Raw genomic sequence first — 66,964 nt, forward strand, 5'->3', positions numbered from 1 at the left:
GCAGAAGGACCGGACCTCAGAGGGGGAATCCAGATAGCGTTTGGTCTGTGCACGTTGCATCTCAGGGTATTCTCGCCCTGTCCCATTTCTTTCCCGAGGGACCGCTTCCCAGAGAGACCAGGTAACTCGGGTTATTTGGGGGGTCTAGGAGCAGGGACATAACCGCCATGGGCTGGGCGCGTGGGTGCGAGTCCTCTGCGCCAAACTACAACTCCCAGGAGGCACCGGGCGCCCATAGCCCACGCGACGTCACGGCGGCAGAGAGCGCAGGCGGCGAGGCTCGCCCGGCCCCGTCGACTGTTGGGCTGTTCCGCTCGGACCCCGGCCCTGGCTCTGGCCCAGCGGTAAGGGGAGCGACCCGCTAAGCCCATGCCGTTAAGGCTTCGCATCACGCGACCGCAGCCTCCGCCTTTGCGCTGGATCGTTGGAGCGCGCGTGGAGGGCGGGGGTGGGGTGGGGGCCAGCATCTACCATATGGGGGAGATCCGGGCCGAACCAAGTGACCCTGCGGAGGGAGGGACCCGGACGGGGACTCCCGAGCCGCTGCTTCCGCGCAGCCGACCTTCGGTTCACAATTCTTTGTGCCACACCCCGGCTGGCCGGCTGGGGTCTGAAGGCGCCGGATTAGGGGTCAGCCCCGCCCCCTGAACGAGGGTGCAGCGGATCCGAGAGATCAGGGGCAAGGCTTTCGGGCTGGACTGGTCTAAGGATCCCCTCCCCTCCAAGCTACCAGATAGAGCCTTAGATTGGAGAATAGTAACTCCAGAAAGCAAGGTGATCCAGGCTCTCCCCGTGTGTGTGTTTGGGGAGGTGGTTGAATGGGTCGGGCAGAGATGGTCAAATCTGATTATACCTGTGCTCACGTATAGAGATGGCACCTCTGGATGCAGATCCGTACAACTCTCCCTTTCCCCACCTTGGTAGATGGGAGCTGCTCCCCGGAGGCTGAGCTGGTCAGCATCCTCAACCGGCGCTCACCCTTGAAGTCAGAGAAGAGCCCCTGCCCACCCACACTCTTCTTGCCCAGTTTTGGGGTCGCCTCCGTCTATCAGGTCCTCAGCCCTGGTGGCCACCCAGTCCAGTTCAAAGGAACAGAACGATGATACTGGCTTCGGTCCTGGGGAGCGGACCCCGGGGCGGGTCACCCCTCCGGCCTCTCTTGGGGCCCGCACTCTCGCTCAGGGCCCGCTCCACATCAGCCACTGATACCCACCACGTGGAGATGGCACGGGAGCGCTCTAAGACCGTCACCTCCTTTTACAACCAGTCAGCCATCGACGTGGCAGCAGAGAAGGTGTGCAGCTAGGGCGGTGAGGCTTGGGTCTGGAGCTGGAGTGGGGGTCCAGGGAAGGGGTGAAGCTAATATGGCCGGGGCAGGGTGTTGGAGATGCTATGCTCAAAGGCCCTCTGCCCCTCCAGCCCTCAGTCCGTCTCACTCCAACCATGATGCTCTATTCAGGCCGCTCTCAGGATGGCAGTCACCTTCTGGTAAGATTCCTGCCTCTTGTTTTGCTCTTGGGCCCTGGAGCTCTGACCCAGCCCCCCAGTCCCTGGCCTTCACTTCCCTCTTCTCTTTCTTTAAGAAAAGTGCCCGCTACTTGCAGCAGGAGTTGCCAGTGAGGATCGCTCACCGCATCAAGGACTTCCGCAGCCTTCCTTTCATCATTGGCTGCAACCCCACCATACTGCACGTGGTAAGGCGGCCTCAAGAGGGCGTAGAGAGGCCCTTAAATCAGTGTGCCCACCACCCATGGGGCAGATGGGGAGAGGGAACCAGAGTGGTAGAGGCCTACCTGCATAAAGTTTTCTGAGTCCTAGAGGACTTGGCCCCAAGCTTTCATGGAGACTTGAAAGACTGTGATGGGGTCGGAACCCAGTGAACTGGGATGGATGGCAGTCCCCATAGGTGGTCACGGCTGACTGTTCTCTATCTGTGCCCAGAGCATCCTTGTGAATTCCCACACCTCTTCCTTGCAGCACGAGCTGTACATCTGTGCCTTCCAGAAGCTGACAGACTTCCCTCCGGTGAGGGCTGGGCCAGGGCAGGGTGAGGGACTGAGAGGTCAGGGCTGGACCCTCCATGCTCACGACTCTGTGGCTTGCAGATCAAGGACCAGGCGGATGAGGCCCGATACTGCCAGCTGGTGCGACAGCTGTTGGATGACCACAAGGATGTGGTGACCCTCTTGGCGGAAGGCCTGCGTGAGAGCCGGAAGCACATAGAGGTCAGGGTAGTGCAATGGGGGCCCAGACCTGGTGGGGGGGGGGGGGTGGCCTGGGAAAGGCACAGGGTTTCTGAGGTCTTGCTCTTTATAGGATGAGAAGCTTGTCCGCTACTTCTTAGACAAGACGTTGACTTCAAGGCTTGGGATCCGTATGTTGGCCACCCACCATCTAGCACTACATGAAGATAAGGTGGGGCGCCGGGACCTAAGACTGTCAAGTGGACCAGAGGGAACTGAGCCAGGAGCCCCCTTGGACTTGGGGACCTGGTCCGCGGGCCTGGGGAGAGCCCTGGGGCTGCTTCCGTAGTCTAGAGTTTAAAAGCTTTTGTTGTCCAAGGTGTGGGTAGAGGTGATCTCTGGTCCTGACCTTCTTTCTCCTACCAGCCTGACTTTGTTGGCATCATCTGCACTCGCCTGTCACCGAAGAAGATTATTGAAAAGTGGGTGGACTTTGCCAGGTGAGGCTAGAATGGGTAAGGAAGTGGACATCATCGGGCAGGGAAGGTCTGGGTCTGAGCACTTGCCCAGGATGTGGTCCAGGGCAGGATTTTTCACCTGTGGTACTGTTCATGTTTTGGGCCAGATCATTCTTTTCTGTAAGGGGCTGGCCTGTGCTTATTAGGAAGGATCCCTGGCTTCTACTCATTTGATGGCAGTAATACTCCCCAGTTGTAGCAAACAAAAATGTTGCTAGAGATTGCAAAATGTCCTTGGGAGGGTGGGGAAAGAATCGGCTCCAGTTGAGACCCACTGGTTGGAGTCTCAGTCCCTTGCTCCTATCCACAGACGCCTGTGTGAGCACAAGTATGGCAATGCACCCCGAGTCCGCATCAACGGACACGTGGCAGCCCGTTTCCCCTTCATCCCGATGCCACTGGACTACATCCTACCTGAGCTGCTCAAGAACGCCATGAGGTGGGCTGCTGGATGTATTGGAAGGGGGCAGACGGGAACTGAGGTGAGGCGGGGGCACCACCACCTACTGGTATTTGGCCCCTTGCACAGAGCCACAATGGAGAGTCACCTCGACACTCCCTACAATGTCCCAGACGTCGTCATCACCATCGCCAACAATGATATCGATCTCGTCATCAGGTTTGCCCTGGGTGCGAGTTGGGTGGTATGGATGCAAGTTTCTGGGCACTGTTCCTGATCTGCTGAATGACCTCAAACTTAGTGAGACTTAGTGTTTCAGGACAATCTCCAGTCCTCAGATTGCCGTGAGCTGGACATGAGTGGATCTGGGGCCAGCTGCAGGCCCCAGGGGCTTGTCTTTGTCAGAAACTGAGGGGCCCAAAGCAGTGAAAGAGTCAGAAATATGGTGCTGGGTGGAGAATAAATGTCAAGTCAGGTGAGAAGGTTTAAGCAGTCAGTGGCAGAAGTGAGGGTGGAGAAAAGTAGCTTACGAAAAGCAAGGCCGAAGTGTCCAGGTGACTACATTCCACGTTTGGGTGGGTGGAAGAGACAGGAAGGCCAGCTTAGCACTCACTGTCTACTTGGGAGGTAGTGAACCCCCGCCAAAGCTAAGCCAAACCCCCATTGCCGTCATCTGCCAGGATTTCAGACCGGGGCGGGGGAATTGCTCACAAAGACCTGGATCGGGTGATGGACTACCACTTCACTACAGCTGAGGCCAGCACCCAGGACCCCCGGATCAGCCCCCTCTTCGGCCACCTGGACACGCACAGTGGTGGCCAGTCAGGACCCATGCACGGGTGAGGCCCCGTTTGGCCAGAATGGAGGGGTGGGGGGGCCCAGGAGACTCAAGCCTCTGAAGCCCGTGTCCTGTCCCCCTGCCCACCCCAGCTTTGGCTTCGGGCTGCCCACGTCGCGGGCCTACGCAGAGTACCTCGGTGGTTCCCTTCGGCTGCAGTCACTGCAGGGCATTGGCACAGATGTCTACCTGCGGCTCCGTCACATCGATGGCCGGGAAGAAAGCTTCCGCATCTGATCTCACAGCCCTAGGCCGGCTGGCCTGCCCAGGCTGGGCCACACTCCCTGCCAGGACCTCCCGGGCTGGGCAGGGTACCACCCTGCTCCACACTGCTACATCTCGGGTCTTAGGGCCCCAAACAGGTGGACTTACATGGAGCCAGGCACCGGCCCTCTTCCATAGGGTCCACTGCTTCCCTGCCTCCAGGCCTTAGAGGGGAGGAAGTGGGGACCCTCGAGGTCTCCCGCACCAGCTCCGTCATTCTCGTTCCTGGGGAACCCCACTTTGACCTGCTGTTTGTTATTAAAGTTCACATTTTGAATGCCCTCTCAGGCCCCGTGTGTGAGGAGGGCAGGTGAGCCTTTGTTTCTGCCCTCTTTCAGGTCCCCTGGACCCTGGGTTTAACTAGGTCATGTCCTGGTCTCTTAACCATCCTCACTGCCTGGCAGACCAGGAACAGAATTGGCCCTGAGTCTCTTGCACAGTAAATGTAACAGGAGTGGGGATGAATTGGGCAGTTTGTGCAAAGACCTCTCATTCATTTCATTTCCCAAATGTTTCTGCCTCCCAGACAATATGGAAGGCCCAGGTTGGCCCAGCTTCAGGCCTCAGTTCCGATTCTTCCCAGCAAGTCACAGGTTATAGAGGTGAAGGTGACCCGACTGGGCACTCTTCCGAGTCACCTGATTCCTAAACCTGAGTAAGGAAGGTTAACGATACTGTCTGCCAGCTGTGCCTGCTACTGCCAAGTGAAAGAACACACAGGACTGTGCCCTGGCAGGCCCCAGAGGACAGCGGAGCCCGGGTAGGGAGGGCAGAGGGCTCCAGGGAGCAGGTGGTGGTGACCCCCCTCCACCCATCTTGCCAGGAAGGAAGGAAGGCCTAAAGCCTGCTTGGTGGGACTGGTGATGGAAGTGGGGGACTGAGGGGAGACAGGAATTGTATCTGGTGGTGGGAAACCCTAGTGATTTGCCAGGCTGAAAATCTTGCTGCTGCAGTGCTGGGGGGAGGAGGAGGGGGAGGCTGGAGAGGCAGGTAGTAGTCAGGGTGAAAGACCTTGAAATTACAGCCCAAGAAGTGTGGGTTTTATCCTGGAGGTAGCAGGGATCCATGGAAGGGTTTGAAGCTAGGAAGGGAGGTTGGATTCCCTAGAGTGAGTTGTTCAGTCATGTCTGACTCTTTGCAACCTCATGGACTATACAGTCCATGGAATTCTCCAGGCCAGAATACTGGAGTGGGTAGCCTTTCCCTTCTCCAGGGGATCGTTCCAACCCAGGGATCGAACCCATGTCTCCCGCATTACAGATGGATTCTTTACCAGCTGAGCCACCAGGGAAGCCCTGGATTCCCTAGAAGCACATCTTACAAATATTTGTATCCAAATGATTTGTTGAAAAAGTGCTTCCAGAAGGGAGTAGGGGAGGCAGGAAAGGGAAGGGCAGAAGGCCAGGCAAGAGAGGTAAGCGGCATAGTCATTGATGGACTCCTCTGCTGGATGATCATTTGTTTATTGTCCATATTTGATTGGGCAGGTACTTAAAACTCCCAGACTGAGAACTTCCATTTTCAGCTCTTTCAAAGCAAAACAGTTCCATTAACTTGAGAGACTTTTCACCAAACAAGCCTCTGGTGCTGGCTTCTGAAAGCACATCAAAGGTAATATGAACACAAGGAACAACAAAAAATGATTCTGTGGGATTGGTGTGAATCATCAACATAGTTCTAGGGGTGGGTGGAGAGGGAACAAGTACTACAGTGTTAATTTTAAATTTTTTTCTTGCCTGACTTATTTCTTCTGTTTCATATGCTGCCAGATAGGGCATTTACTTCTCCCTCCAAACTCCTTTATTTCCCCAAAGCCAGGTTACCAGCTCTTCCCACTGCCATCTCTCACAGATACTTAGATGTTTCTTAATCTCTAACCTCATCCTTAGGCCTTGAGCATTCCACTCCTCTTAGAATTGTTTCTAAGCCCAATAGCCAAATTACAAGTCAGGTATGACTCAACATGGCCAAAGGGAATGTTTATTGAGCACCTACAATGTCTGGCATTGTGCAACACGCACTTGTTTTATATACGTGAGAGATAAATATATGGTTCAATCTTTATGGTTATATGGCTTATACAGTGTGACATTTAACGACATTCTGGGAATTGACACTCCCAGTTGAGGGTCAGAACCCAGGATTCCTCACTCATTAAACCCAAGACGCTATCCATTATGTCCAGGGCCTTTGGCTAGTTTCTGTTAAGGGAACTTGGTCATTTCTTTACAAAGGCTTGATTCTGTGCGAGTGATTTATTGGACCTGCTTCCCCACTCCGATCTCCTTTTCCCATCCTGAACAAGGAACGCAGTTTCTTCAGTCTTTAAAAACGGGAGACCAGTATTTGGCTGGTGGAAGTGCATGGGATGGGTGTTAACCCCAGGCTCATCGCCCTAAAGCCAGGCGTCCAGGGAGGCTGCTCTGGCTCCGCCCCGGTAAACTGGGGGCAGCGCCGCCCGATAACTGGCACATCTTGGCTTCCTCAGGCACCAGAAGTCTTAGAAAGATAGAGCTGAGACATCACATCAGGAAAGCCTTTCTCCTCTCTTTTAACTCTAGGGTGCAGCCACAATTCCAAACGGAAAACAACTCCAGGGTAACCGGCACAATCAACGTCAATCTGGCCCGGCGACGCGGAGACAGTCACAGTAGCCAACGAGTTCCTGCCACATCACAGGCTCCGCCCTCCAGCTTGCTGCGGACTCCGTCAGCGTCGCTGACCCGGATCTAAAGGCGCTACGCGGCGCTATATTCTGGCGTCACTTCCACTACAACGATGGCGGCACAGGGAGCAGCTGCGGCGGTTGCGGCGGCGACTTCAGGGGTCGCGGGGGAGGGCGAGCCCGGACCCGGGGAGAATGCGGCGGTCGAGGGGACCGCTCCGTCCCCAGGCCGCATCTCTCCGCCGACCCCGGCGCGCGGCGAGCCGGAAGTCACCGTGGAGATCGGAGAAACATACCTGTGCCGGCGGCCGGATAGCACCTGGCGTGAGGGCGGGGGCCCAAGGCCACGGGGCGGGGCCTAAGGGCGGGGCGGGGCCTGAGGGGGGTAGAACTCGGTTTTTTGGACTTGCCCGGGCGCCGCCTACAATCCCCACCGCTGGGCTTTAGCCAAATTCTTCATTCTGTGTTTTAGAGCTCCCGTTCCACTTCCTTGCCCAGTTTTAGGCTTTATTCCCTTTTTTTGTTAACCTGCTTCCTCACTGGTCTCCCTTGTCTCTGTGACTTCCTCTTCTATCCATCCCCTACAGCGGCCAGCGGAGAGGACCTCCCGGAACACAAAGACGAGCTTCCCCTCCCTTCTATTTTTTTTGCGTCATTTCCAGAATAAGCCCCAAATACCTTAGAATGGACTTCGTCTTTGTCACCTTTCTGTTTTTTTAGCATCCCTAGCAAAGGCCATTGACGGACCAGACCACATGCCTTTTACCGCTGGCTAGTCCCACTCATCCTTTTAGCATCATATCCCCTGTGATGCCATTCTTGACTCCCTTCAGGCAGAGTGAATCGTTCCCTTCTGTATATTCCTGCAACATTTTCTTCATACCTGAGCTACGGTATATGTACTGTTGTGTTGTCATTGTCTGTCTTGTATCAAAGTGTGAACTTCTGGAGGGCAGGACCGCTAATGATTCATCAGTGTATCTTCTGTACCCAGCAGCAACCCAGCTCAGGGCCAGACTTGCAGTGGTTGCCTTACTCATTTGTTGAATGGTCTGCCATTTGGTGCTGTACTGAAAGCTTATCACCATTTGAGGGAGGCGCTGTTATCCTTATTTACAGATGAAAGCGCTGAGGCTCAGAAAGCCAAAATAACTTGTTCAGTTAAACATAGCTAGGAAGTGAGGCTGTGTGAGTCCACAACTAGCTCTCATGGCTTCTGAACAAATAAACGCCTGAGTATAGTAATACAGACCTTGAATTTGGAGCCAGACTTGAATTAAATATTAAATATTAATTGCTTAAATATTAGTGCTTATTACTTTTCAAATAGGTGAACATAGGTAAGCCTCAGTTTCCTTGTCTCTAGTATAAGAATAAGAACCCCAATCTGGCCCACCTCAGGACAGTGATTGAAGGGAGTGGCAGAGGTGAACAGATGAGGTTAGCTTCGGAATCTGGCCTCAGAATCTGGCAAACTTCTCAGTGTCACTCGTTCCAGCCCCATTTTCTTTCTCGGTTATCCTAGCCTTTTCCCTTCACAGATTCTGCTGAAGTGATCCAGTCTCGAGTGAATGATCAAGAGGGCCGAGAGGAATTCTATGTACACTACGTGGGCTGTGAGTGACTTAGGGTATTTAGGTGCGGGGGTGGGGGAGAACGCGAAGGGGCAGCACCCTCATGACCCATCCTCACAGTTAACCGGAGATTGGATGAATGGGTCGACAAGAACCGACTGGCGCTGACCAAAACAGTGAAAGATGCTGTGCAGAAGAACTCAGAGAAGTACCTGAGCGAGCTGGCCGAGCAGCCGGAGCGCAAGATCACTCGCAACCAAAAACGAAAGCATGATGAGATCAACCACGTGCAGAAGGTCCGGATCCCTTCCCTTCCCCAGTGCCCTCCCCTTCCCCGGGTCCCTCCCCTTCCCCGTCCCTCCCCTTCCCTTGAACCCTCCCCTTCCCTTGAACCCTCCCCTTCTCCTGGGCTCCTGGAGGCTCAGCTCTTCTCTGGACTTCCTTGGGTCCTGGTGCCACACCCACAGCAGATCCCATTGCTTAAGCTCTTGCAGTATATGGGGGACTATCTACCTCCTCCCAGGTATTCTTCACAGATGAGAAAACTGAGGCTCAGAGAGGGTGAGAGCTTGGCCGTAGCCTTGTGGCAAAGAACTGACACAACTGGGAGCGGAACTCAGGCCTCTTGCCGCTTTTATGCCCCTCTTGGCCGTGCCATATTGACAAACGGACCTGAAAGTTCCAAGGGAAGGAAGAGAATGAGTGATTTGGGGGTACTTGCAATCGCCAACCCTTGTGCTGAGTGCTGTGCCTGGATAAGCTCATCAGGTCCTCTGTAACAACTTAATGCCACAGAGCTAATTAATTCTTTTTGAGGAAAGCAGGAAGCAGACTCAGAGAGGTTAAGTAACTTGCCCAAGGTCACACAGCTAGTATATAAAAGGGTGGGCTGAAATTAGAGTAATAATGGCACATTTATTGGCTTGTGAGCCACAGTATTAGGCTAAGTATTCTAGAACATGATCTCATTGAAGTTTCACAGCAACTCTGTGAGGTAAGCTTTATATCCCCAGTTTACAAGGGAGGTGCAGGTAGTTTTAGGAACCCAGTCAGGAATTAGATTTGTCAATTAGATTGTTCTAGTTTGGGGCACAAGCCCTTAGCCTTGACTTGGAAATATCCTAGAAACTCATGCCATTTATTTCCAAAGCTTGGATTTGGGGACTTCCCTAGTGGTCCAGTGGTTAAGACTCTGTCCTTCCAATACAGGGTGTGTGAGTTCAATCCCTGGTTGGGGAACTGAGACCCTTCATGCCTCTGGGCTAAAAAAATAGAAACAAAATTTGGGTTCTTCTCTTGAAGCCAGCCTGCCCCTGGGGGGTTTCTTTTCTCCTACCCTGAGCCTCAGTTTCTTGATTTGTGAAATGGAGTGTGCAGATGAGAAGAGGCTTTATGGAGCTCTTAAGGCACCCAGATTTTTGTTATTTTCACCCAGTGCAGTTGCATCCTGAGCACTCATTTTGGAGTTTGCAGCAATGGTTTGCAGACTGTGGGGCACAGCTATTAGTAAATTGCCAGATGAGTTCAGTGGGTTGTGGTCATTTAAATTTCAAAAACAGACAAGGTACAAACTATCAAAGTGTGTTGTCCTTTAATAAAGGTAAGTTGAGAAGCTCTTATTTCACTACAAATATACATGTGTGTATACACAGACTGCCAACTGGTTAACTGTGCTGGTTAACTGGTTAACTGCCAACTGGTTAACTGGTGCTGTCATTAAAAAAAAAAATTATTTTTAAATGCTTTGAATTAGAAAGATCTCTCACTGGGGATTCCTGGTGGTCCAGTGGTTAGGACTCGGCGTCTTCACTGCCATGGCCCAGATTCAGTCCCTGGTCGGGGAACTAAGATTCCACAAGCCACGTGGCGAGAAGAAAACCCGAAAGATGTCTCTAAAGCATCATCTAAGGCAGCACCATCCTACTGAGCATCCTGCGATGGAATGGGAATGTGCTGTGTCTGTGTGTCTGATACGGTAGCCACTACCCACATGTGGCTATTGAGTACTTGAAATGTACTGAGAATTGAATTTTATTTTGAATGTAATGAACTTAAGTTTAAGTAGCTGCTTGTGGCTAATGGCTACTTTATCACACAGCACAGTCTAAGGTTTGCTCAGCTCCCCAGCCAGGTTGCCCTGGTAAATTAAGTGTCAAAGATGTCCCTCTAAGCTGGCAGTCAGCATGGTGGATGACCGTGGACCAGTGGTGGTCAAAGAATGAATAACCAGCGAGTTACTCAAAGAATGAATAATCAGCAAGTTAACCAAAGAATGAATAATCAGGAGTTAACGATCAGCAAGGTTCTCCAGGGCCTCATTAATGTTTAATTCTAAATAAATTACAGCATTTATGAAAAGTAGTGTTTTTGTAGTTCTTTAACCCACTTGTAGAGGAGGACTGCTTTGTGAATTGGGAGATGTGTTTTAAGAGGCACATGAAGAGGAAAAGCTCCCTTCCCTCATCTGTGCAGGGGTCTGGCTTTGGTGTTGGGCGGGCTGGAGGCCCATGCCCCACTCTGCTGGGTCCCGGCTCTGGGAGCCCACTTCTCCGTGCCTCAGTTTCTCCTATACGGTGTGGATAGTGAGCACTCCCATCTCAGGCTCGAGCTGAGTAACGCCTATGATGTGAGCACTTGGTACTTGGAATAAATGGCAGCTGGCTAGTCCCCAGGGGCGAATGACCTCACTTCACCCTGTTTACTTCTCTGTAAAGTAGAAGCAAGAACATTGTGTTTCCACATTGCCAAAGGGTTAAATGAGGCCATCCGGGTGAAGTGCTTGGTGGAGAGGGTTCTGTAAGACACTGGCTCCTGTCTCCCTTCTAAACCACAGGGCAATGCTGCCATCTTCTCTGGTGTAGGTCCCAGGCCTTCCTGGGTCACTTGTCAGGCTGGCCTTGGTTCCCCCTTCAGCCTCTGGCCTAGAAACTGGGCAGGCTGTGATTGTCACGTGAGTTATATCCCTGCCTTCCAAAGACTTGGAAAATAGGGAAACCAAGGGGGGAGACAGTGGGTACTGTTGTTGAGTGAGGCAGTCCTGACCTGGGAAGGAATGTATTCTGCCTCAGAAGAATCCAGTCAGGCCTCCTGGATGGGGTTGGGAAGTGTGCTGGGCCTTCAAAGACAGGAAGCGCAGTAAAAGCAAGGACACGTGCTCACTTGCCAAGCTCTGCCTCGTCAGGCACTCCCTGGCTCATGCTTGGTGCCGGGCTGAGTAAGCGTTTTCTGGCAGCTGTAGAAGAGGGAAGGACATGGAGGCTGGGGGGAACTGCATGCGCAAAGGCATGAAGACCAGAAACAGGAGTGTCAACAGCAGAGCAGGGTTGAGCTGAGACGGAGGGCTGGGGATCCCCAGAGGCCTTGTCAGCAGCTGTCCAGACCTGACATGGCAGTGGCTCTTCGGGGTGGGGCCGAAGGAGCCAATTCCAGAGATGACAGGGAGGCAGAGCTGACAGGACGTGGCCATTATTCGAATGCCAGGCTGAGAGAGGAGGAGGAGCCTTGTGAGCAGGCTCATTATTGGTCTGGGGCAGTTGGCCCAAGGGTGATGCTTCCCAGTGAGCTGAGGAACCCAGGAGGATGAACAGGTTTGCAGGAAGAAAGACCGAATTCCTTTTGGGACACCTAGGGCCCACTGTGCCTGTGGGAGGGGCCTCTGGGAGCAGTCCCATTTGCAGGAAAGAGGTCCAGGCACATTGGGGTGTCCCTACCGGCTCCTAATACGGTCGCAGAAGACCAGACCTATTATTTCCTCTCTCTCCCACAACTATGGCAGAACTGAATTGATCCGATTGTAAACATCGAAGCTCTTCGCAACCTAAGGAGTGGATCCAGGCCTTCTGATCCTAGCCCTGTTCATCAGGCAAACGGTCCAGACTTGAGCATCAGGGGGCTCTGGGATGTGTGGGTGGGTGGGCAGATGGGAGAGGAACTTGGACCAGCCAGCTCCGAAACCAGGTAAAATAAGCTTGCTCGATCTCCAGTTATTATTGTAGTTCAAGGGATGAGGTCTGGGAAACGGGAGGGGTGGCCTGACCCCTTCTATTCACCTCTGTCCACTGCTCTTTCTCACTCAGACCTATGCAGAGATGGACCCCACAACAGCAGCTTTGGAGAAGGAACATGAGGCGGTAAGTAGGGGGAGGAGTCCTAAGCGGAGGTGCCCCTTCCCTGTTGCTTCTCTTGCCCCGACCAAGCCCTCCTTCCCTCCACTCCCACCTCGCCCACAGATCACCAAGGTGAAGTACGTGGACAAGATCCACATTGGGAACTACGAAATCGACGCCTGGTACTTCTCCCCATTCCCCGAAGACTATGGGAAACAGCCCAAGCTCTGGCTCTGCGAGTACTGTCTCAAGTATATGAAATACGAGAAGAGCTACCGCTTCCACTTGGTGAGGCTGGGCTGGGTCTGGTGCATGCAATGGGTGGGCGTCAAGGCTGAGGGCTGCCTGAGACAGCAGCCAGGGGCAGGAGAGACAGGCCCAGAGCCGTAGGAAAAGCTGGCCCGGGTGGAGAGACCTGGCTTCCAGGCCTGACTCTGCCTTGGCTGGAGCCTCCCCACTCAGGTTCCTTTTCTGTGGAATGGGGACCTTCTGGGGTCCCTGGCCCTCACCACATATTTATCAAGGCCAGTCCAGTGCCAGGTTCCTCTGTGCAAAAGAGGAAGTCAGCAGATCCCTGAGCCATGGGATCATGACACCTAGACGGTTGGAATGCTTGGCCACACACAGGAGCCACCTGGCTGGCATGGTGGTGTGTTTCCCACAGGGTGGATTCTTAGACAAATATGTGTGGTTTAGAAAACAACCGTGTCACAGGTGCTGGCCCTCCAGAGCCAGGCTGAGCTGGACTTGTAACTATCCTGCTGTGTGATGTTCATGCCAGTCACCTGGCCTGTTACTGGGCCTCCGTCTCTCCATCTGTAAAATAGGATTCGTCTCCTCAGATGGTTGGTGGCTTACTTGATATAGGTAGAGTGTGGAGCCCCAGGGTCTCCAACTGGGGAAGTGGAGAGAAGCGGAGGCCTGCTGTAAGCCACACAGGGTGGGATGGGGCACCCAGCGGGGAACTTCGGGACACCACATCTGTGCTTCCCCCCTCTCACCCCCAACCCAGGGCCAGTGCCAGTGGCGGCAACCCCCGGGAAAGGAGATCTACCGCAAGAGCAACATCTCTGTGTATGAAGTGGATGGCAAAGACCACAAGGTGAGCCCTTGGGCAGAGTTACCATGGAGATGGGGGACAAGCTAGGCACTTCCTGACGATCCTCACTATCAATAAAGGGCAGAGGCCAGCCTTAGCGTGAGCAGAGGCCTGTGTGCTTGTGCTCGGCCTGGCACCCAGCCTGTGTTCGGTGCAAAGCAAGCTCCCTATGGTGCCACCCTCGGATTCTGGGTTTTCCTTCTGTCCCCGAGGGACTTGGCTTCTGAGGGGGTAGCTGGGGGTGGCTTAGGCTCAGGTGCTTCTGGAACCCAGAGTGGAGATTGTCTGGCCTCAGGGTATTGTTCAAACCTGCTTTCTCTTTCTGCCTGAAGAAACGGTGTTTGTTTTTCCTGGATGGGAACTGCTCTGTGTGAGGCTTCCTCCCCGAGGGCTCTGTGGCTCTGAAGGACTTCAGTGGGGTGGTGTGTGGTCTCTGGGGCCTGCTTTGCTGTCATGGACAACTTGGCCTTTGTCTGGTCAGTCTGGGAGGGTCTCCCCGAGGGTCCCTGATTCCCGTGCAAGGACAGCGGAGTGTAAGATGCAGGGGGCTGGCTTCTGAGTGGCTCTGGGCTTCAAATCGCCTTGTCACTTCCTTGCTGACCTTGGACAAGTTACATAAGGTCTTCTGTTCCTCTTTTCTCCTCTTTAAGACAGGAGTCATGCTAATATTTACCTACGAGACTTGTTAATGAAATGAAGCAGCAAAGTCAAGTACTTAGCCCAGTTCTTGGTACTGAGCAGGGACTTAGTAAACACGGGCTTTTGCCAGCCTTGTGATGAATAGCTTGCTAAATAGCCTCACGTGAGCCCCCTGCTCTGCCTTCCTGAACATCAGTGGGGTGGGAGGTGGGGTTGGAGGGGCAGAAAGACAGAGCAGAGGTGTGGATGTTCTTTCCAGCTCCACCCTGTCCAGCTTTGAGGCCTCAGGCAGTCCCTCACCCTTACAGATCCTCAGTTTCCTCTTAAGCAAAATGGGTCAACAGTGCTGGGGCTCACACAACTGTTGGGTCAAATGAGAGTCCCGCTGGCCCTCCTGACATTGGTCTCTGGCCTGGCATGGCCGAAGGGGTAGATAGCTTGGACTATGGAGTCAGGCTCAAGGGCTGTTCATCTGCAGACATTTACCAACCCCCCAGGTTCACCCTTCGCCATGTGCTAGGTCTGAGGGCACGGCTGTGAGCAGACAGAACTCACACACCAGCTTGAGTCCTGCCCTGGCGCTCATCAGCTGAGGGACCTTGGGCAAACCGCTGTCTCCTCTGAGCCTGTTTCCTGAGCTGAAATAGAAGAGTCTGTGTCTCTAAAGATCAAACTCCCCTTGAGCGCTCAGCAGCAGTAGCCGTGATTAGCCCGGCTCTGCTGTGACCTCCTTGAGTGCGCGTTCCTGTCTGATTTTCCATTTCCTTGTCCATCAGAAAGTGACTCTAAGACTCCTTGCAATGCTAAACACAGCCGTTCTGGTGAGGATCCCACTTTTCACCGGACTGGCACTGGCTACTATCGAGCCTGGCACTTGCACCAGGCAGGGTGGCAGCACCTGCCCAGACCTTGATGGAGCTAGGTGGAGGCGTTCTGCCTGCCCCCTGAGCCTGCTTCCACCCACCCCCAACCCCCCAGATTTACTGTCAGAACCTGTGTCTGCTGGCCAAGCTCTTTCTGGACCACAAGACGCTGTACTTTGATGTGGAGCCGTTCGTCTTTTACATCTTGACCGAGGTGGACAGGCAGGGGGCCCACATTGTCGGCTACTTCTCAAAGGTGCTGGGAAGCCCAGGTTGAGGGAGGCAGGGGGTGGGGGGTGGAGGAACCCGAGTAGGGGCTGAGTCTCCCCAGAGGCCCTGACCACCCACCCCCGCAGGAGAAGGAGTCCCCAGATGGGAACAACGTGGCCTGCATCCTGACGCTGCCCCCCTACCAGCGCCGTGGCTATGGGAAGTTCCTCATTGCTTTCAGTGAGTGATTCCTGCAGGAAGGGTGATGATGGTGAGGAGTGCCAGGGTGGGGTGGGTCCTCAGTTTCCTCGTTTCCACCACCACCAGGCTATGAGCTCTCGAAGCTGGAGAGCACGGTCGGCTCCCCTGAGAAGCCACTGTCTGACCTGGGCAAGCTCAGCTACCGAAGCTACTGGTCCTGGGTCCTACTGGAGATCCTGCGAGACTTCCGGGGCACCCTGTCCATCAAGGACCTTAGGTAAGTCCTTCCAAAGGGAAGGACTCTCCTCCGATTGCCCGTGATCCCCTCTCCTTGGCCCCTTCCAGCCAAACCCCTCAAGCAGACCTCTCTCCAGCATCTGCTCTAATCTGTTTGTGTAGTCAGATGACGAGCATCACTCAGAACGACATCATCAGCACTCTCCAGTCCCTCAACATGGTCAAGTACTGGAAGGGCCAGCACGTGATCTGTGTCACGCCCAAGCTGGTGGAGGAACACCTCAAAAGCGCGCAGTATAAGAAACCACCCATCACAGGTGGGTAAAGGGGCTGCCCTAGGGGTGTGAGAGTGGTGGGGGTTAGGTGTAAGGACCTCCAGGAGCCAAGGCCTCCTTTTTGCTGTCACCTGATCCCAAACCAGTCTGACCAGCTCCAGGACTAAGCCTGCGGCAGGCCACTCATTCCTGGGCTTCCCTCCCCACCCCCCCACCCCCACCCCAGGAATCAGTCTGCCCTTGTTCCCATCTGCAGGTGAAACCTGGCCTGGGCCCAGGGCAGAGCAGCCAGGGTGACCGGCCCAGTCGGGGGAGGGGGGTCAGGGGGCGTCCTGCTTCTCATCCATCTTTTCTCCCCACAGTGGACTCTGTCTGCCTCAAGTGGGCACCCCCCAAGCACAAGCAAGTCAAACTCTCCAAGAAGTGAGTGGCCTGTGCCTCTGCTCCTGGACCCATGCCTCCTGCTCCCCAGCCTGTAAATATGTACAGACCTGTTTCATCACTTTTTTAAATAAAGTGCTGCTGTTGTCCCAGAGCTGACGGACTTCATGTCTCTCTCTCTCTCACACACACACACACACAGCCGGTTGTGCTCAGAACATTTTACTCCTTCTAACCCCCGCCCCCAGATGCATGTTGGAGCCCAGTTCCGGTGGGGGCTCAGTCCTCCGGAGTCCAGAAGTCAGGGCTCAAGGGGGGGCATGGCAGCCAATGAGGCAAGATTGGGGCCTTTTTTGTCCTTGAAAACCTGTTGCCCAGAGGCAGCCCCAGGCTTCCCTGGTAGCTCAGATGGTAAAGAATCCACCTGCAATGCAGGAGATCAGGGTTTGATTCCTGAGTCAGGAAGATCCCCTGGAGAAGGGAATGGCCATTCACTCCCGTGTTCTTCCTGGAGAATCCCATGGACAGAGGAACCTGACGGGCTACAATCCATGGGGTTGCAAAGAGTCAGACACAGCTAAGCGACTGACACACTTCAGAGGCAGCCCTGGCCCAGAAGAGGGTGAAGTGATGGGGCTCATCAGACAGAGCAGGTGAGGTGCTGAGCCAGTCCTTCTTCAGTAGCCTTCAAGTTGGCCAGTCTTCTAGAAATGGGTAGGGAGCCAGGGCCCATTTTCATAGCTGAGGGTCCTTGGGGGCTCCATAGGAGCCCAACAGATAGGCTTGTGGACAGCAGATGGAAGTGACCAGAGGTTCTAGCCAGTACCACAGGCAATCAACTCCTGCAATGGAGGTTACCGTCCCAAAGAACAATCCAGAAGAGTGGGCTCAGAGTTCAGGATGGTTCCTTGAACTCCCACAGGGTCCTGGGAGGAGGGAGTGACTCAAGTCAGGCCCCGGGCCCAGAGTGTCCCGGGTGGGGCCTAACATGGGAACAGTGTCCGTCCTTGGGTGTGGTGTGGAGATCTCGGAAGCAGAGCAGCTCCCAGGCGTGAGTAGCTCAGTCCTCACGCAGTGGGCGGAGGAGGCCCAGGGTCAGGCCAAGTGGCAGCAGAAGGATGGGTCCCACCAAGCCCTGGGCTGGGGCAGAGTTGAAACCCGTGTGGTGGCTGCAGAGGTGGCCATCGGGCTGGGACTCCTTCATTCGGGGCACCACCTGAGGCTGGAGATTTGCCACTTTGTAGTGAATCCAGGAGGCATAAACGGAGGTCAGGGTATAAACACCGGGCCTGTTAGGGGCCCCACAGGCATCACCCCAGCTTACGATGCCTGCCAGGTACCAGCGGCCTGCCACTGGGCAGGAAAGTGGGCCTCCAGAGTCACCCTGAAAAGAAAATCCACACAACAGCTGTCAGGACGGGACCCCAGGCCTCCAACCATCCAGGCCAAGCCCCCCTTAAGCCCTCATCACCCAAGACACACCTGTCTCCTCCATTCACCCGGACCCCCTGCATTTACCTGGCAGGCATCCTTGCTCCCGTTCACGTAGCCAGCACACAGCATGTCCTGGTTGATTAGGTGGGGCTCCCCAGGCTTGGCATTGATATTGTACAGGCAGTTACAGGTCTCACGACTGATCAGCGGTACCTCAAGTTGCTGCAGTGGCCGGGGGTTCGGGAGGCTCACTGTGGGGGGTAAAAGATGCTTACCCAGGGTCTCTTGGCTTGAGTCAGCTCCCCTCTGTGTCTCTAGACATCAGCCCCGTCCCTTACCTGAGGGGGCCACATGGCCCCAGCCAGTGACAATGCACTGGAAGCCATTGGGGAAGGAGGTGTTGGCTGCAGGGAGGCAGATGGGCCGGATGTAGCGGGAGAAGGTAACGGAGCTGCTGAGCTGGAGGAGTGCAATGTCCCCCATGGAGCCTTCATGGGAATAGGTCTCGTGGGAAATGACCTGGGCCACCCCACGGACCTGGATGTCAGCGCTATAGTAGTCCAGCTGGTGGGCGCCCAGCTTGACCTCGTATTCTTCTATCTTGTTGTCCCTGCAGACAGAGGGGTGAAGGCAGAGCAGCTGACCTTTGGGTCCCACTCTGCATCCTAGTTTTATCCTGTGATCTGTGACCTCTGGCCTTCACTCCCGACAGATCTTTAACAGGCTTTATTGATACCCCCTAGATCCAATCCAAGAACCCCCAGTCTCTGACCTACATTGATCCTCCAATCTTGACCCCCGCCCCGCCCCACTTCCCCACCCTGCCCCCACCCCATGGGTACCTTGGGAAGCAGTGAGCAGCCGACAGCACCCACTGCTCGGACACAAGAGAGCCGCCACACACGTGGGTGCCGTGGTGGTTGATGCTGACCTGCCAGGGCCACTGGCCGCGAACTGCATCGGTACCACCTGTGATACGTGCTTGAGGGACCATACCACAAGAGGCTGCCGGCAGAGGAATGGGAGGGGGTCAGGACCTCTGGAGCCACCAGACCACTTCCTAACCCGCTACAGCCCAGGAAGTCTGGTTTGGAGCTTCAGAGGTGAGTTCACAGAAGCCAGTCAGGCTTTGTCCCCAGCCCCCAGCTCACCAGTCACCTGCTGTCCTTGGCCAAGTGGCTCATTAAAGGTCTCACTCAGCTTCTGTCCTCTCGGGCCTTCCTGCCTTCCATCTAATCTACTCCTTACATATCTGGCCAGTTCACACCACTGCTTAAATCCTTCCCTGGATCCACTCTGCCCTTAAGAGAGATTTCAGACCTCTCATGGCACTGCCATCCACTCCAGCCATCTATCTGGACACTCACGTCGGGCCACACACTAGACCTCCAGACTTTTGCTTACTCAGATCACTCCACCTAGGGTAGTCTTCCTCATCCCCACTTCTATTTGAAATGTGAAATGGTGATACTTTGGCCCCCTGATGTGAAAAGCCGACTCATTGGAAAAGACCCTGACACTGGGAAAGACTGAAGGCAAAAGAAGAAGGGGGCAGCGGAGGATGAGATGGTTAGACAGTATCACTGACTCAATGGACGTGAATTTGAGCAAATTCCGGGAGATAGAAGCTAGAGCAGCCGGGCATGCTGCAGTCCATGGGGTTGCAAAGAGTTGGACAAAACTTAGCAACTGAATACAACAACAACAACTTCTATTTGCCTATGGAGGTGGTTCAAATACCAGTCCCTCTGAAGTCTGCCGTCACCCTGCTGGCTGAGGTAGGTGATGCCTCAGAGCTCCCAGGGTCTATGCTTCCTGGACAGGGCTGTTTGCATTCTCACTGTCTACTTCAGCCAATCAACTTGGGCGTTCCCTAGGGGTAGAGACGAGGGCAGACTCACACGTCCCCAGTGCTGGGCACACAAATGGAGTCGTGGATGTGTTGAACAAATGAACAGGACATCCTGGATCCCAGGGTGTGAGCATCTCATTTCATTTCCAGGACAGCCCCACCCCTGTGAAGGCCACTGTTTGGAGCAGGACCCAAATGCCCTTCACAAAGTCACCTTATCAGGTGCAGGGAAAACCACCCAGGTAGGCTCCTCCCCGTCTCCTCATAAAAAGGACAATAGCTACCATTTAGAGACCAACAGTTCAAGCAATGCCAGGCCCTGAAGGGGCTTTCACTTCCTTTATCTTCCTGACTCCTCAAGCAGCCCCAGGAGGTAGACAGAACTGACTTCATTTTATTTTGGCCTGCGCTGCATGGTCTGTGGGATCCTAGTTCCCCAACCAGGGATCAAACCGGGCCCTTGGCGGTGAAACCACAGCGTGCTAACCACTGGACCACCAGGGAATTCTTTCAACTTCATTTTAGAGGTGAGGGGACTGACCGCATGAGACATAGCCGGTACATGGTGAAGCTGGGACTGCTAACGAGACTGACCCTTGGTTTGTTCCCTTCAAAACAACCCACCTTTGGGCTCAGACCTGACTTTAAATCCCAGCACTGACACACACTGGCTGTGTGCCGTTGGGCAAGTCACTTCTCTGCCCCTCACTGTCTTAAAGATTGAGGCTGTCGTCCCCACCTCAAGTGCTACCAGGGACCTAAATAAATAAGACCAGGGCAGTGGACGAAACAGCTTTGCAGAGGGTCAGGTGCTCCAATGCTCCATGGAAATCTGAACCCCTGGCCCCACCCCTCACCTTCCCCTCCCCCATTCCTCCCGGGTGAGCCTCACCTTCAGCTCCAACGGCTCCTGGAGGGAGAGAGAAAGAGGGAGGGGTAAGCAGGGAAGACTCTAGAGCTCAGACCCCAGGCCGCCCCCTCCCACCCCCCCGTCTGCTGCTTCTTCTGGAGGCTTCCCCATCCTCTATCCCAGCCCCAGGAGACCAAAGCTGGGGAGACAGGCCAAGAGCCAGTGAGGCTGAAGACTGGGGTTCTTGAGCCCACAATAAGGGACGTACCCCCGAAAAGGGTTATACCCTTGGCCCCAGTGCACTGCCCTCCTCTCCTTCCCACCCTCGCCTGCCCCCTGCTCCTCACCCGCGCCCACACTCACCTATCCCATTCTGGAACAATCCAAGCAAAAGCGCAGTGACCACAGCCCTCCAGGCCATGGCGCAGGACCAGGTGCCCTGAGCACCCAGGGGCAGGGTCCTCACAGGCAAGAGGTGGGGGGTCAAAGGTGAGCTCCAGGTGTCGGGATCGCGAAAGGCAGGAGAAACAGGTGTCCAAGGCTGGCTTCGAAGGCAGGAAGCGGGCGCAAGGGAAACGTTGGGGTCTCTGCAGCTGGGCGGTGAGGACCGGTCTCCAGATCGCCCTGGGTACGCACCGACCTTCCTTCCGGAGTGGCAGCTCCCAGGAAAGGGTGCCTACCTGTCTGCCCCGCCCCTGGCCCCGCCCCCCTGCTCAGCTCCGCCGGCCTCTCTCACCAAACTAGGCTGTGTGTGTGTGAGAGAGAGAGAGAGAGACCCCTAGGCTGTGTGTGTGGTGGGCGGGAAGGTGGGGGAGCTGTTGCTTAAGCAGCCCCAGGCAGGGCTGGAAACCTGGATGTCTGGATTCCTGACCCAACTGCTCTTGGGCCCGGGTCTTTCAAGTCTCCCATACCTGTTAAGCCCCCCCAGGGCCCGGCCTGGCCTCTGTTATCTTAGGCCATTGCTCCCTCCTTCCCTCCCCTCCTGGAGCCTCGTGTCTGAGCCCCAGGACACCCGGTTCTGCCCTGGGGCTAGGGCTCTTTCAGGCCCTACTGTGGAGCCTGCAACCTCATCTGCATGTGGTGAGGTGTGGTGACATGTCCGGGGATGCTCATCATTCCATGCATATTTATTGACAGCCTAATATGTTCCAGGTACAGGAGACAAAGTGGACACCGTCCTGCCTTCCCTGAGCTCATGGTGAAGTTGAGGTGACAGACCTGAATCACAGGATGACACAAGCAATTACAGAATAACTTCAGGCGAGGCTGGAGATGGAGAAAGAAGCTGGGGGTGAGGCGGGGTGGGGGGTGCCCTGGAGGCCATTGACAGGAGCCCGACCTAGGCTGGTATCAAGAAGGGCTCCTCAAGAAGGTGCCTTTCGAACTGAGACTTCAAAGGGTTTTGAGAAGGTGTTAACAAGGCAAAGATGGGGAAGGGTGGTCCAAGTGAAGGGTCCTCAAGTGGAGGGTGCAGGGGGCCCATGTGCCTGGCCTGGGGAATCAGGTGCTTCCTCTGTGACTGTAGAAATTCAGGCAACTGGGAATGTATGTTGACTTCAAGCTTTAGAAAAAGAGAGCCCCACTTGCCCACCTTCCTTCCCTGAGACAGGCATCTGGCTCTCTGAGCCAGGACTTTAGGGCCCAGGCTGGAGGGCAGGGAATTCCTTGATTGGGAAAGGGGATGAACTTCCAGCATTCCTGTAGGTCTCCCCTTACCCTCTGCCTAGTCAGCCCTCTGCTGCATATGAGTGACTCAGCCATCTGCAAACGGTGACTCCAGCCACAGAGGTGCCCTCATTGGGGGTAGCCCCCATTGCTACCCTTAGCGGCTGGTTTCCACCCAAGCAACCTTCCTGCCCTATATGGGTCTTCCTTTGCTTTTATTCTGTGCTAGAACATCATCTCCTCTAGGGCTTTCTCCTGACCCCCAGACCATGTGTTCCCCACCATGCTGGGAGCATTTCATGGGCTTGTCAAGGTCCCAGCCATGTTGCTCCATGGAGTGCGGGGATCATAGTTCCCTGATCAGGGATGGAACCCACACCCCCTGCAGTGGAAGCACAGAGTCCTGAGTTAGCTGGAATTAGCCAGGAGTCAGTAGTTAGCAGGAAACGTGGTTGAATTAATATAGGGAGCTACACTGGCTGTGGCTTCCCTGGTGGTTTAAGATGGTAAAGAATCTACCTGTAATTCAGGAGACTGGGGTTGGATCCCTGGGTTCGGAAGATTCCCCTGGAGGAGGAAATGGCAACCCACTCCAGTATTCTTGCCCAGAGAATCCCATGGACAGAGGAGCCTGGTGGGCTATAGTCCATGGGGTCGCAGAGTCAGACACGACTGAGCGACTAACACACAAACACACACACTGGTTAGTGATGGGAAGAGGCTGTGAGATGTACAGATGAGGGACTCATGATGGGGTCCAGACCCTGGGGGCTTTGGGCAAGATGTGGTGGGCCCTTGAAAGGTACAAGTGTGGTGTGTGCACGAGGACTCCAGAGGCGTACACTCTGGGACACCATTCATCAGGGTGTGTATGTGGGGGAGGCTCCCTGTGGGTGCAGAATATGACAGACAGACCCCGGACTCCCAGACCCCCGGACTCTCCCGCTGACCCTCACCCTCAGTCCTTCTTGCTCTCAAGGGGGAGGGGCAGCAAGGCCAAGGCTGAGGTGGCCAGCAGGTGTCAGGGACGCTGATTCCACTGGGGACGTGACACACACCCAGCTGGCCATGCAACCTCCCCCGCCCTGGGGCAGGAATGAGGGACAGCTGCCACCTTATCGGAGACACATTTCCTGATTGCCCACAGCCTGACTCACAGAGGCCCAGGAGGAAGAGGCCCAGCCCTGGGGCCCCCCTTGGCCCCCTCAGCCTGCCTCCAGCCGTGCCACAAGGCCACGTGTCTGTGTTTACATGTTTATTGTCCGCTGGCTCCCGCTGCCCTCAAGAATGCCAGAGCCCGAAATAGCTGGGCACTGAGGCCCAATTATCCGAAGCCGCTGCAGTCTAGGTGGGTGGAGCGCTCCAGAGGTTCTGGGTAAGGGAACGGGAGCCAGTTGGGCTACATTCCAGCCTCACTGGGCGGGAAGTGGAGGGTGGAAGGGGGTGGGGAGGTGAAGGGGAGGTAGCCCAGGGCCCCGGGCCGGGAGGGGTCAGCCCTCAGCCCTGGATCAGGGGGGTCAGAAGCAGCAGGAAAAGAGCAGCCCGCGGGGAACCTGAGGCCCTGGCCATGTCAGGGGGACAGAGGTCGCTGCCTTCAGTGAGCCAGTGGGGGAAGCTGCTGGGGGGCAGGAAAGGTGCCTCCCCCACTGTCTGGGAGATCCAGGCCTCTTCAGGGCCAGTGGCAGCAAACAGCTCCCGGCTGCCTCGAACAGCCATGCCCACGAGGACCCAGGAGCCTCCCTCAGTCTGGCACAGGAGCGGAGGTGCTGAGGTCACCTGCAGCATCAGGGCCAAGACCAACAGGGGCCCTTACTCTTCCTTCCGGTCCCCTGCGCCTCCTAGGACCCAGTCACAAACCACTATTCCTCTCCATCCTCAGGCATCTTGGCCCCTGGTCTCTCCTGAGGTCCAGTCAGAAAGCACTGCCTCTTCCGATCTGAAACCCAGCACCTAAGAATCCCCACCCTGCTCTCGCCCTGGCATCCGGCTGCCCAGCACAGCCTCTGTCCTGACCGGGCCAGGATACCCAGATCCCGTACCTCACACCTGTCCTCTTGCCCCTCTGCATACAGAACACATAGAGTTCCAGGAGGCAGAAGGCCTTGATAGAGGCAGTGACAGAGTCGTGGCGTCAAGATGGAGACAGCAGCAGCCACAGGGACTAGAGATAGGAAGGAAGGTTGCCCCAGGCATTGTGACATCCTGTCCCTTCTCGTCCCCAGGACCCAGGGCTCTCACCTCGGTCTTGGGGGTCCTTCCAGCCCAGTACCCAGCAACTGGCCCCCAGGGGGGTACCCCCTGGGTGAAGGCAGATGGGCAAGGCTGATGGGGAGGGCTCCACTCGGGAGCTCAGCTCCAGGAGGGCCAGGGGGGGCCGCAGTCCCAGGTGCCGGGGCAAGCGGATGCTGATGACCAACCGGGACACCTGGTGGCTCTGGGGGAGAGGGCTGGCCCCCGCCCGGCCCAGGTACACTTCAATATAAGGCACCGTTGTAGAGCCTGGCCTGCAGAAACAAGGTCCAGGGTCACTTCCTGATCCCCTCATTGCTGATAAATCCTTCCCAGCCCAGGGGGAAAAACTGAGGTCGCTCAGTCGTGTCCAATTTTTTGTGACCCCGTGGACTGTAGCCCACCAGGCTCCTCCATCCATGGTATTCTCCAGGCAAGAATAACACTGGAGTGGGTTGCCACTTCCTTCTCCAGGGGATCTTCCCAACCTAGGGATCAAACCCAGGTCTCCCGCATTGCAGGCAGACGCTTTAACCTCTGAGCCACCAGGGAAGCCCAGCCCAGGGGAAAGGGTGGAACAAATATCCAGGGTCAGTCCACTAACTCCTTCATTAGTCCTCCTTTGAAATCTCTCTTCTGTCTCAAAACACTTCGAACAATTTCCTGGTGCAATAAAAGCCCTAAAGGGAGAACAGCCCGCTACTGTCCTTTGGCCCCTCTCCCAATGTCTCCCTCTTGCCAGGAAGATGGGTGAGACCCACCTGAGGACACAGTGAGTGGCTGCCAGAACCCAGCCTGGGGCCACAAGGATGCCAGCACAGATGCGCTCTCCAGCGACATGCACCTCTGCCAGCCAGGGCCACAGGACCCCCATCAGAGCTGGCTCTGGCCGCAGGCCACAGGCTAGGGAGAGGAGATGACCCCCTCAGTGGGGACTCCACAGCTGACCCTCAAAGCCCCTACCATGGATCTAAGCCCTCCCAGGAGTCCCGAAGCCCCAAAGGCCCCTCCTCACCACCATTCTCTGTGTGAGGGGGACAAGTTTGTGCCTCAGTCTCTTCTCCCTCAGGGCCCCAGTCCCAGGCCAGCTGGTCCTCCAGGTAGGCCCCCCGAGTCACATGGCTGATCCATGGACCGTGGGTCTGCAGCGGGTAGAAAACTCTGGGACGCAGGCAGTCACTGGGGAAGTCTTTGATTCCAGCCAGGAACCAGGTCCCCTCTTCCCGGCACAGCAGGCTCCAATGAGAGTAGTTCTGCAGCAAGAGGGTGTATGTGTTAACAGCCTTTATGCGCGTGTCAGTTGATGAGGGGACCTCAAAAGTCCTGGAGCTTCCCTGGACTGGAAACTGTCCCGTATTTGGACATAAGAAATCCCACCTCCTCCAACCCAGGCTCCAACACTAATCTGAGTAAGAAGGCTGCCCTCACTTTAGGATTCTCTTTAAACCCAAGAGGAGTTTAAAAGTCCCGCGGTATTGGCGGGTCTTGGCCGCTCCCCAGAAGGCTTCCAGGTCCAGGCCCCGCTCCCAGCGCGTCCTAGCCCCGCCTTAACCCCTTCTACCCCAAGAGCGCGGCTCCCGGTTCACCGCCCCTCCAAGGCCCCGCCCACAGCCCGCCCCTCCGTCTTACTCCAACTCTTAGACCCCGCCCCCGCCGCTCACCCAGCAGCTCCCCTCCGCCTCCTCCTCCTGGTAGGCGGGGCAGAGCGCCTGCGGCGGCTCTCCCGGCGGCGGCACTGACGCCCCCTGGCGGCCATACAGGCAGTGACACCACCAGGCACCCAACAGCTCCGCCTCAAGCAGCGAGCTGGCTCCGGGCGCGGGTTCTGCGAGAGAAAGGGAGGGAGCCAGCGCTCCCGCCGCGTCCGGCCCCGGGTCCTCCCCGCTCGGCCCGCGCCGAGCCCCAGCTCACCCCCGCGGCCCCAGCGAGCCAGGCGGCAGCGGCTCCCTGGCAGGAAATAGTGTTCTGGGTGGGGTAGACACACTGGCCGCGGGGCCGCGCTCAGGTTCACGGGCGCGCGCAGCTGCAGCAGCGCCAGGTTCGAGGCATCGTCCCACGAGGCGTTCTCGTGCAGCACGAGGCGCGCCACCTGCTCCGCGCGCGGGCGCGAGGGCAATTGTACGCGCCAGTAGTCCAGGTCGCTGGGCGGGCGGTCTGAGCTGATGTGACTGCGGGATGGGGAGACTGGGGACATGGGCTGGATTCTGCAAGCTCAGCTCTAAACCTCCACCCTTGGCTTAGAGTCTGGGTCTCCAGGCAAGATTCTGCATCCCTAACCTGAGAACTGTGCACTCAGGCTCCCTCCCCGACCCCTCCGCCCAATCCTGGGTCGAATTTTTATTACTATTTGCCCCAGAGAGACTAGGACCCCGATTTTTGAGCTGGATCATACACCTCCAATGGGACCCCACACCCCTACCCCTGTCCTACCCAAGGGAATGGCTGGGGCCAGTTAAATAGTGTCTCAGACTGAGCAAGAATCTGCCCAAGACTGGGTTTTCACTCACCCTGGAAAGCAACTGGCAGGTGCCAAGACCCAGCTTTCAGACACCAGTGCCCCATAGCAGGGTCTGGATCCTGGGACCATCACCTGGGCTTCCCAGGGCCAGGCCCCTGGCCTCCGGGCTTTCCCACACTCTGGGGGGTGAGAGGCCTGAGTCAGAGGGCCTCCTGAACCCCAGGCAGTTTCCACCTGAATTCAAATCTCCCAGATCCAGCTGACATCTAGGGGTCCTGCCTTCCTCACCTGGCAGGGCGATGGTGCAGTTCTCATTCATGGGCTCCGGGAGGCCTGACTGGGCCTCCGGGGGCTGGGTGGGGAAGGCAGGCCCAGGCTCTGAGCCTGACACCTGTTCCCTTATCCATGCCTCATAGGGAGCCACAGCAGTGAAGACTCCGGGGCGGTTCCTCCGTCCACAGCCAAAGCCAAAGCTGGTGATTCCTGCCTGGAACCATCGGCCACCTTCCTCACAGACCAGGGGTCCCCCAGAGTCTCCCTGATGACAAATGACTCAGTGTCACTAGATCAGCCCAGGGACCTACCAGCTTATCCTGGACCACCTCACAAAAGTTCTACACCTCTTCTTTTTGGACCTACACACAGCCACCTTCTCCTGGAAACCTACATTGACTGGGCCTTGTCCTCTGTGATCCCTACAGCTCTAAGCAGGGGAAAGCCTTATAGAACAGAAAGGCTCATGAGGAACCAAAGCCAAGAGTACCAAGCTAATGCAGTAAAGGCCATGCCGGAGAGGCCTGCCGGTCTCATTCAGAGACAAATGATTCCTCAATAAATAGTTAAAGCCTGTCTTTGGTTTCTAAGCTGTTAGAATTCCTTGTTAAACTGTTAAAGTAAATCAGGCACTTCCCTGGCGGTCCAGTGACTAAGAGTCCTTGCTCCTAATGCAGGGGACCCAGGTTCAATCCCTGGATAGGGAACCAGATTGAAGATCCCAAGTGAACTAAGAATGCGCGCAGCCAAAAAAAAAAAAAGTAAATCAGAGATGTCAGCATTCAGGAGGAAAAGGCTGTTAGAAAAGCACTAAGAAAGGATGGTTTGTAGGTAAGTAAGGAGGAAGAACTACAAGAAACAGACATTAAAACAAGGGTTCTGGGACCATTTACTGCTGGGGCATTGTCCCTAAGATATGACTATAATCCAGGTCAGGCATCTCTGTGACCTGAGGAGGGATACAAAGAAAGCTCAGAATTATCCAGAACTGTACTGTCCAATATGATACATATATTAGCCCCTGTGGCTATTTGAATTAATTTACATTTAATAAAATTAAAAATTCAGTTCCTCAATCACACTAGCCACCTTTCAAACGTTCAATAATGTATGGGAGAAACCAAGACAATATTGTAAAGCAACTATCTTTCAATTAAAAATAAATAAATTTTTAAAAATGTTCAATAGCCAGTGTGGCTAGTGACTATAATGCTGGACAGTACAGATAGAAAAACATTTCTATCATCATAAGTTTTATTGAACAGCAGCACTGGTCTAGAGGAAGTTGAGTTGTTGGCAACCCTGTTCAAGAGGCAGGGATTATGTCTATAGGTCCTGGAACTTCATAATTGGCTTCTGTGCCATGCTTAGTAGCCCAGTCATGCTGACTCTTTGCAACCCCATGGACTGTAGCCTGCCAGACTCCTCTGTCCATGGAATTCTCCAGGCAAGAATACTGGAGTGGATTGCCATGCCTTCTTCCTCTAGGCAATCTTCCCAACCCAGGGATCCCACATTGCAGGCAGATTCTTTACCGACTGAGCCACTAGAGAAGCCCAAGAATATTGGAGTGGGTAACCGATCCCTTCTCCAGGGGAATTCCTGACCCAGGATTGAACCGGGTTCTCCTGCATTACAGGCGGATTCTTTACCAGCTGAGTTACCAGGGAAGCCCGAACAGGAAGGTCCCACCGGGACATGAACTTGGATCACTGGATTCAGAGTCCAGAGTGCTCACCATTATACCACAAAACCCCTTTTTTCATAATTGGGAGAGGCCCTGAAAATCATCAAGCCTGAATTTCCATCACCACCATGCATGTTTGAGTGCCCTCAAAAGTGTATGCCATTTGAGGGGCATTTCTGGGGAAAATGGTTAAAATATATCATGTTTTGGCCTTCAGCCCCTTATCCAGAAAACTCCCTCTGTGAAGGATCAATTCACTTTTAAAAAGAACTATTTGTTGAGTATCTACTAAGTAACAGGTGTTGTGCTCTAGGCTACAGTATGGGAATAATTGCCAGGAGAACCCCTTGGACAGAGAAGCCTGGCTGGCTACAGTCCATAGGGGTGCAGAGTCAGACATGACTGAAGCAACTTAGCACGCATGCACAAGGACCAGACCTTGTTCTAAATCCTTTTCGGCGGTGGTTTAGTTGCTAAGTGGGGTCCAGCCCTAAAGATCCCATGGACTATAGTCCTCCAGACTCCTCTGTCCATGGGATTTCCCAGACAAGACTATTGGAGTGGCTTGCCATTTCCTTCTCCAAGGGATCTTTCTGACCCAGGGATCGAATCCGTGTCTCCTATTGCAGGCAGTCTCCTGCACTGCAAGCGAATTCTTTACCGCTGCGCCACCAGGGATCCCCAAAATACTTTTTATATGTACAAATTTATTTAATCATCATAACCTCCTGACGAAGTAGGTAACGCTATCATCCCCATCTTTCTGATGAGAACGTCTGCACAGAGAGGTTAAATGACCTGGTCAAGGCCATACAGCTCATAAGCAATGGTGCTAAGCTTCTAACTGGACATCCACTGCACTATACTGCCCCCATCAATAAGAGTGCCCATTTGTTGAGCCCCAAGTTCTGTCCATTTGTATTCCTCACATCGATCCCACCCGCTGGCAATCTTGCCCTCTTTTTGCGGATGAGGTTCAGAAATATGAAAGAGGATTAGTCTATTCCTCATACTGCTTTCTGTTGGTTAGGGCTCTGCCTGGCACCTCCCCTCACCTGGCAGGTGTCCCTGCGGCCTTCCGGGTAGCCGGCACATAGCATCCCGGGCAATAGCTGGAAAGTGAGATTGAAGGGGCCAGGCCGGCTGTAGAGACACTGACAGGCAGCCTCTCCCAGCAACCTGAGCTCCACTTCTTGTAGCACCCAGGGGAGAGGCAGGGGGTCTGTGAGCAGAACCAGAGAAGAAAGCAGTGAGGCAGGGATGCAGCCCCCTCTTCCCCAGGGCTTAGCCTGGTTCCCTCTGGGGCTCTCCTGGACATGTCTGTCCCCATGCGGCATGGCACGACTCAATGCACATGAGTCTGAGCAAACTCCGGGAGTTGGTGAAGGACAGGGAAGCCTGTCGTGCTGCAGTTCACGGGGTCCCAAAGAGTTGGACACGACTAAGCGACTGAGCAACAATAATGGCTAGGTCCTCTCCGTCTGCCTCCAGGACATCGCTGTCTCCTTGTGCCCTGGCATGTAAACCCACCATGTCCAAAATCAATGTCCCCTCCCGCCCTTCTCTGCTCTTCTTCCGACATCGTCATCGCAGAAATGGCCCCATCAAGTACCCGGGGGAGGGACCCACCTGGTAGGTTCCACCCCCCAATCACCCACCTCCCGAGACAGCCCCCTTTTCCACTCACCCTCCTCCTGGACGTCCCCCCAGCCGGTGGCCCAGCAGGCGGTGCCGTGAGCAAAGCGGTGCGAGGCGCGGGGCAGGCAGACGGGCCGCACGGAGGGGCCCAGCCTGGCGGGCGCGGCCAGGCGCAGCAGGGCCACGTCGGCGCCCCGTTCCACGCTGCTGTAGTTGTCCGGCACCAGGATGGCGGCCACCGCGCGGACGTGCGCGCCGTCCAGGGGCCCGTCCTGCGAGTGCACGCCCAGCACCACCGACCACTCGGCCGCGGGCTCCAAGGTCCCGTTCCTGCGCCGCGGCGGGAAGGGGGTCAGGTGGAGCCGAGGGAACGGGCAGACCCTCGTGGGGATGGGGGCTCGGAGTCAAGGAAAAGGTGGCGTCAGCCAGACCCTGGGAGGGGTGACGTCCCATCCAGATTTAGGGCTGGGGCGATCGGGGTTGAGCTAACTTCCTAAAACGGGGAGGAGCGAATGCGATTTGGAGGTGTTGGGGCGGGGAACTGGAAAGATGAAATTCATACTCGGATAGTTGGTGGGGATAGTTGGCGAGTCCGCTGGCTGCCTCCCCAGATACTCAGAACCCGGATACCCCTCAGAGCACTTAGCTTCAGGAGGGTGGGGAGGCAGGGGTGGCCGAACTTCAAGTTAACCTTGAGTCCGCGGGGTCCAGCTGCTGGTCAGGCTCGGCTTTTTGAAGGAGAGGGATTGGACGTGCGCGAATACTCACATCACGAAACAGTGAGCAGCCGAGAGGACCCAGGAAGGGGCGATGAGGGAGCCCCCGCAGATGTGGCCCCCGCCATGATGCAGGCTCACCTGCCACGGCCAGGTGCCCGGCTGAGAGTCTAAGCCCCCCACGATTCGGGCAGAGGGCTCGGGGCGACCGCAGTCTGCAAGGGGGTAGGGTGGAGGTCATCGCCCGCCCCCTGTCCCCCACGCCGGAGGCCCAGGTAACTCAGGACAAAGCCCCATCACCCACTCCCTTTAGTTTGTCCCCTGTCCCCCGCGGGAAAAAAACCCCCAGAAGTTCTGCACTTCTAAGTTTCTGATCACTTCCACCTCTCTATCACCTTTCGTTGTTCAGTCTCTTAAGTCCTGTCTGATTCTTTGCGACCCTATGGATTGCAGCACTCCAGGCTCCCCTGTCCTCCATTATCTCCCAGAGTTTGCTCAGATTCATGTCCACTGAGTTGGTGATGCTAACCTCATTGCCTAGCCGACCTTAACTTCCTTTAAGATCTGAGGTTCCTCCCCACCCCCATTCCTTACCCAGATCTTCAGGTTCTTCTTGAGTAGGACTGAGAGCTGGAGTCAGAGGGGCAAAGAGAGAAAAATACTGGTGACCTCCAGCTCTTGACAATGCCCAGCTCCCACCTTCCTGCTTTCTTCTTCCCTAATTCCTTGCTCTCTCAGCCGCCCTGCCAGCACCCAGGCTACCCGTCCCATCTTTTCTGCCGCTGCCGGTGATGTTCCCCCAGTCGTACTGCCTTACCTGAGTCCTGGAAGGCTCCCGGGATGGGGCTGATGGCTGTAGATATGGAGGCAGGAAGAGGCTGGAGACCTACAGTAACGATGATGTGCCCTCCCTGGCTCCCTCCCCACAAACTTTGCAAGTACTCCATCCCACCACGGCACCCAGACCTCCATTCCCCCTCTTCTCATAGGCTCTTCCTCCTGCCCCTCTGGACACCTCACTCCCATCTTCTTCTGGTGTCCTCCTCTGACACCCTACTCCCCAGGTGGACCCCTGGAGTCCTGCTTTCCAGCTCCCCAGAGGCTATGACCCAGGCCCTTTGCAGCCATGCCCTGTCCCCTGAGCTTACCAAGGATCACAAGCGGGAGAAGCAGGTGCTGGGACATGGTCCGTCTGAGTCAGTTGGAGGCACAGTGATGGGTGAAGATCCACTCCCTGCCACACAGTTCTGTCTCTGCCTCAGCACCCCGTGACTCCTGAGGGTCCAGAAAGAGCCCCGCCCTCCCTGGCTGGAGCCCATCTCTGGGAATCTGAGTGGATCTGAGGCTGGAAGGAGGAAGTAGGGAGCCTGAAGTCCCCACCCAGAGTCCCGTGCACATCTCACATCTCTAGAGGCCCGGGGTGGGGGCGGGAGGCAGAGGTCCTAGCTCCTGGATGCCTACTGGGTGGGGGAGGGAGGAGCAGAGAACCCCCCAGGGGGGAAGGGGAGGACGGCCAGAGGCTGGGAGGCCAAAGTTCTGGGTCCCTGGTGAGGTAGGACTGCAGGTCAGCAGTGGCCCTTGGGACAGGGAAGGTGGCCCCTCAGTGGCGTGACTCATCTGAGACTTCATCTCTCTTTGGGGTGCGGCTACCCCAGTGGCTTGGCCTTTTCTTCTCACACAGCTCTGGTTACTGGAGTTGCTGGCCAGGTCTGGGACGGGAGCCCTAGGGAATTCAATCCCATCCCAACAAAAGGATCACAGATTCCGGCAGCTTAGGGCAGGGCAGAGGATTCTGGGAGGGGGCTGGGCAGGCTGGTAGGGCCCGAAAAAGACTCTTAACTTTCTTTGTGTTAGCGTTAAGTACTCTCGGGTGTTGTGCCACTTACTTCGTATGACCTTAGGAGAGTCACTCAACCCAGGTACAGCAGGAGTCGACTTAAGAAATACGATGCTTCAAAGAGGAATCAAGGACAGTTTAAGGAAGGAACTATTTATAGATGCGTAGGCAGGGAACTGGGCAACCATCAGGGACGGTGAAGCACTTGGGGGCCAGTAATATTGGAGAGCCCCTCCTGAAGAGGCAGAGAGAGGGAGCAGATATTAGAGCTGGGAAAGAGAGAGCTGAGCTGTAGGAGAGGACCAGCCAATTGGAGTGCCTCAGGGGAGGAACAAAAATCTTTATCGACCAGTGGCTCAGCAGGGAGGGAGCTGAGGAAGGAAAGTCCCCATCTCACTCTTCTACCTTCTGGTCACCTGCCGGCTCCTCCCATTATCTGAAACCTACCGGAAGTCAGAGTGCAAGACAGCCCATGATGTGGCCCAGAAAGGTCAGCCTCTGGGGGGACAGATCAGGATGGGGAAGTATGGGGAATGGAAATGGAGGGTCACACAAACAGTACCCACACACATACATCTATTTTCTTATCAATGATATAAACTAATAATACAACTAACAATACTCTCTTTGTCCAGGGACTTCCCTGGTGGTCCAGTGGCTAAGACTCTGCACTCCAAAAGTTCAACCAGGTTCGAACCCTGTTCAGGGAACTAGACCTCACATAACCCCAACTCTGAGTGTGGATTCTGCAAAGAAGAGTTCTCATGATGCAGCTAAAAGATGCTATGTGCCGTAACTAAGACCCAGTGCAGTCAAATAAATAGATATTAAAAAAGATACTCAATTTGTCCAATTTTCCTAGAAAACAGAGGTCTTCGGTTCAGTCCAGTTCAGTCACTCAGTTGTGTCCAACTCTTTGTGACCCCATGAATCACAGCATGCTAGGCCTCCCTGTCCATCACCAACTCCTGGAGTCTACCCAAACTCATGTCCATTGAGCTGGTGATGCTATCCAACCATCTTATCCTCTGTCGTCCCCTTCTCCTCCTGCCCTCAATCTTTCCCAGCATCAGGGTCTTTTCAAATGAGTCAGCTCTTCGCATCAGGTGGCCAAAGTATTGGAGTTTCAGCTTCAACATCAGTCCTTCTAATAAACACCCAGGACCCATCTCCTTTAGGATGGACTGGTTGGATCTCCTTGCAGCCCAAGGGACTCTCAAGAGTCTTCTCCAACACCACAGTTCAAAAGCATCAGTTCTTTGGCACTCAGCTTTCTTTATAGGCCAACTCTCACATCCATACATGACTACTGGAAAAACCATAGCCTTGACTAGACAGACCTTGTTGACAAAGTAATGTCTCAGCTTTTTAATATGCGTGTAGGTTGGTCATAACTTTCTTTCCAAGGAGTGTCTTTTAATTTCATGGCTGCAATCACCATCTGCAGTGATTCTGGAGCCCCAAAAAATAAAGTCAGCTACTGTTTTGACTGTTTCCCCATCTATTTCCCATGAAGTGATGGGACCAGATGCCATGATCTTAGTTTTCTGAGTGTTGAGCTTTAAGCCAACTTTTTCACTCTCCTCCTTCACTTCATCAAGAGGCTCTTTAGTTCTTCACTTTCTGCCATAAGGGTGGTGTCATCTGCATATCTGAGATTATTGATATTTCTCCCAGCAATCTTGATTCCAGCTTGTGCTTCATCCAGCCCAGCGTTTCTCATGATGTACTCTGCATATAAGTTAAATAAGCAGGGTGACAATATACAGCCTTGACGTACTCCTTTTCCTATTTGGAACCAGTCTGTGGTTCCATGTCCAGTTCTAACTGTTGCTTCCTGACCTGTATACAGGTTTCTCAAGAGGCAGGTCAGGTGGTCTGGTATTCCCATCTCTTTCAGAATTTTCCACAGTTTGCTGTGATTCATACAGTCGAAGGCTTTGGCATAATCAATAACGCAGAAATAGATTTTTTTTGGAACTCTCTTGCTTTTTCGATGATCCAGTGGATGTTGGCAATTTGATCTCTGGTTCCTCTGCCTTTTCTAAAACCAGCTTGAGCATCGGGAAGTTCACGGTTCACATATTGCTGAAGCCTGGCTTGGAGAATTTTAAGCATTACTTTACTGGCGTGTGAGATGAGTACAATTGTGCAGTAGTTTGAGCATTCTTTGGCATTGACTTTCTTTGGGAGGTCTAGGCAAAGCCTAAGTACTTTAGATTTTTTGGAAGGTACAATCCCAGGGTGGCAAGAGTTAGGGAAAATGAGAAGTGATCAGGGAGAAGAAATGCAAATACAGAGACCTAACAATTGACTGGATTCAACTAATAATTTGCTAAATTTATTTAATCCAAGGTTGGCAATGAAGGTAAATGAGGTGGTGTGAAAATTAATAAAGGGAAACTTCACTGAAATGGAGTTGGGAGGCCAGAAGGGGGAGCTCTCACACACATACTTTGTTACTGCTTTCCAGTTACTCAATCATGTCCGACTCTTTGCCACCCCAAGGACTGTAGCCCACCAGGCTCCTCTGTCCATGGGATTTCCCAGGCAAGAATACTGGAGTGACTTGCCATTTCCTTCTCCAGGTGATCTTCCTGACCCAAGGATCGAACTGGGGTCTTCTACATTGCAGGCAGATTCTTTATGATCTGAGCCACCGGGGAAGCCCCATGCAAACACTACTTGATGTCTATACAGGTCCCAACCAGAAGAGATACTAGAGTACTTTGCATCTCCAGCAGAAGGGGACACTACTTTCCTACCCCCCAGCAAGAGGAAGAAAGATTTTCTCCCTGCCTGGCAACAGCTCAACCAGTGAGAGTTGATTTTAATAAGAGTGTCACGCTGGGCAGTTTGTGAGATTTTAGCTGGCTGACCAGGGACGGAACCTGGCTCTCAACAGTGAGAGTGCAGACTCCTAACCACTGGACTGGGTGGAGTTCCTCTTAGTGTCTCCATTAATAGGATACAGCTGGATTCCCACATCTGCTTCTGCATCCAGTCTATTGGTTTATCATTGTCAAGAATCCTTTGGAAACCTACACTGTATACTTGATGTCATGAAAATAGTTCTGCTCTTGGGCACCCCTTGAAAGGGTCTTGGGGTCTCTCCAGGGGTTACCAAGAATACTTGAGAAATGTTGCTTAAAGACAATAATTCTTTAAAAAAAAGACTAATTCTTGGACTTCCCTGGCAGTCCAATGTTTAAGACTCCACGCTTCCAATGCAGGGGGTGTGGGTTCAATCCCTGGGCACGGAACTAAAATTCCCTGACCCAGGATGTACCCCCTCCAAAAGACAATAATTCTTACCATTTCCTCAACCCAAAAGGCCTGAGGAATAGAACTTACCTCTCTAAATAGGACAGGAACTCACCAAAGCAATGTATATCATGAGAAGTAGAGGGAACATTTTTCTCTAGGGAGACAGATTAGAATTTCTGGGGGTGCAAGTGCAGTTTGCAAAAGCTACCCTGGTGATTCTGATAGTTCCTCCACCCCAATATGCCCTAGCTTGAGAATCACTGCTCTAAGTTTCCTAATAGCCAATACAAAGAGGAAAACCCAAGCAACTAGGACAGAATATAAACTTCTCCTGTAGGTCCTCATGGAGAGGACACTTTGGTGTAAGGAAATCTCCCTCAACAGTATCATTCTGGCAAAAACAGCAAGGAGTTTCATAAGGTTGACTTTTATAGTACTGCAGAATGTCAGTCAATAGCACCGTGATCAAATATCATCAATAAAATAATTATACGGGATGCCTCTGGTAAGAGAGGCAGTGGATGGACACATGGTTCACTGCTGATGTGTTTGGTGGACGGGGAAAGTATAGATCAACTAGTGTGTTAGTTTTCTACTACTGATGTAGCACAATACCATACATTTAGTTGCTTAAAACAACACAAATTTGCTATCTTACAGTTTTGAGGGTTAGAAGTCTGACAGGGGTCTCTCTGGGCTAAAATCACCAGGTCATCAGGACTGAGTTCCTTCCCGGAGGCTCTAAGGGAAAACCCATTTCCTTGCATTTTCCAGCTTCCAGAGGCTGTATTCACAGCTCATGGCTCCCCTCTTCCATCTTCAGAATTAGCACTGTAGCATCTCTCTGACCCTTTTTCTGTCTTCACATCTTTCTCTCTGACCAAAACCAGGAAAGGTTCTCTGAGTTTAAGGATTTATGTGATTTGGGAAGATGTAAAGAAAGGGGAACTCAAACACTTGTGCCCTGTTGGTGGGAATTAAAATTGTTACAGCCATTATAGAAAACAGTATGGAGGTTCCTCAAAGAATTAAAAATAGAACGGCTGAGCTACTGGGGCAGCCCAGAACTACCATATGATCCATCAATTCTCCTCCTGGTATTCATCCAAAGAAAGTGAAAACACTAATTGGAAACGGTATATGCAGACTTCCCTGGTGGTCCAGTGGACAGGACATGGGTTCAACCTCGGGTCTGGAAAGATTCCACATGTCTCGGGGCAACAAAGCCTCTGCTCTGCAACAAGAGAAGTCACCATGATGAGAATCCCGAACACCGCAACTAGAGAAAGCCTGAAGGCAGCAACAAAGACCCAGGGCAGTCAAAATAAAGACAGAAGTAAGTAAAAAAGAAAAGATATATGCACTTCTATGTTCACTGCAGCATTATTTACAATAGCCGAGATATGCAAGCAACCCAAGTGCCCATCAGTAGATGAACAGATAAAGAAAATGTATATATATATAATATAATGATACCCAGTGGAATATTACTCTGCTATAAAAATGAATGAAAACTTGCCATTTACAACATGGATGGACCTAGAAGACATTATGCTTAGTAAAATAAGCCAGACGGAGAAAGACAAGTACCTTATGAATTCATGTAGGCTGCCTCTGAAATGTGTTAGTCACTTAAGTCATATCTGACTCTTTGTGACCCCATGAACTGTAGCCTGCCAGGCTCCTCTGTCCATGCAATTCTCCAGGCGAGACTACTGGAGTGGGTAGTCATTCTTGTCTCCAGGGGCTCTTCCTGACCCAGGGATCGAGCCCAGGTCTCCTGCATCTCAGGCAGATTCTTTATCATCTGAGCCACCAGGGAAGTCCAGCTATACTGTGTACTAGGAACTAAAATAGTGTTGTAGGTAAATTATACTTCAAAAACAAAACTTCTCATAGAAGAAGAGATCAGGTTTGTGGTGACCAGAGATTGGGTGGAGGTGGGGAGAGTTGGATGAAGGTAGTCAAAAGGTATAAACTTCCACTTATAAGATAAATAAGTACAAAGGATGTAATGTACAACATGATAAATATAATTAACAGTGCCCTGTGTTACATACAAAATTTAAGAGAGTAAATCCTGAGTTCCTATCCCAAGGAAAAGTATTTTTTTCTATTTCTTTAATTTTGTGTCTATATGAGATGATGGATATGTTCACTAAGCTTACTGTGATAACTGTTTCATGTGTACATTATGCTGTAGACCTTTAATTTATACAGTGCTATATGTCAGTTATATCTCAATAAAACTGGAAGAAAAAAGATTCATGTGATTACACTGGCCCCACCTGCACTATACAAGACCATTTCCCTGTCTCAAAGGCCATACTCTCTCTTTTTTTTGGCTGTACTATATTGCATGTGGAATTTCCCAGACCAGGAATCGAAACTGTGCCCCCTGCAGTGGAAGTGTAGAGTCTTAACCACGGAACCGCAAGGGAAGTCCTCAAAGTCTCACTCTTAATCATATCTATAAAGCCTCTCTTGCCATGTAATGTACAATATTTAGCTTCTGGGGTATTAGAGTGTGAACCTCTTTGGGGTCCATCATCCTGACTATCACAGCCAGAGAAGTGGTGACCACTATGTCACTTGTCTTTCCAGTGTATTCCAAGATCAAATATTAGGAAGTCCCAGATATTCAATGGGGAAATTGAGATCACATGGCACCAATATTAGCCTGATTTTGCACTTCTTGACCATGCAGGCTATGAAAATGTACTGACTCATTCCAGGCATTTCGGAGGTTGGGAGGACGGCTTATGAAACAGCTAATGCACACATGTGGGAAACTGTATTTATCTTTTTACTTTTTCCTGCACCTGGGCTTTAGTTGTAGCACACGAACTCTTAGTGGTAACATGTGGGATCTAGTTCCCTGATGAGGGATTGAACCTGGGCCCCTTGTCTTAGCCATTGGACCACCAGGGAGGTCCCAAGGGCATTGATTTTTATGATGTGACTGTGTGTCTTATTTGCAGTGGAAAAACTCTTGTTTTAAAGAATCGGAAATAGATGGGGAAATAGATGGGAAAGAGGAGAGTGAAAAAGTTGGCTTAAAGCTCAAGATTCAGAAAACTAAGATCATGGCATCTGGTCCCATCACCTCATGGGAAATAGATGGGGAGACAGTGGAAACAGTGTCTGACTTTATTTTTTGGGGCTCCAAAATCACTGCAGATGGTGACTGCAGCCATGAAATTAAAAGACGCTTACTCCTTGGAAGGAAAGTTATGACCAACCTAGATAGCATATTTAAAAGCAGAGACATTACTTTGCCAACAAAGGTCCGTCTGGTCAAGGCTATGGTTTTTCCAGTGGTCATGTATGGATGTGAGAGTTGAACTGTGAAGAAAGCTGAGCGCTGAAAAATTGATGCTTTTGAACTGTGGTGTTGGAGAAGACTCTTGAGAGTCCCTTGGACTGCAAGGAGATCCAACCAGTCCATCCTGAAGGAGATAAGTCCTGGGTGTTCATTGGAAGGACTGATGCTGAAGCTGAAACTCCAATGCTTTGGCCACCTGATGCGAAGAGCTGACTCATTGGAAAAGACCCTGACGCTGGGAGGGATTGGGGGCAGGAGGAGAAGGGGACAACAGAGGATGAGATGGCTGGGTGGCATCACCGACTCGATGGGCATGAGTTTGAGTAAACTTCAGGAGTTTGTGATGGATAGGGAGGCCTGGCGTGCTGCGATTCATGGGGTTGCAAAGAGTCGGACACAACTGAATGACTGAACTGATATTATATTATATATTGTTATAATTATAATTATATTGTTTATATAGTAATATATTATTATTATATACATATGATATATTATATAATATATATATAATTTATACTATTTATATTGTATATAATATATAACACATACATTAATATATTATATAATATATTAATATATTATATTTGATATATTAATATATATATAACTGAATCACTTTGTTGTACACCTGAAACTAACACAACACTGCAAATCAGATATGTGCTGTCATGATCATGTGCTCAGTTGTGTCTGACTCTGACCCATGGACCGTAGCCTGCCAGGTTCCTCTGTCCATGGAATTTTCCAGGCAAGAATGCTGGAGTAGGTTGCCATTTCCAACTCCAGGGGATCTTGTCCACTCAGGGATTGAACCCTGAAACAATCTTGCGTCTCCTGCACTGGCAGGCAGATTCTTTACCTCTGTGCCACCTGGGAGCAAGATACTTCAATTAAATAAATAGGGACTTCCCTGGTGTCCAGTGGCTAAGACTCCCAATGCAGGGGGCCCCGGTTCAATCCCTGGTCAGGTAACTAGATCCCACACTCTGCAGCTAAGAGTTAGCATGTCATAACTAAAGATCCCACATGCCCCAAGGAAGACTGAAGATCCTATGTTTCACAACTAAGATCAGTGCAGCCAAACAAATTAAAAAAAAAAAAAAGATGCAGACAAAGTATAATTCTCATACATTGCTGTGGGGTGGGGAGAGTGGGTAGAAAATTGTTTGGTAGTATTCAGTAAAGCTGAATGTATACCTCTATCACGATCCAATAAGAATACTCTTATAATTAGATAATTAGATGTAAGAGATGAGTACACCAAGAGATGTGAGTATAGTAGAGTGTCTGTAGAAGCTGAATTCATAACAGCAAAACCTGAGAACCAAAATAAATGCCCAGTGACAGGAAAACTGGTAAATCAACTGTGATATTGTCATACAACGGAATACTATGCAGCAATAAAAAGGATGAATTACTGATACGTGTGCCCACATGAATGGATCTCACAGAAACTATGTTCAGTGACTATCAGTATCATACTGTATGAATCCAATGATATTCAATTTCAGAAGAAACACAACTTATCAATGATTATAGAAGTCAGAAGAGTGGGGACCTCTGGTGGAAGTATTGACCAGGAAGAGCACAAAAGTACTTGGTGGAGTGCAGGAAAGTTCTATATCGTGATCTAGGTGGTGGTGACTCAGATGTATACAAATGTAGAATTTCATGGTGATTTAAACTTAGCACACTTTGTGCACTTTTACTATATGGTCATTTAGCCTGAATAAACAATGACAAAACACATTTCACAGTTAAGTGGATTCCAGGATCAGTTAAGGAAAAACAACCGAGTCAGCTCCAAAAATTCTTGCCTAGACCATGGAATTTGGTAAAAGGTGGCGCATTCCATCAGATACACCAGAGCTGGCATACTATGTAGTTTCTGAAAGTTTAACCAAAAGAATGAAGCCCTGTAGTGACTGGAGAAAGAATAAAAGCACACTAAAACAAAGTTGTTGATATTCCATTCCTGATTAAGAAGATAGCTTCTTTTTAAAAAATTTGGTAACAAGTTACAATTTTTCTGAATCAGTGTTCTCACTAAAAAACTTGATAATCACTGACCTAGAAAAAAAAAAGACATTCTTGAGATAATGTTTAAAAAAATATTGTTTCTCTCAGCCAAGCTTTTGAAAGGTGCTGAGAAGAAAGCTGAGCGCCAAAGAACTGAGGCTTTTGAACTGTGGTGTTGGAGAAGACTGCAAGGAGATCAAACCCGTCCATCCTAAAGGAAATCTGTCCTGAATATTCATTGGAAGGACTGATGCTGAAGCTGAAACTCCAATACTCTGGCTATCTGATGCGAAGAACTGGAAAAAACACTGATGCTGGGAAAGACTGAAGGCAGGAAGAGAAAGGGACAACAGAGGATGAGATGATTGGATGGCATCACCGACTCGATGGACCTGAGTTTGAGTAAGCTCTGGGAGTTGGTGATGGACAGGGAGGCCTGGCGTGCTGCAGTCCGTGGGCTTGCAAAGAGTTGGACCCTACTGAGTGACTGAACTGAACTGAGCAGGAGCAGGAGATTGTTTCAACAGATTAAGGATAGGGCCATGTACACTATGTGACTAAGCCATCTTGTGAAAAGAGGATGTGCAAAAATTGGAAAAGAATTTGGTGTTCTTCTCTAACACACACCAGAAGGGTGCCATCACAGAGCAAGGCTGCAAACATTTTGTAGTTTGGAAAACTGTTAAAAGTAGATGTAACCCCTGGTGAGACTGTTAGATAAAATAGAGGATGTTCAGTTAAATGTGAATTTCAGATAATCAATGAGTAATTTCTTGTATAATTATGTCCCATAGAATATTGGGAAATTCTTATTTGTGTTTATCTGAAATTCAGGTTTAATTAGGCATCCTGCATTTTTATTTGCTAAATTTGGCAACCCTGTTCCCTTGGCTATAACATCGTCTGGCTAAGTTACTGTGTTATTGCCTCTCTACTCGGAAGAATGAGACTTTCTGGAGTGTGCTCCAAAATAACTTGAGGTGGGTTCTAAAATGCATATGCCATATTACTGGAGGGAGTGTTCCTCTGAGTGGGAATATTTGAAAGATCATTAATCAAGTCTGATCGGTTGACTTCAATCTGCAGCAGAAGCCAAGTTGACAGAATGGTCAAGAAGTCTCCTGGAGCTCCCCCTTGTGGCAGGAAAGCATAACCCCTCTGCTTTCAATTTCACTCTACCAGACACCCTCCCTCCCACCTCTGCCTCTATCACCCGGTCTCCAGGGACCACGCTGACACAAAGTCACCACCACAGTCTCCCATCCTTGCCTCCAATATAGCCCCCAAGCAGCCGAGGAGTACTGGAGACAGAAATTGTCCCAGGACTCAGTACTTTGGTCTCAAACAAGCAGTCCTAATTCAAGAGTGCTCATTTCAGTGAGATGCGCTATATGCCACATGTAGGGTGGTTTTTGAGAGAGAGGAAAGGATCTGGGTTGGGGTCTGGGAGAGAGATCCTCTGCCGCTGAGGAGAGCAGCTGTGGGGCTCTCCAAACTGGATGGGTGTGGCTGAGCAGGGTTTAGCCCTTGAGGATAGAGAGGAGGCCAGGAGATGGTGGGGGAGGCGCCGAGGGCAAGGTTTTTGAGAAGCAAGCATGGCAACAAGGCCTTGACTTGGAGGTCTGAGTTTGAAAGCTCACTGGACCCTTCTGTAAAGATGATGGATGAGGCAAGGTGGGACCTCGGGTAATCATACCAGAGCAGATGTTTCTCCTGTATATTCTTCGGGTTTTCTGAATTCTAAACATACAAAATGAGAGTGTGTATGAGGGGATACACTGTAGGGAACAGAAACCCATTCAGACTATCTTAATAAAGAACAAGCACATTATTTCAGGTTTTAAAAAAATAAACAGAAACCTCAATTAAATAGAGTTGGGAGACCAGAAGAGTCTGCAACAGGAAAGAGAGCCCATCAGAAAGAAGAAAGACCCCTCTTCTTTTCTGGCAAAGACTTAGTCAATGAAAAGCCACGGATTTTTTGATTACTACTGCCCTCCCAACTTCCTTTTCCACTCTAGAAAAAGAGTTCTCCTGCTGTACCGGGACTTATATATGGCTCCCAGTGGTTGCTGACCCTCAACTGCAATTTGCCATTGATCCTAAATAAACCCATCTTTGCTGGAAAAATATCTGGCAGTGGGTTTATTTTAGGTCACCGTTTTGGTGGCCCATACAGAGACCAGGGAAGACCCCTGAAGGCTCTGCGGGTCTTTGTTGCAGAGGGTTTTCTTAGTTATGGTGAGTAGGGGCTGCTCTGTAGTTGCAATGCACAGCCTTCTCATTGCAGTGGCTTCTCCTATTGTGGGGCATGGGTGGGCTTCAGCAGCTGTGGGCCATGGGCTTAGCTGCTCCGAGGCATGACATGTGGACTTTAGATTAAAAGTGTCTGGGAGTTCTCCCTCCTTCCTCTTCTTGTCACCCAAATGTGACTTCAACAGGTTTCCAATCTGTGTACCCTCTGACAAGAGACACTGTACCCAGGAAAGGTCCTTCCTGGTGTTTTATGACAAAAACTGCTGAAATTAGGAAACCTGACTCTTGACCGGCAATGCATTCAGAGAAACAACTTGGTCAAAAGGAGAAACTGTTAAAAAAAAAAAAAAGTAACAGAAGCCTCAATTAAATACAGTTGGGTGACCATGCTTGTTATCTCCAATGTTACATACCACGGTGTTTAGGTTTCTGGGTGATGAAATGATGTGTTTCTTCCACTGCAGAGAAGAAATACAGCTCCAATGAAAAACTGCTAAAGCCAAATTTACCCACAGAGGGACTTCCCTGGTGGTCTAGTGGTTAAGAATTCACCTTGCAAGGCAGGGGGTGCAGGTTCCATCCCATCAGGGAACTAAGATCTCACATACCATGGGGCAACTAAGCTGGACAACTAGAGAGCCCATGCACCACATTGAAGACCCAGTGTAGCCAAAAAAACAAAATGTAATGTACAAAAATTAAAAAAAAATGTATCCATAGAAATGTCTTATTTCAGTAGGGATCAGCAGGTAAGAATACCCTTGAGGGACTTCCCTGTGGTCCAGTGGTTAAGAACCTACTTCCCAATGCAAGGGATGCCAGCTCGATCCTTGGTTGAGGAACTAAGATCTCACGTGTTGGGGGGGATGGAGGTGGGGACTGAGCCCAAGCGCCCCAGCAAAGAGCTTGCCTACCTACTGCACCTAAGACCCGATGCAGCCAAGAAATAAACAGATAATGTTAAAAATGGAAACCCCCTGAAATGAGAAGCAAATCTAATTCTATTATGCCATGTTTTTTTTTTTTTCCACACTTTAAAAATAGATATGTATTTATTTGGCTAGGCTGTGTCTTACTTGCAGCATGTAGGGTCTAGTTCCCTGACCAGTGATTGAACCTGGGCTTCCTGCACAGGAACAAAGAGTCTTAGCCACTGGACTACCAGGAAGTCCCCACATTTTTTTTTTTTTTTTTTTTAGTAAGACTTTCCTAAGTTATTTCATTTGAAGCTTTTACTAAAGAAAGGAGACGCTAAGTTCTCTGGTTTCTAGACAGCTAAGAGGAGAGAGCCTTAGAGCAAAATTCTTAAAAAGAATATTAAAGAAAAGCTGTTTAGTAGGAAATAGAATTCCTTGTGGAAATTATAACAGAGGCCCTTCTAGGTGTGTGTGTGTGTGTCTGACGGTTTGTACATTCTTGGTAAGTGCAGTTTGCCTAGGTTCTAGTGGTAACCCACTAGGTCTGAAGACAGGATGAAAAAATAATAGTGCAGCATATCTCACTGATTCACTTTACTTCTTAAAATATGGCCTAGAAAATGTTAAAGTACAGAAGCGGATCTTAAGGCTCTAGATAGTTCCTTTGCACATTCATTAGAGATATATTTTTATGTGTGTAGTTTTCATTTTAGTTGCCCTACAAAGAAAGTAAGGAGAACTTTTACTTGTATTTACTTCCTGTTAAAACATGCAAATGAATCGGAAAAAAAATATATTTGGCATGTCAGGGTTCAGGTCTTTGCACAAACAAGTCAAGCAGAAACACGTTTCTTCAGAGTTTCTGTTGTTTCTCCGGAAGCCTCTGTAGTGCTGCCTTTTCTTGGCCCTTCTCTCTTCTCCCTTGTCTTCAGAGCAAGAGACCCTCCTGATAGGCAACATGCGGAGAGGCCACCAGAGCCTTTCATGTTTCACTTTCATGAACCGGGGAGCACTATTTGGGTTTGGCCGGTTTGCTCCCCGGGGGCCGCTAACCCATCTGGAAGTGGATGTACTGCTCCAGTGGGACAGCTGTGCCTTTTCATGCCACCAGAACCACCAAACTTCTCACCCCGTGTCCTTTCTGTCTCCTGGCTCTGCCTCCTCGGAGGCCTTCTGCCTTTCTTGCTCAGAGCCAGTGAACCACGTGGCCCTTTTCTAGCTGGTTGCAAAGAGTCAGACATGACTTAGCCACTGAACAACAACAACTGTTTACCATGACAACTTCCTATGGAGATACAAAACCAGAGTAGCCAACAGAGACATTCCCTATCCTGGGCATTGCCCAAGGAAATAATAAAGCAATTATTTCTTATTTCTTAGTTGTGGCATGTGGGATCTTCCATCTTCACGGCAGCATGTGGGATCTAGGTCCCTGACCAGGGATGGAGCTCAGGCCCCCTGCATTGGAAGCCTGGAGTCTTAGCCAAGGGACCACCAGGGAAGCCTTGAAGCTAGGCATCTTGAAGGACATATGAGAGAGAAAAAGAATATTTATTTATGCAATTATGTTCTAGGCCAAGGTACAGGTGATTCGCAGGTGGAAATATCATTTGATACTGACATTAGACCTACCATGTCGTTTTCTTTCATTCTTATCTTGGGTTATAGGAAGTAGTGGGGTCTTCTCACACCTCAGGGTTTCTGCTTAGGCTGGTGAAGGTTTTGTCCCACCCTGAGTGAAGTTCAGCTCCTACTTTGCTCCCTAAGCCTTGGACCCGGAATGGCCTGTACTGGCCTGGAGGAAGGAATGCCTTCTCAACTCACACAAAGATGCATTGCAGGTAAGAAGTGCCGAGGTTTGGCCCACAGCCCCACTCCGTGCCTGTCAAAGTCCCTAAGAAGACAGATGTTGCCTGCTCTTCTGCTGGGGCCCTATGGACAGGGACCCCATCACAGTGCCTGGAAGACAGGCTCTCAGTCAAGTTGGCCCCTCCCCCTTCCTCTGTTCCTGTCATTCTTGGGCTGATAAATGCCTTGTTCATCTGGTAAACTCCCAACTGAAAAGTCATCACAGACAGCCTATCCATTCCACACCACTGCCAAACGAATCCTCCTATAATACCCATTTACTACCCACCACTGGTCTCACCCTGCAATATCCTCTTACCACCTACTGCTTCGTCACTTTGTAAGAGTCAATCTCTTTTTTGGTCAATATACATTTCCCTGGTGGTCTAGCAGGCTGAGACTCTGTACTCCCAAGGCAGGAGGCCTGGGTTCCATCCCTGGTCAGGGAACTAGATCTCACATGCCCTAACTAAGACTTGGTGCAGCCAAATAAATACATTAAAAAAATTTTTTTTAATTAAAACGTAAAGGAAGATCCAGGGAAAAGTGAGTTTTCTTCATACGTTCAATCCCAAGTTTCACATATTCTTTTCCCAGAAATAACCACTGTTACTAGTTTGTTTTTCTTCTTCCAGAGATATTTTATGCATAAACAAACATGTACATGAGTAACGCTTACTTTAAAACCTAAATAATATATTACAGATATATTGTTTAGTACTTGCTCCTCCCCATTAATAATAGAGATTAAATAGTCTTTATATCTGTGGGTTTAGATCCACCTCATTTAGTCTCAAGGTGTGGTGTCTGGTACACTTAGATCCATCTTTCTTTCTTTTTTTTAAATTTTTGGCCATACCACGACGCAAGGTATTCGGGACCTCAGTTAGTTCCCTGACTAGTGATCGAATCTGCACCCCCTGCAATGGAAGCATGGAATCTTAACCACTGGACCAGCAGAGAAGTCCCTCACCTAATTCTCTTAGTCTCATGGTATAGCTATATCACAGTGGTTCCCAATCTAGGGTGACTTTGTATCTCACCCTCTCCAGTCAAGAGAAGACTTTGGTTATCAGGACTGGGGTTTTTACAAACATCCAAAGTGGGTAAAGGCCAGGAATGCTGCTAAATATCATACCAAACACAGGACTTCCCTGGTAGTTCAGATGGTAAAGAGTCTGCCGGCAATGCAGGAGACCCCGGTTCGATCCCTGGGTTGGGAAGATCCTTTGGAGAAGGAAATGGCAACCCGCTCCATGATTCTTGCCTGGGAAATCCCATGGACAGAGGAGCCTGGTAGGCTAGAGTTGGACATGACTTAGGATTTAAACAACAATAAACAATACACAGTAAACAACAACAAACAATATTCAAAATCAGAGATATTACTTTGCCAACAAAGGTTCATCTAGTCAAAGCTATGGTTTTTCCAGTAGTCATGGATGTGAGAGTTGGACTATAAAGCAAGCTGAGTGCTGAAAAATTGATGCTTTTGAACTGTGGTGTTAGAGAAGACTCTTAAGAATCCCTTGGATAGCAAGGAGATCCAACCAGTCCATCCTAAAGGAAATCAGTCCTGAATATTCATTGGAAGGACTGATGCTGAAGCTGAAACTCCAATACTTTGGCCACCTGATGCAAAGAACTGATTCGTTGGAAAAAACACTGATGCTGGGAAAGATTGAAGGCAGGAGAAGAGGACAACAGAGGATAAGATGATTGGATGGCATCACCAACTCGATGGACATGAGTTTGAGCAAGCTCTGGGAGTTGGTGATGGACAGAGAAGCCTGGTGTGCTGCAGTCCATGGGGTCGCAAGGAGTTGGACACGACTGAGTGACTGAACTGAATTGAACTGAAACAATATCAGGACAGTCCCCACAACAAAGAATTTCTGGCCTCAATTGCCAATAGTGCTGAGACTGAGAAATTTTGCTGCATAATAACTCAGTTAACCAGATTCTCTGTTGATAAGCATTTAGATGGTTTCTAATATTTTAATATATAAACCCTGCTGCAGTGACAATGGTATAAATTGGAGTTCTTAGTTGCAGATGATACGATTTATTTTAGTTTAAGCAGAAAGGGATTATCATAGGGGGTGACCACATTTTTGAGAAAGTTAACAGTTCAAGCTTGAGGGACTTCCCTGGTGGTCCAGTGGCTAAGACTCCTCACTCCCAATACAGAAGGCCACTGGTCAGGGAACTAGATCCCACCTGCCATAACTAAGATTGAAGATCCCGAGTGCTGCAACTAAGACCCTGTGCAGCCAAATAAGTAAATATTAAAAAAATTAAAAACAACATGTAGGCTACAGAGAACCAGTCTGAGGGCTCCTACATTTCACACCAGACTGCATTTGGGGCTTTTAGGGAGAAGCAAAAAAAGACAGAACTCTGAAGTCCTGGGGTTCACTGCTATCTGCAGGGCAGGCAGAAGAGGAGAAGGCAGGGAAGAAACTAAATGGCCAAAGGGAAAGGTCGGAGCGGGAGCAGGGATGGCCAGTAAGGAGGCTTTGAAGGAGAAGTGACAGGCCCCTTTGTTTCAGAAGAGGTTCACCGAGAGAGATAAGCCTGGAGAAAGAGCCACACGAGGGGAGGGAGCGTTTCAGAAGTCACAGTTGGAGCCTGCTACTCCCTAGCCTGCTGCTCTCAGAGCTCTTCCCCACCATCCCTTCTGCCTGTTCCAGCACTTCCTTGGCTGATTCGTGAACTCCCCCTTACCCTGGCTCCAGTGTTTCCACCTTTCTTTCCTCTTCTGTGGTTGTCTACTTCATGGATAACTTGCTCTTTGGGAAGTTTCCACAGTCCTTGATTTCACGTCACATCACTTACCACATTTGGTCCAAGTACACTTTGGATTCAGTGGGTCTCACCCGCATCTCACCCACAGACTATAAGGTCCTTTTTTATCCTTCCCTCTCTAGGTCTGCCCCAGGCTTGGTACATACTATGCAGTGCTCAGGCGATGTTTGCCGAAGCACAGGAGTTAAGGGCAGAAATTCTGAGCCAGGTTGCTTGGGCTAGGAACCCAAGCTTTTCCACTTTCTGTGTAGCCCTGGGCACAGTTTTTAACCTTTCCATTCCTATTTGTTCATCTGTAAAATGTAATCCTCAGGTCAACATTTTACTGTGAAGAAGAAAATTAAACAAGCTATACTCAGCACTCAGAACAGTGCTTAATACTCAAAAAGTCTTATCAAAGTGCTATATTATAAATATGTTCTCTATATAACTATTATTAGTATTTATTTATTTTTGGCTGTGCCCAGGCTTTTCTCTAGTTGTGGCGAGTGGAGGCTGCTCTCTAGTTATGGTGCATGGGCTTCTCACAACAGTGGCTTCTCTTGTTGGGGAGCATGGGCTCTAGGGCGCACGGCTTCGGTAGTTATGGCTCCTGGCTCTGGAGCACAGGCTCAATAGTCGCGGCGCACAGGGTTGGCTGCTCCGATGCACGTGGAATCTTCCCAGATCAGGGATCAAATCCGTATCTTCTCCTTGGCAGGTGGATTTGGAAACCCTATAAATATTATTATTATTAGATGTTATCTTTGTTAAATTGCTACATCTATTTTATACACTAAAGCATCCTTGTTACTCAGAACAGTCCCTGGAACTCTGTAGATACTTTTTAAGTATTTGCAGAATGAATGAGTGAACGAATGATGGAATTCCCTCTGTTTGTCCTCATTCTAGTGTTACAGTGCCCTTTCAGTAAGGGTGGGGTGGGTGACAGGGTGTTCAAGTGCCATTAGGGCATAAATCAGAAATTTAGAAGTTTGTGGGCATAGTCCACAAGTATTTCTCTAGGAGAACGTGTCTAACCTACAAACGAAGTTCTGGTAACTCAGGTCAAAGGTAAATTGGGAGGGAAAATCTGTATGGCACATGTACCAGGAATAACCTCCTTTGTCTTGTTTTAGTAGATACTTTCAAATTTCCTTCTCTAGGCCAGGCTGACTAGAGTGCAAGTTAATTTGAATTTCACATTTTGTCCTTGTTCTTATAGAGAATGAAAAGACTTCAGAACACTGCACAGTGTTTATATAACCAACAAAAGGAGTGTTTTGTAGCTGCACAGACCTGGAATCGAATCAGGATCCCTGTTCTATAATCACGGATTGTACTTGGCCCGAGTCTTATTTTTCTTATCTATAAAACGGGGATAGCTTACTTTCTTCATAAGACTGTGCTGGGAAAGCATTTATGTGCATTTTGAAACCACTTCAGTTCTATACAAATATCAGTTACTACTGGATCCCCACATTGGTTTCTTGATAGAGTTTCAGGAAAATATCTGTGAAAGGGTGGGAGATACCTGATCTAATCTCAACGCTCTTTGAGATCCGGAGGGTTTGGACTTTCCCGTCCAACTGCTGGTCAGGGGCCAAGCCTTGAGGACGCTGGGTGGGCGATCAGTGCTTGATCAGACTAGGACTGAAGGGTCCGGGCTAAACTCCCTGCTTTATTTCTTTCATGTCAAAAGTCACAATCTACAAACCCTGATAAGGACTCAGGAGATGTAAGCCAGAAAGACGATGAGTGAAAACCGAGACGCAGAGAGAGGGTCTGTTTGTGTTGTCTTAGGAGGAACATCAGAGCCAGAGAGGGAGGATGTGCCGGAGGGAGTTCGCGTCTGAAAGAGTGGAAGGGGAACGGAACGCCGGAACTCCACACCCTGAGTGAAAGTGAGGCCCAGTGAAAGGGGTCAGCCTGAGGAATTTCGGTTCCCGCCCCACGACTCCAGGCTTTGACTACAGTTCCGCCCGCAGAAGCCCTGGGCCCCTTGCCCCGCCCCCAGGGGTTAATCGGATCGTACCATTATGCCATCATAGGGGCGGAGGTGAAACGTGGGCTAGTCTTGCAAAGCAAATAGTTCTTTGTCAGAAAAAACAGGATTATCTATATGATACGAACGGTTCTTAGTTAATACATTTCCTTTCTTCCTGCTAGGATCGTCTATATTCCCTGAAGCGTGCCAGGAGTCCGTCCATGATTCCCCCTTTCCTTTCCGTAGTTGGTACATCCCCCCGGGAGACGTAGGCGGGGAGGCGTACATAAACCTCGACGCAGGAGGCGGGGCTGCTCAGTCCTCGAGGCGTCGGTGCTCTGTAGTGTTGGAACCTTGTTGCTTGTCGGCCTGTGCGCGCGTGCGCGGACATGGCCTCAAACGGTATGTAAGGGCGCGAGGCGGTCGTGGCGCGCCGGCCTCGGACCTCATTCCCTCCCAGTCCAGCTTTTGTTTTTCGGTGGGACCCGAGCGGCTATCGAGTGCAGGATCTTTTCCTCGCACCACTGGCTGGAAGCAGCGGAGAGGGGTGGAAGGGGGAGGCCGATGTCGCCATTTTGTTTTGCTCCTCTGGCTCCTCGCGTGGGGCGGGAGGTCGTCCCTTCGCTGCCCCCTTCCTTGAGGTGAGGATTGGGAGGGACGCGGCTTATTGATTGGGAATGGGAGGCACGGATGGAAATGCTCGGTCTCCGTACCCGCTTCTCCCCTACGTCCCCAGCCGCGCGCTCGGGCCCGCTTTGTCGCAGTGCTGCATCCGGGCACTCGGAGGAGCGCGCACGCGCTCTGCTAGCCCCTCCCCCCTTTCTGGCGGCGCGAACCGCCCCCCCCCCCGCCCCGGGTCTCATTTCGGCCCTGCTTTTTGTCGCGAGACCCTCGACTGGAGGCTCCGCGGCGCGCGTCCGGTGTGGGCCGCGCCCCCGGGGTCCCTCGGGAAGGGGCGGGACCGCCTCGTTCCCGCCTCACTTGCCACGCGGCCGGGGGCGGAGGCTCGGGGTCGGGGCCGCGCGCCCGCTTAACGGCTGTGGGTGGGGGGCTGGGGAGTGATCTAACGGTCTTGAGGACCGGGCCCGAGGCCTTTCCCGCCTAAATTTCCTTTTACCGAGGTGGGAACTGAAAAGAACGGCCGCCCGAGGCCACACCCTCGGTGCTCTGGCTCTTTACTGCGAGGGAAGCGCCTCGTTTCCTGTATCGAGGAGATGAGCCGATCAGGCCCGTGCGTCTTCCGTGTGGCGTTTTAAAAAGCACTTTGGCTTCTTTGGATTCGCCTAGTCTTCCCGCCCCGGAGTTAGGCAAGGGGGATAGGAAAACGCACTCGTTTGGGAGCCTCAGGGCTGGGGGCTTGGGTACCAGCCAACGTGCTGATCAGAGTGCTTTCTTCTCTTGGTTAGCTGGCTTTGCACCAAAAGCTCCCATTTCCAGGCTCCAAGATGGGGCAAAGGGTGAAGCGTGGCCTTTTGTGAGATATTCTTGTTCTTCGGATTGAGAAAGCGGAGGCTCCTTTCGGAACAGTTCTGCCTCTGGCTTGAATTAAAAACCTGTCTTGCTGAAACAGCTGTGTGATTTCAGCCTAACTCTTGGCGATGTGTTCCTCCTCGAGGGGGCGTGAGAAAGAAATGTGTAAATCTTTGCAGTTCCTGACATCGATTGAAGTTGCGGACAGTTGCTGCTGTCCGTTAGCACTCTTGCTTTTTCAAGTACTTAAGGCTTCTTTCTTGGTTTTGTGGAAATGCGCTCTTTGTGTTTTTTATTGTAAGAAAACTTGACTGGTGTCTTGCAGACTGCCCCTCGCCAGTAGAGTTTCATGAGGGAATTTATGCCTCCTTTGTTGATTGTCTTATCTGGGGTTCCCGAAGCTTAAGTCATTTAGCTCTAGTCTATTCTGAGGAATGGCTGAAGGTAATAATAATCGTGTTTTTCTTTTGCAGACTATACCCAACAAGCAACCCAAAGGTGAGTCTCCCTTCTGCGCTTCCAGAGTTTGTAGAGGGCGAGGGTGGCTAAGGTTTCTTTTCCTGAGAGCACTGTTTTTTTCTCCAGCTACGGGGCCTACCCATCTCAGCCTGGGCAGGGCTACTCCCAGCAGAGCAGTCAGCCCTATGGGCAGCAGAGTTACGGTGGCTACGGCCAGTCTACGGACACTTCGGGCTATGGCCAGAGCAGCTACGGTAGTTCTTATGGACAGACCCAGAACAGTGAGTCTTAGTGGGTCACCCCACCTCTTCTGCTCTTTGTGAATGTTGCTTTTCTTAAACCTAAACAGTGCTGAAAAGTTCCCCTTGCCAGTCTTGGACCCTTAAAGCTCTTTGATGTTTTGAGTCCTTTCAAACAAAAAGACTTAATTGGTTTGTAATCTTGTTTTCTTTTATTTTCTGTGACTTTTTACTTTTCTGTTTATGCTGCTGTTTTCCCAATTTCTCCTAAGCATGAAAGTGAAATAAAGATGGGAGGAATATTCTCTAGAGGGAGCAATGCTTTAGGTTTTTAAAGAGGGAAAATGACTTGCTTGAAGATGTTTGAAGTCAGATGGCATCACATGATATACCAGAAGGTGGAATTTGCCCTGAGATCCCTGAAGTGTAAATAGTAACATGTTGTCTTTATTTGTTGTGCACATGGTTGGGGAGGTTAAAGTGCTGTTAGTGAATAGAGATCTCTTGGGCTGTGACTAGTGGTGGTCCTGAAGGCTGGCTTTGGGGGTGTGTGGGATGAGATTAGAACTCAGAACTTGAGTAGAAGTTGAAACACAGGTTTCAGGTAGAAAGGTAATCTCTTTAGCTATGATTTGCAAGATTGCCAAGCATCTTATAAGAGGTTGACTTAGCACGTATGGGAAGCATTAGTGGTATACAGTGGTGGTCTCAGTGCATTCGCTGCCTGTTGTCTTCCTCATAGCTTTTGTGACTTCACTTCTCCTTTCCTGTAGCAGGCTACGGCGCGCAGTCAGCTCCCCAGGGGTATGGCTCAGCTGGTGGCTATGGCAGTAGCCAGAGTTCTCAGTCGTCCTACGGGCAACAGTCCTCGTACCCTGGCTATGGTCAGCAGCCAGCTCCTAGCAGCACCTCAGGAAGGTAAGGAGTGGGTGTGGAGAGGACTGAAAACATTAGGGGTGAATCCGTAAGGAATGATAATGTGATCAGCAGTGGGAATAACTATGAGGGGTAATGGGTCAGTGGTGGTCTCTTTTGGGGACAGAGAATGGATGTACCAGAAGTGAAGTCTGGACACACTGGGATTGTGACTCTTTGTCTTTTTCTTTTCCCCTAGTTATGGTGGCAGTTCTCAAAGCAGCGGTTATGGGCAGCCCCAGAGTGGAGGCTATGGCCAGCAGTCTAGCTATGGTGGACAGCAGCAAAGCTATGGACAGCAGCAAAGCTATAACCCCCCTCAGGGCTACGGACAGCAGAACCAGTACAACAGTGGCAGTGGAGGTGGTGGAGGGGGTGGCGGAGGTTAGAGGTTTTCTTCTGCTCTGTCTCATACCTGCTTTTTGCAAGACATTGTATTCTCTTAGGCCCTTACCCTGAAAGGGTTCTTAAAAACCTTGCATTTTTGTGTCCTAGCTTTATCTGTATTTCTAGTGACACTTATTCCCTGGCACTCTTGAACTGTTCTATGCCACCTCACAGTCTGTTTTGTCCTTTTTAAAGGCATGCTTTTCTTTCCTGACAGGTAGCTATGGCCAAGATCAGTCCTCCATGAGCGGTGGTGGCGGCGGTGGTGGTTATGGCAATCAGGACCAGAGTGGTGGCTACGGGGGAGGCCAGCAGGACCGTGGGGGCCGTGGCCGGGGCGGTGGCGGTGGTTACAACCGCAGCAGTGGTGGCTATGAACCCAGAGGTCGTGGAGGTGGCCGTGGAGGCAGAGGCGGCATGGGGTAGGTGTCTTGTGAGCCAGGGCGTACCAACAGTGGGAAGGGTGGGGGGTTGCATGAATCTCCCTTGAAGCCTAGTCCTGTAGTGCATGGGTAGTCTGATTCTGGGAATTTGTGAGGACTTTTGATTTGGGATCTTGACTGTTTCTTTTTCGTACATCCATCCCCATTTTATTTTTGTGAGAACTTGGAAGCCTGAACTTCTACCCACACCTCTGTACAGAGATTTGAGTACTGACAACTTCCATCTGTAAAGAAAAAGGAGAAATGTAGGGGTATATGTGGATTGGAGTCATTGATATCCTAGACAAGAAACATGGACGTAAAGGCTTCTTTCTCTGCAAGGGAAACCAGTGATCCCATTCCTGGTGATAGGGAAACTTGTTACTTGTATTCCCATGTGTCCTCTAAAGGAGTTGTCAATGGTTAACCTGACTTGAGCTTCCAGGAATTGGCTACTCTCTCTTCCTGTATTCTGTAGTCACTTGAATCCACGAGCTTGACTTGTACTAATCTGACGGACTGTAATGATTTCGTGCGTGACTTGGTTCTTGGGGCTCTCTGAAGTGTGCAGACCTTTTGGACAAAGTACAGTACGCTCGACAGTGGTCTCCCCTCACTTGCTCCACTGTCCCCCTTCCTCCGGTTACTTGTCCAGCTGGACCTTCTTTGCTCCCCTTCCTGCTGAAGCAAAACCTTAGATTTGATGTTAGAGCATTTGTCTGTTGGTAAATAACCATTGGAGGGACCCTTCTCTGTCTCTCTCGAGAAGGGGAGGAATGTCAGTGTGTTATTCCTTTTGGGGAAAAAGTAAGTTTTATAAAAAGTTTGTGTATGGTAAGTATTCAGGAGGGGGGTGGGGGCAGTGCCAAAAACCTTACAGAAATAAGGAAAACTCTGTTGTGTGCGTGTGTTTAATGCAAAACTTTAAAAAAAGAAAAGCAACTGTTATGTGACTGTTAACTTGCTCTGCATTTTATGTGCCACAGGTATGAAAGGTGACATTGCAAAATACTCCGCTCTTCTCGCAGTGTAGAAGGGGTGACCCCGGGGGTGGGGAGAGATCAAAACCAGCTCAGTAGTTAGGGTAGGGCTTAGCTAAGTTTTGTCTCGCTTTAAGGGGAAATTGCCTTTGGTTTTGACTTTTTATGGAATGGGGTTGGGTCTGCTTGCTGCTTTCAAAGCAAAAAAAAATCACAAAAATGTGTTCAGGGCTACCCCAGCCTGGTGTGAAATGTCTTCTGCGTAAATTGGGGGTAGGGTTTTTTAAACCAACTACTGGGTTGTCAACTGCTTGCGACAAGAGGAAAAAACATCTGCTACATCGGAAGAACGACCAAGGAAAATGGGTCTTTTTTTTTTTTCCTAGAGGAAATAGATATATAACCTTTTAAGCAAAATCCTTAACAATTGTGTCTGAGAAATTGCACACGTGTGTGTGACATGCTCACAGGTCAGACAAGGGGTGGTCAGGAAGGGGAATGTATTTTAGTAGCCACTTGCATTATCATTTTCCCAAAACACCTACCTATGTTTGGGGAATGTTGAACAAAACCAAAAACCGCCCTTTTGTAGCCGTTGGAAGCTTCATGTCCTTTCTTCTAACTTGTCTTCTCCAGCGGAAGTGACCGTGGTGGCTTCAATAAATTTGGTGGTAAGTGAACAGAGTTTCCAAAATTCCCAACTCCCAGCAATGCTTTGTCTGATTGTTCATTTGCAGTTGTCTTAGCGTGTTTTAAGTGTCACAAGTTTTGGAGTGTCCAAAACCACCTCCAGAAAGGGGTGGGGTGGAATGCCACCTGCTGCCAGATGTGTGCTAACCTGGAGGCAGGCAGGGAGTAAGACTCAGCAGGCGTCTGGTACCAAACTGGTTTGACCCAGGTTGATAAGAGGTGTTTAGGAGGCCTCTGGACAGGAGTTTCGCCACACCCGGCGCTTAGTGACCGCCGTTACGAGAACGTGGAGAGTGTGTGCTGGAACATGTGATGCCACCTTGGCTTTAGGATCGATCCTTTGATCAGTGTGTCCGAGGCTTGTGTGTATGCGTGAGTGTGTTTAACAACCTCCAAACGTTTTAATTCTGGACGAGGGATGAAGTATTGCCCTGCCCTGAGGATGGTGAAGTTGGTTTTTATTTATGTATTAAATACTGAATGGTGTCAATGCAATCCTACATACACGTATTTAAACTCAACTCAGATGGGCTAAATAGCAACTAGTTCTGGGCAGGAAGGTGTGAACTGCTTCCAAGAAAGGTTGGGAGCATGTGTGGCTCTCATGGGAAATTCTCAGGTCTTAATAACAGCACAAACTGAATTCATGGAAAAATGGCAAATTTGAGAAGTCTCCCAGTAAGCTGGAACTTTTCTGGTCTGGTTAACTAACAAAAGGTTACTTGATTTGTCTCAACATGTAAAGCCAAAGGCTTGGGTTCATGATTTAGGTGTCATTGAGTGTGGCTACAACATTTATATATGGTGAATTCAGATAAACTTTGGGCAAAGATGGTCTCTGGAAAAAAAGAAAATAGAGGCTGCATTATGGAAATAAGATTTCTGGTCTGTTCCCTGGGACATGCTTAAAACATACAATAGCTATTATGTATGATTTTTATTTTCATGTGGTTTTTGGGGAAACAACATGGTTTTAAGACTCGTTTCGAAAGATGACATTAAAAATTGTTCCACAAGGGATAAGTGTCTCTGGTGCTAAAGTTTGGAGAAACTGTATGGATGCATATCACATTGCTGGTGATGAGCCCATTTCTCTCTGGGGCGAGAGAAGAGGGCCAAGCTATGAGTTGGTTTGTTAACTTCAATGGGTCTCCCTCCTAGCCCTCCCAGTCTGTGCTGAGGACATTTCCCAGCCTGAGCTGGGGGAGGCAGCATTTTCTGAAGTGTGGAGTTGTCCCTGTGGGGACTCAAGTTACATGCAGACCTTAAGAAAAGGGGCCTGTGTCTTTCCCAGACCTGCCTAGGGTTTTCTCTGGGCAGGCAACCCAGAACAGGGTTTGGAGTGAGGCTGGCTGTGAGCACTTACCTGATGTTTTGCAAAAGTTTGAATTTGGTGTTAATTTTTTTCCTGTCTTTCTCAGCCTCTTAACTAACGGCTCCTCTTTCCTTGTTTTTTTGTTTTTGTTTCTTTTTTTTTTTTTTCTATGTCACTTAAGGCCCTCGGGACCAAGGATCACGTCATGACTCTGGTAAGTCCACAGGTGGCAGGAAAGAGGCTAAAGTGGTAGCAGGACTGTTTCTTGGATATTGTTCAAACTTAAGGGAATCTGAAGAAGAGCGGGGCTAGAGAAGGAAGATGTGGGGAAGAGAGTTCAGGTGTAGCTGTGTTTGACAGTGTATTTAACAAAAAAGACACAGGGAAGCACTTAGTGTGCTGTTTGTTTTGATTATGTTTGTATGCTGCATCTTAGTGTAAAATTCGTTTCTTGGGGGTCTTCAACTGAAAGTTGACAAACACTGGTGTGTTCTTGGGCAATTAACTCCTGAGCCCTGGTTTCTTTTATGAATATCAACATGTTTCAAGGGGGTAGTTGTAAAACTAAATTTTAATTTGTGAAGCGGCTAGCATACAGGCATTCAGATAATGAAGTAGAGTTGGAGATTTGTTGGATCTACACCACCAGTACTTTATGTTAATTGGTTTAGAGATTTTCTTTCTTTGAAAGCTAACTGTCAAGTATTCAAGTTCAGGTTATTAAGTGTCACTGACTTGTTTTATCTTTGGTTGTTTCTTCTCTCCACTTTTCCTGCTGTGTTTGGCAAGCAGAACAGGATAATTCAGACAACAACACCATCTTCGTGCAAGGGCTGGGCGAGAATGTTACAATTGAGTCTGTAGCTGATTACTTCAAGCAGATTGGTATCATTAAGGTACTTATGGGAACTTGTCTTGCGTCCACTGCAAGGGCACAGGTTTGATTCCCTCATTGGGGAACTAAGATCCCACATGCTGCACTGTGTGTCTCCCCCAGCCCCAAAAGAAAGGTACTTCTGAAGCAGAGTGGGTGCTTTCTATCAGTGCTGCAGGCTTTGGGATTTCATACCTTAGTGGAAATAGAAGTCTTAATGGTTGCCTGCTTCATTTGTTGAGGAAAAAGCATTAACTGTTGCCATTCCAAAGGGAATCACATTTTAACACAAAAAGGCACAATTGGTTAAAAAAGTGATTAAGACTTTTGAATTTGTAGTCTGTAATCTTTATCATTTAATATTGAAGGGAGAAGCAGTTAACAATCAATGGCTTTCTTTCAAGTTACGTGTGAAATAGGAAGGTATGGTTTTGATAGTGCTGTATTCTCTTAAGACTGATGTGATCTCATGTTGCGTTCTTCAGACAAATAAGAAAACAGGACAGCCCATGATTAATCTGTACACAGACAGGGAAACAGGCAAACTGAAGGGAGAGGCCACGGTATCATTTGATGACCCACCTTCCGCCAAAGCAGCTATTGACTGGTTTGATGGTAAGTCTGAGGAGGCTGGGGGAGAGGGCATCTAGCTTGGGGAAACAGGTTGCATTTTGAGGATTTCTTTGAGTCTTCGAAGACTTAACAGCACTACACTGTTGGTGTAGTCTTATATTTGCTTATGTCTCATGAGATTGTAAACATCTGTAAGAAGGCAGTCTTCTCTTGATTGTACCAGGTGTACTTTTGGACCCACAGGCCATAGGTGTTAATAAGAAGTCTCTTTTATACCTCCTTTATTTCTTTAGGTAAAGAATTCTCTGGGAATCCTATCAAGGTCTCATTTGCTACTCGGCGAGCAGACTTCAATCGGGGTGGTGGCAATGGTCGTGGAGGCCGAGGGCGAGGAGGTGAGGAGCTATTTCTACTGCTATAAAGAAGTGATGGGGAGAGAAGGGGGAAGGAGGATGGTAAGGGCTTGTTTGGGAAAGACGTTGGCCACACTTGGAAGGGGAGCAGACCTGTTCTTGGCTCTGTTCTAGGACCCATGGGCCGTGGAGGCTATGGAGGTGGTGGCAGCGGCGGCGGCGGCCGAGGAGGATTCCCCAGTGGTGGTGGCGGGGGCGGAGGACAGCAGCGAGCAGGGGATTGGAAGTGTCCTAATCCGTGAGTGAAACGGCTTCATTTTTTTCTCAGCCCACTGGTACGTGTGCCCTTTGATGTTAAAGTATGTGCCAAGTTGCTTTAGTCCTATCTGACTCTCTGCAACCCCATGGACTGTAGATTGCCAGGCTCCTCTGTCCATGGGGAGAACCCCATGGTTCTCTAGGTTCTCTAGGCGAGAATGCTGGAGTGGATTGCCATTCCCTTCCCCAGGGATCAAACCCAAACCTCTTCTGTCTTTTGCATTAGCAGGCAGGTTCTTGACCACTAGCACCACCTTGATGTTAACGAGAGAGTTTGTAGTTTCTGACTAATGTCAGAGCTACACTGACAGGGACAGGCTTGGCCAGGAGTCATCTAGACTGGGCTCAGTAACCTTCAGTCTTTGTCTCTGCTCCTGAGAAACAGGCCTCTTGGCTTTTCCGAGGCCTCATTCTCCTCACGTATCCCTAGGGTCACTGGAATTTTGATAATTCTAGGTCTTGGCCATTTCCACCCCTCCTCTCCACCCCTGCCAACACACTTGGTCTTATTTTCCTCAGTACCTGTGAGAACATGAATTTCTCTTGGAGGAACGAGTGTAACCAGTGTAAGGCCCCTAAACCAGATGGCCCAGGAGGTGGACCAGGAGGTTCTCACATGGGTAAGGAAGAGGCGGAGCTGCTGTTGGGATCTGTAGGGCGGCTAGACAAGGGGCGGGAGGAGGAGTCTGGGGATGTGATAGAGGGTTGGATCATGTTTCTCTTTTTTACAGGGGGAAACTACGGAGATGATCGGCGTGGTGGCAGAGGAGGCTATGATCGGGGCGGCTACCGAGGCCGAGGAGGGGACCGTGGGGGCTTCCGAGGGGGCCGGGGTGGTGGGGACAGAGGTGGTTTCGGCCCTGGCAAGATGGACTCCAGGTAAGTAAGACTAAATTGAAAGGAAACTAGAGCGGTTGACCAGATTCAATGGGATTGTAGGGTTTGGGGAATGTGGTTTCATTTTGAGGGCGGGATTGGAAAGCTGAGACTAATGCTTGGGTTGGAAGTGAGGGAAGGAAAATTATCTGGGGGAGCTAGTCTGTGGATGCCCACGTGCACTCTGCCTAGGGAGACGAGCTGTCTCTTGGGGTGGGTAGCAGGGCAGATCGTGTTTTGGGGGTGGGTGGGTAGAGAGGTTGGAACCCAGACCTCATGGATGCTCTTTCTTGCAGGGGTGAGCACAGACAGGATCGCAGGGAGAGGCCGTACTAGCCTGGCTCCTGAGGCCTTGGAGCAGCTTTCTTCCTGTACCCAGTGTTACTACCCTCATTATTTTGTAACCTTCCACCTCCTGATCACCCACGGGTTTTTTGTGTCGGACTATGTAACTGTAACCATACCTCTGGTTCCCATTAAAAACCATCATTTTAGTTAAATTTTCTTCCTTTTCCCCCTCTTCACTCTCCTGGAGTGTGGATGTCCAGGTCAAGAACGTGGGGAGTTTTTGCCCTATTCAGATCAACCAACCTAACTTGCTTTGTGGGAACTGGAATAATTTGTTCCCGCTCAGCAGGAACTAGAATAAAGTGTTTGATACTTGGTTCAGGGGAGCAAAGGTCAAGTGTATCTTTGAAAGTAGAGATTAAACTTCCTCTGTTACAGTAAAAATTGGATGAATGAAAGGGGTAAATGAAAAAGATCATGTGTTGCCCCTGATTTTTGTCCAGCCATGTGGAAATTTTTCTTCTACCTTGTTGATTGATGTGCTGAATTTTGTGGGCTTATTTGTAGCAGTTTTGTTCCTTTCAAGGAGTTCTGGCACTTTTCTAAGGGTGGGGATCAAACAAACTTCCAGGGTGCTATTCAAGCTTGATTGACCCTGATTAGGTCATGTAGTTAACCAGTTGGGTTTTTTTTCCAGGAAGGGGAGAAGCTGAGCACCTAACTAATGGCAGATACGCTGTGGCCTTGCTCACAAGTTTTCATAGGTGGAGAACGAAGTGCCTGGGTTCTGTGGCTCTCACAGTCAGGAAATGGTCAATGCCAGGATGCAGCCCCTGTCATCTTCCAACTTGATTTTCATTTCTTGGCATTTCTTTCTGAAACATATTCCTATTCTAAACATTTTTTGCTTAGACCTGACTTAGAATGCTGAATTTTAGGGACAAAGACTTGGGAATGAGATAAGATGGTAAAAGGGAAAGGTAGCTGGAAAAGTAAGATAAGGCAATTCTTTTGATATTTCAGTGAGTGGGCTTCCTTCCCACTAGTTTTCCTGAAGGTGGGGCTCTGGGTATTGTCTGCTGAGACAGTGGTGTAATTAGGTCACATTCACATCTGCCAGTACTCAAAAGTCTGGTATTTTGAGAAAGGGAAGGGGTTGGGCGGATGAGTTGCCACCTCAATAGTGCCCCTTAACCTGACACACCTTTCCTGACCCCAGAAAACTACCCTTTCAACTCAAAACTTGAATTTAGGAAACTTGCCCATTCTTGCCAAGCAGACATAGAACTTAAAATCATAACCAACAATAAACAGTGTTCTTTGTTGTCAGAAGCACAGCTCATCAGAGTGCCTGGGACCCCTTGTGGGAAGTGCTTTTCTTTTTCTGAAATTGTTGCATTTAAGAGTTGATTCATCCTCAAACCTCTGTTGATTTGAGATAGAGGCTGTGGTTTTGTCCAAAGGAATAGCTACCCTCCCTGCTGAGTGGAGGTGTTCTGTTGAGAGGAGGTGGAGAATGGCTGAGGTTCTCCAGGCAGTGCTTTTATTTGGCTTGTGGAACTTGGTACTTATGAGAAGCCCTCAGATTTAGAGCCAAGGAAATGGCAGTGGTGGTTCTGCCCTCTTCTGCTTTTGATCTATCTTAAAATGATGTTTGGTTTGAATGGCACAAACCACGTCTGAGAGGTTTATGGGTGTTTCACCTGGAAGGGCTCTGGTGTTAGGGTTAGATTGTGGTTCCTTTATCCCTGCTGTTAGAGGTGAGTTAGGTCTCACCCAAGCTCTGGGAGTAAGTGGGATTATTAGCATTTAGTTCTTGTCCTTAAAAAGGCTTCAGTAATTGGCCTCACCCTTCATTAAAAGAAAATAAGGTCCTGGGTTTCCAGTGGTTAAGGACTGTGCATTCCTGGTGCAAGGGGCTTGAGTTTGGTCCTTGGTCAGGAACTAAGACCCACATGTGACAACGAAGGTCCTGTGTGCCACAACTAAGACCTGACGTGGTCAAATAAAAAAGAGTCCCAAGTGTCTAGTGGGTAGATTAGTTTGGGGGACTTTCAGGAGGCTGGGTAGAGGTGGGTGAAGACAAGCAACTGAGGGAATGTTTTGGTGGTTGATTCTGGGGCCAGTCCATCCTTTTATCCTTTGTTGAAAAAATAGACCCTGAGGGGTTTAGACTTAAGCAGCACCTGGCCAGTGATAGCCAGTCATGTTTACCTGATGAGGATTGTAGGCTGGTCTTTTGAGTTCTAAAGAATATATTATTAACTGAGTTGCTGAAAATGTCCTGCAGTCTTGAAGCACTAGGCATCTGGCATTTTTGAATTGGGACAGGCTAACTTAGGAAGAAGCCGGGGGAGAATGTTACGGGTGGGGAGAAGTGTGCTGCAGGTCTGATTGCCACTGCCTGATTTCTCATTTTTCACCTTTGCCCCACATCATGTACTGGGGCAGTACGTGATTTCAGTAGCTCAGATAATAGTGCAGAGGTTAGGTCATTGAATCAATCATCCATCAGGGTTTAATAAAATTATTTAATTGAATTTATCTGGCTGCACCATGAGTCGTGCCGGATCTTAGTTCCCTGACCTGTAATCAAACATGTGCCTCCTGCAGTGAAAGCATGGTGTCTTAACCACTGGACTGCCAGGGAATTCCCTCCCAGGGGTTTTCTACCAGGTCTTGCCTGCCTGTAGTCTCAGAGGCTCAGTTTAGGTCAATCACAGCCGTTCCACTGCAGCCTTTTTAGAACTCAGATACCTTTCCTACCTTTGGGCCCTCAAAACTTTGACTCTCCATCTTTAGCTTTTTGTGGTGGTAATAATTTTAGACAACAGGTTTCCACAAAAATCTCGTTCACCTCCCCCATGCAGTGATCATGCTGCTGGGTGTATAAGAGCTGAGGAAGTAATGTCAGGTGGAACTTCCCATCAGGTTTGACTTCTGGGCTTGTAGAAGTTGTTTGACTCCTAATCCTTATGGTGTTGGCTGTTAGAGTTTTAGGAGACCATTGAATCTAAAATTGCTTATATATATATTTTTTATATTGAAGTATAGCTTCAATTCTAGGTACACAACAGAGCAACTCAGCCACACATATGCAGGTATCCATTCTTTTGTAAACTTCCCTCTTATCCAGGCTGGGGCATGATTTTGAGCAGAGTTCCCTCTACATAGGTCGGTCCTTGTTGGTTAAAAACTTCTGAACACTAGAGGCAGGAACAGATGTGTCATGAGATTGGGTCTGGGAACAGTGCTCTGTGGATGGATTGTGTTCTCTGTTGGATTGTGGTCCTAACCTTAAATCGGGGTAATGGTGCTAGTGAGGAGGGTTCTTTGAACAGGAAGGACGATTGAGAGCCACCAACATGGAGACTGGAGACAGAGGAGGAGCTGGGACTGTGGGGTCTGATTGGAGATTGCTGTGTGTAGCGGGAAGCCAAGCTCAGGTGGTTCTGGATGGAGACTGCCGAGGGAACGGGAGCCAGGAGCCAGGCTGTCCAGGCCGCGTCCCACGGGGGCGCAGTGTTGCATCCGCGCTGCCTCCCTGTAGCTGTTCCCGCAGGGTCCTTGGGGCTCTTGCAGTGTAGCCCGCTTAGCGTTAAGAACTTGTCTTGATGGCTATTTTTTTAAAAATTAATTTAATTCGAGGATTATTACAATATTGTAATGGATTTTGCCATACGTCAGCCATGGGTATTTTGCTTCCCAGAATTAGAAGGGGAGTGGCCCCATCCTGTGTGCTCTCTGCCTGAATGAAAGTGAAAAGTGTTAGTCTGTCAGTCCTGTCAGACTCTGACCCCATGGGGTGTAACCCACCAGGCTCCTCTGTGGACTTCTCCAGGCAAGATTGGAATGGGCGTGTGTATGCTTAGTTGTTCAGTCATGTCCGACTCTTGGCAACCCCATGGACTGTACCCTGCCAGGCTCCTCTGCCCATGGCTATTCTCCAGGCAAGAATACTGGAGTGGGTAGCTGTTCCGTCCTGCAGGTCATCTTCCCAACCCAGGAATTGAACCGGGGTCTCCAGTGCAGGTGGATTTTTTTATCAGCTGAGCTACCAGGGAAGCCCACTGGAGTGGGCAGCCATTCTCTTCTCTAGGGGATCTTCCCGACCCAGGTATCAAACCCAGGTCTCCCACATTGCAGGCAGATTTTTTGCTGTCTGAGCCACCAGCAAGCCAAATCCCTACATGGGAAGGAAAAAAGTGACTGTAGTTGCTCAGTAGTTTGTGACTCTGCAACCCCATGGACTGTAGCCAGCTAGGCTCCTCTGTCCATTGGAATTCTCCAGGCAAGAATTGTGGAGTGGGTTGCCGTTTCCTTATCCAGGGAATCTTCCTGACCAAGGGATCAAACCTGGGTCTCCTGTGTTGCAGGCAGATTCTTTACCATCGGAGCCACGAGGAAGGCTTGCTTCTGCAAACCTTGGCAGTCTGACCAATGTGGCAAAGCAAAATCCTCTCTGGCAATGTATGTCTTAAGTTGGATATGCACCTGAATCACTTGGCAGTGGGTTCTGATTCAGCTTGTAGGTCCCCGTTGATGGTGCTGTTTGAGCAGCACACTCTTAGAGCCAGACTCTGAAGTTCTGCAGGGACTCATCTGCTCATCCCACCCTCCCCTCCCCCTTCTCTGTGAAGGGGAACTTGATTTTGTATAACTTTCTCTGTAGACAGTTTGAGCCAGGACCCAAGAAAAAGGTCACTCAGGGAAGGCTGGGCCCTGCAAATGGGTTTTTCTAGTTAGCACAGGCCCAGCGAACATAGACTATTTGTTCCCTTTGCTCTTTTTTCAGTCTTGTGATGCTTAGAGGTTTGGGCAGAAAATGTCCATTTTTTCAGGTGCTTTTTGAAGCCATTGAACTAGGAACAAAAGTATCCTGGAGATCACTGTTGACACTAATGGGTGCTCTTTGTGGGCCAGTTGCTGCTAGGTGATGAATTATGTCCTGTTAGCCTTTATAGCTGGAGATGCTGAGGTACAAACTGGCCTTAAGTTTCATAACTGGTGAGTGAGGTGGACCAGAGATTTGAATATTGTTTGGCTGTACAAGTGTCCTTAACTAGTATGCTGTGGCTGGTAGAACTGAGCCTCACCCTACTCTCCCTCCCTCCCCACCCCAATAAAAAGGAAAAATAAAGCCCCCAAGAAATCTTTCAACTTAGGGGAGCCGTTTCTTAGAACCTGTCTTGCCTCAGGCCTGCACTGGGTTTTGTAGCTGCTCTGAGCATCTGCTGTGCAGGGAAGTGTTAGCTATGGCTCCATCTCCGAAACATTAAGTTTCTATGAAGTCTTTAAAAAAAA

General features: G+C 50.5%; 5 protein-coding genes and 1 long non-coding RNA gene across 14 annotated transcripts; 3 read left to right on the forward strand and 3 right to left on the reverse strand.

Moving 5' to 3' along the window:
• Positions 1 to 236: 236 nt before the first annotated feature.
• Positions 237 to 4,485, forward strand: BCKDK (branched chain keto acid dehydrogenase kinase). 5 transcript variants are annotated; one of them, XM_020893756.2, is made up of 12 exons: positions 237 to 344; positions 925 to 1,294; positions 1,420 to 1,488; positions 1,584 to 1,694; positions 1,942 to 2,025; positions 2,106 to 2,225; positions 2,317 to 2,415; positions 2,610 to 2,683; positions 3,012 to 3,140; positions 3,231 to 3,320; positions 3,782 to 3,940; positions 4,032 to 4,485. In XM_020893756.2, the coding sequence occupies exons 2-12, from the start codon at positions 1,100 to 1,102 to the stop codon at positions 4,174 to 4,176; spliced, it is 1,275 nt and encodes a 424-aa protein (XP_020749415.1). In that variant the 5' UTR covers positions 237 to 344; positions 925 to 1,099; the 3' UTR covers positions 4,177 to 4,485. The 5 variants fall into 5 exon arrangements, with proteins under 5 accessions (XP_020749415.1, XP_020749417.1, XP_070317327.1 ...); XM_020893758.2 differs by having other exon boundaries at positions 1,978 to 2,025; XM_020893755.2 differs by lacking the exon at positions 237 to 344 and adding an exon at positions 496 to 774.
• Positions 4,486 to 5,650: 1,165 nt separating this feature from the next.
• Positions 5,651 to 6,677, reverse strand: LOC110137434 (uncharacterized). Its single transcript, XR_002313924.2, has 2 exons — positions 6,468 to 6,677; positions 5,651 to 5,797 (listed from the first exon to the last, which is right to left on the reverse strand). It is a non-coding gene; the product is annotated as an uncharacterized lncRNA (long non-coding RNA).
• Positions 6,678 to 6,889: 212 nt separating this feature from the next.
• On the forward strand, positions 6,890 to 16,607 carry KAT8 (lysine acetyltransferase 8). The gene is made up of 11 exons (XM_020893754.2): positions 6,890 to 7,192; positions 8,410 to 8,484; positions 8,563 to 8,738; positions 12,519 to 12,572; positions 12,672 to 12,836; positions 13,561 to 13,650; positions 15,265 to 15,405; positions 15,506 to 15,599; positions 15,687 to 15,837; positions 15,960 to 16,114; positions 16,435 to 16,607. The coding sequence occupies exons 1-11, from the start codon at positions 6,982 to 6,984 to the stop codon at positions 16,497 to 16,499; spliced, it is 1,377 nt and encodes a 458-aa protein (XP_020749413.1). The 5' UTR covers positions 6,890 to 6,981; the 3' UTR covers positions 16,500 to 16,607.
• Positions 16,608 to 16,659: 52 nt separating this feature from the next.
• PRSS8 (serine protease 8) lies at positions 16,660 to 21,261 on the reverse strand. Its single transcript, XM_020893752.2, has 6 exons — positions 20,953 to 21,261; positions 20,632 to 20,649; positions 18,730 to 18,892; positions 18,226 to 18,497; positions 17,972 to 18,138; positions 16,660 to 17,837 (listed from the first exon to the last, which is right to left on the reverse strand). The coding sequence occupies exons 1-6, from the start codon at positions 21,008 to 21,010 to the stop codon at positions 17,514 to 17,516; spliced, it is 1,002 nt and encodes a 333-aa protein (XP_020749411.1). The 5' UTR covers positions 21,011 to 21,261; the 3' UTR covers positions 16,660 to 17,513.
• PRSS36 (serine protease 36) lies at positions 21,114 to 34,120 on the reverse strand. 2 transcript variants are annotated; one of them, XM_070461228.1, is made up of 14 exons: positions 32,404 to 34,120; positions 32,073 to 32,108; positions 31,850 to 31,885; positions 31,308 to 31,470; positions 30,589 to 30,869; positions 29,957 to 30,123; positions 27,230 to 27,479; positions 26,991 to 27,120; positions 26,395 to 26,651; positions 26,145 to 26,308; positions 25,499 to 25,736; positions 25,245 to 25,386; positions 24,680 to 24,758; positions 21,114 to 24,030 (listed from the first exon to the last, which is right to left on the reverse strand). In XM_070461228.1, exons 1-14 carry the CDS (start codon positions 32,438 to 32,440, stop codon positions 23,752 to 23,754), a joined length of 2,259 nt encoding a protein of 752 aa, XP_070317329.1. In that variant the 5' UTR covers positions 32,441 to 34,120; the 3' UTR covers positions 21,114 to 23,751. The 2 variants fall into 2 exon arrangements, with proteins under 2 accessions (XP_070317329.1, XP_070317330.1); XM_070461229.1 differs by adding an exon at positions 24,294 to 24,415 and having other exon boundaries at positions 24,493 to 25,386.
• Positions 34,121 to 51,811: 17,691 nt separating this feature from the next.
• On the forward strand, positions 51,812 to 62,051 carry FUS (FUS RNA binding protein). Of its 4 annotated transcripts, none has more exons than XM_020893747.2 (15): positions 51,812 to 51,903; positions 53,445 to 53,469; positions 53,557 to 53,711; positions 54,443 to 54,587; positions 54,784 to 54,968; positions 55,189 to 55,393; positions 57,010 to 57,044; positions 58,560 to 58,592; positions 59,171 to 59,274; positions 59,738 to 59,867; positions 60,119 to 60,220; positions 60,353 to 60,476; positions 61,016 to 61,116; positions 61,228 to 61,375; positions 61,669 to 62,051. In XM_020893747.2, the coding sequence occupies exons 1-15, from the start codon at positions 51,891 to 51,893 to the stop codon at positions 61,706 to 61,708; spliced, it is 1,545 nt and encodes a 514-aa protein (XP_020749406.1). In that variant the 5' UTR covers positions 51,812 to 51,890; the 3' UTR covers positions 61,709 to 62,051. The 4 variants fall into 4 exon arrangements, with proteins under 4 accessions (XP_020749406.1, XP_020749409.1, XP_020749408.1 ...); XM_020893750.2 differs by having other exon boundaries at positions 54,784 to 54,947; XM_020893749.2 differs by having other exon boundaries at positions 54,446 to 54,587.
• Positions 62,052 to 66,964: the final 4,913 nt, after the last annotated feature.

This window comes from Odocoileus virginianus, chromosome 33, assembly GCF_023699985.2.
Source record: "Odocoileus virginianus isolate 20LAN1187 ecotype Illinois chromosome 33, Ovbor_1.2, whole genome shotgun sequence".
NCBI lineage: Eukaryota > Metazoa > Chordata > Mammalia > Artiodactyla > Cervidae > Odocoileus > Odocoileus virginianus.

Coding starts and splice junctions, on each gene's coding strand:
- BCKDK (XM_020893756.2), top strand. CDS start 1,100: ATGATACTGGCTTCGGTCCTGGGGAGCGGACCCCGGGGCGGGTCACCC. Junction 2,684..3,011: donor AAGTGGGTGGACTTTGCCAG/GTGAGGCTAGAA, acceptor TCCTATCCACAG/ACGCCTGTGTGAGCACAAGT. Junction 3,941..4,031: donor CAGTCAGGACCCATGCACGG/GTGAGGCCCCGT, acceptor TGCCCACCCCAG/CTTTGGCTTCGGGCTGCCCA.
- KAT8 (XM_020893754.2), top strand. CDS start 6,982: ATGGCGGCACAGGGAGCAGCTGCGGCGGTTGCGGCGGCGACTTCAGGG. Junction 8,485..8,562: donor CTATGTACACTACGTGGGCT/GTGAGTGACTTA, acceptor CCATCCTCACAG/TTAACCGGAGATTGGATGAA. Junction 12,837..13,560: donor AGAGCTACCGCTTCCACTTG/GTGAGGCTGGGC, acceptor CCCCCAACCCAG/GGCCAGTGCCAGTGGCGGCA.
- PRSS8 (XM_020893752.2), bottom strand. CDS start 21,010: ATGGCCTGGAGGGCTGTGGTCACTGCGCTTTTGCTTGGATTGTTCCAG. Junction 18,498..18,729: donor GCTGCTCACTGCTTCCCAAG/GTACCCATGGGG, acceptor CTCTGTCTGCAG/GGACAACAAGATAGAAGAAT. Junction 17,838..17,971: donor GGAGCAAGGATGCCTGCCAG/GTAAATGCAGGG, acceptor TTTTCTTTTCAG/GGTGACTCTGGAGGCCCACT.
- PRSS36 (XM_070461229.1), bottom strand. CDS start 32,440: ATGTCCCAGCACCTGCTTCTCCCGCTTGTGATCCTTG. Junction 26,652..26,990: donor CCTGCCAGTTGCTTTCCAGG/GTGAGTGAAAAC, acceptor CCCATCCCGCAG/TCACATCAGCTCAGACCGCC. Junction 25,737..26,144: donor AGGCGGAGGGGAGCTGCTGG/GTGAGCGGCGGG, acceptor CTCTTGCTGCAG/AACTACTCTCATTGGAGCCT.
- FUS (XM_020893747.2), top strand. Junction 58,593..59,170: donor AGGATCACGTCATGACTCTG/GTAAGTCCACAG, acceptor TTTGGCAAGCAG/AACAGGATAATTCAGACAAC. Junction 60,477..61,015: donor GATTGGAAGTGTCCTAATCC/GTGAGTGAAACG, acceptor TATTTTCCTCAG/TACCTGTGAGAACATGAATT.